This window comes from Myxine glutinosa, chromosome 2 (assembly GCF_964187855.1).
Source record: "Myxine glutinosa chromosome 2, kmMyxGlut1.1, whole genome shotgun sequence".
NCBI lineage: Eukaryota > Metazoa > Chordata > Myxini > Myxiniformes > Myxinidae > Myxine > Myxine glutinosa.
In genome coordinates this window covers 88,611,681-88,683,769 of record NC_136262.1, presented here as the reverse complement: position 1 = coordinate 88,683,769, position 72,089 = coordinate 88,611,681, and the positions used below count along the sequence as shown (strand labels likewise).

The 72,089-nt window shown below is 43.5% G+C and overlaps 3 protein-coding genes across 8 annotated transcripts; 1 reads left to right on the top strand and 2 right to left on the bottom strand.

Annotated features, from left to right (window-relative positions):
• Window positions 1-17,741: 17,741 nt before the first annotated feature.
• LOC137421614 (uncharacterized) lies at window positions 17,742-26,668 on the bottom strand. 5 transcript variants are annotated; one of them, XM_068107840.2, is made up of 8 exons: window positions 26,435-26,668; window positions 21,161-21,318; window positions 20,757-21,063; window positions 20,567-20,617; window positions 20,337-20,426; window positions 20,046-20,226; window positions 19,756-19,897; window positions 17,742-19,670 (listed from the first exon to the last, which is right to left on the bottom strand). In XM_068107840.2, the coding sequence occupies exons 2-8, from the start codon at window positions 21,311-21,313 to the stop codon at window positions 19,365-19,367; spliced, it is 1,230 nt and encodes a 409-aa protein (XP_067963941.2). In that variant the 5' UTR covers window positions 21,314-21,318; window positions 26,435-26,668; the 3' UTR covers window positions 17,742-19,364. The 5 variants fall into 5 exon arrangements, with proteins under 5 accessions (XP_067963941.2, XP_078627328.1, XP_078627327.1 ...); XM_078771202.1 differs by having other exon boundaries at window positions 20,778-21,063; window positions 26,435-26,567; XM_078771201.1 differs by having other exon boundaries at window positions 26,426-26,539.
• LOC137421613 (uncharacterized) lies at window positions 26,644-46,276 on the top strand. Of its 2 annotated transcripts, none has more exons than XM_068107839.2 (7): window positions 26,644-27,206; window positions 33,263-33,420; window positions 36,350-36,641; window positions 36,910-37,026; window positions 38,165-38,296; window positions 42,964-43,230; window positions 45,381-46,276. In XM_068107839.2, the coding sequence occupies exons 2-7, from the start codon at window positions 33,268-33,270 to the stop codon at window positions 45,929-45,931; spliced, it is 1,512 nt and encodes a 503-aa protein (XP_067963940.1). In that variant the 5' UTR covers window positions 26,644-27,206; window positions 33,263-33,267; the 3' UTR covers window positions 45,932-46,276. The 2 variants fall into 2 exon arrangements, with proteins under 2 accessions (XP_067963940.1, XP_078627323.1); XM_078771197.1 differs by lacking the exon at window positions 26,644-27,206 and adding an exon at window positions 27,545-27,727.
• Window positions 27,736-32,767, bottom strand: LOC137422338 (uncharacterized). The gene is given in 6 exon segments (XM_078772865.1): window positions 27,736-27,984; window positions 27,987-28,913; window positions 30,237-30,878; window positions 30,938-31,290; window positions 31,622-32,319; window positions 32,727-32,767. Coding segments are annotated over 6 exon segments (2,910 nt in total).
• Window positions 46,277-72,089: the final 25,813 nt, after the last annotated feature.

Sequence of the window (72,089 nt, the reverse complement as noted above, 5' to 3'; positions counted from 1 at the left end):
GGAGCGTGAGTTAGTTGTGACAGGTGAGCGAGGATGTACACCTGGGATGGAAGGATGCACACCTGGAATGGTAGAGCGTGAGTGGGAATGCACGCTGGAGTTGGTGGTGAGGCACGTGGTTGGGTGTGCGAATGAGGGCACACCTGTGATTGTCACAGAGGAGGTGACAGAGGAGGGGGCGCGAAGCGGTGTATTGGTGAGGTGTGCGACCAACGAATGTGTGCCAAAGTGTTCGGTGGTCAGGTGTGTGACCAAGGCTGTGAGTGGAATGGGTGTACCGAGGTGTGTAAGGAAAGGTACGAGGGGCATGGAAACGGCTGGATGTGTGAGCAAGGAACGGGCTGCGGGGTGTAAGCGTCCAGGTGAAGCATCGACGTTAGATGGGGTAGAGTTGAGAACGACTTATAGCCGAATCGGGCCCTCGGTGCGTGCTGGGCCTCGCTTTGAACGGCCGCGTCCGTGCTCCACTAGGGGGAGCGGGCAGCCCGATAGGAAGGGTCGTTATGGCGACCACGTTTTGTTGAGACGTGCCGGCAGGTCGAGATCGGGACATTGGATGGCTCCGCGCCGAGGTGATGCGTGGGATCTCGGCCCGGGTAAGCCCCCGTCCCTGCACCGAGTGCCGGACGCATTCAGCCGCTGGCACAAAACAACCAGCATCCATTGCTTGGCTTTACGAAGCCGGGCTTTGGACAGGGATTGGCGCACCGAGAGGTATTAGTGAGTCGACTGGGTGATGAGGTTAGTGTTTTGGACCCAAAATTAGAGAAAAACAAAATTTGATGATTGGCAAGGGATTGGCAGTAGTGATTGGCAGATGATGGGCAGTGATTGGCAAATTTTTAATTTGTTGAAATTTGATGTGCAAAATTGGTAGTGAGAGACCCCCGATGTGGTGGGATGGCATCCCTGCCACCCTTCCCATGGGGGGGCAAAGGAGCAATAGCTTATGGGGTGTATGGCAGTGAAAACTAGCCCGGGTGGGTTAGGATATTGTGTGTAGGGATCTAGAAGATGACATTAGGTAACGTTAAGATTAGTAGTTAGTGACTGATACCTGTAGTGGGGACGCAGGTAGATTAGTATGGATGATAATGACGAGGGAGCGCAATAGTTTAAAGGGACGACTGGGAAGCGCAAGTTTCAGAAGGGAGTAGTTAGCTGAGATGATGCCGTGTTTGTGAGAATTGAACAGGTGTGATTGCACAGGTGTGCAACTGGACAGGTGTGTGGAGCAGTGTATGAGTAGTGAGTGTGTGGATCAGCGCGAATGCGCTTGGGGAGAGAAGGGTGCAGGTGGCACCAGGTGTGAGAGCACAGGTGTGCAGGTACAGGTGTGTGGAGAGAGTTGGAGTGAGTGGTACGGAGTGGTGTGCATGGTGCGAAGGTGTGGATGGGGAAGAGTGGACCCCTTTCACGAGTACCCGGGGCGGGTAGTGTAAGTGTTAGGTAGAGGGTGCAGGTAAATTGTGGTTGGATATTGGCATTTGTGGTGCGGTTGCAGAATGGTGTTGTGAATGGGTGCATTAGTGTTGTGGAAATGGCTGGGCGTGTAGCCTGTTAGTGTGTGTAGTTGGTTGGGCACTCCACCACTGTGAGGATGTCGGCCAGGTGAGGCCGCAGGTGGGCTCTGGGAGCCGGTAGTTGTGAGTGGGTGCCTGAGGATCCCGGGTGTGGATCGGGCAGCCCAGTGCCAGAGAGGGCACGGAGTGGGGAGAGAGCCAGAGGGCCTTCCCTGGTAGTTAGGTTAGGGTAAGGAGCAGGTAAGCTCGGAGGCAACTGCAGTGGTGGAGGTGTGCAGGTGGGTAGACCCACTGGGAGAGGTACACGTCGCAGCCCAGAAATTGTACGAGGGCACCGGGAGATGAATCGGGGGAGTGAGACCCCAAATTGAAAAGCACCACAGTTTGGCCAATGGGAATTGGTTTTTAGAACCCATAGTGTAAGAGGGCCAATGGTTTGGCCGGAGAAAGACCCCGGGTAGTGTAAAGTTGTTAAAGTCACTTAGGAAATAGTTAGGATTGATGAACCTGTCGCACCATACGCAGCCACTTACCTGTGGTGATGATGATGACTCCACACCTGTGTTTTCTTTGTTTTGTGCAGGAAATGAGATTGCTGTGAGGATTTGTGAGACGCATCACGACGTGGATGAGACATTGGGGTGATTCCATCTCTCCCTCCCTAGGAGGGACTGATGATGAATTGGTGATGGCAAATTATGATGTTGAGTTGGAGATGGCAAATTTTGATGAGAGTTGAAAATGGCAAATTTGATTGGTTAGGAGGGAGAGAAGACGAATTTGGTTTATGGGAGGAACGGGGAAGACAGTAGGGATGTTTGTTGATGTGTAAAGTAGATGTTTATGGGTAGTGTTGTGTTTTGTGGATACAGTAAGGGGTAAGGGAGGGGCCATGTAGGTTACCTGGTGGGGGGGGGGGGGGCGTACGATAGGAACGTACCTGTCTCACCTGGTTCCCATGTGCCCCCAGTGTGCATTACCTTATATTGCGTGCACTTTTGCGCCCTTACCACCTTACTCACTTGGTTCTTCTTTTGTCTCCCACCTCCGAGGATCTGGCTTTGGGGTAGAGAGAGAGGAGAGAGAGGTGCTGGCTGCGCAGTGTGGGCCTGCACTTTCGCTGTTTGCTGCCGGGATCGATACACCATATGGACCGCAATGTTTGTGGCCACCCACAATGGACCGCAGTTCGTTTGCGGCCAAGCACCACCCGGGGATGGACCTATGGGTCAACGTGGCACCTATGCCATAAAGGTGAACCACTGTTAATTAACACCACTGAAGGCCACACGAAGAGCAAGAGACACCTGCAGGGTTAGGGGTTGTCGAATTTATTTTTATTCCAATGAACAATGGTGACTGCACCGATTGGTGGTGGGGTGGTGCTTTTGATGCTGGGACGGGGTGCTCTGCACGTTATTAAAGGCCGTTGGCCACAGAGCACTCGTGGGTTGGTGTATCGATGCTGGCAAGCGCGCTCTCTCTATGCATAACATCTGCATGTGTTCCTCCAAAAAAAACAGGTCCTGGATCGTAGTGTAAATAGCAGCGTAGTCGTGTAAATAATGCTCCCTACCGGCTGTATGTGTAGTTTGCGAATTCTTTCCGGATTCGGTTATCCTGGTGGTGTGTTTCTGTGAGGAGAAGGGTGCAACGTCGCAGGGGGACATATTTACTCATTTGTGAATATCTGTAAAACTGTCGCACTCAGGGTAGAGTTAATAGTAGAGGGAACTACATTGCGTGCCACACTAAAGTAGGTAAAAATTTATCGGGTCGGGACGCCCCGAGGGTAGAGAAGGGTGCAATGTTGCGAATATGGAATTTGGCCTCCATATCCGCTTGTAAATATTCCCCTATTTTCTCCAATACTCCCCAACTTTCCCCAATCCCCCATTCCCTAGTCCCATTGCATGTAAATAACAATCAGTAGAGCCGACCTTCCCCTTATTCCCCCATTAAATGTCGTGCCCAGGTCCACCGCACCACACGTAGACAACTTTCGGACATCTTCCTAGCTATTCTTATTCTATGTCAGTTAAGGCCTCGTCTCCATTAATTATGACTCTTCGTTGCACCAGAATGTGATTATATGGCATCAGTAGTGAGTTTAGGACCTTTCCCATACCTCCTCCCATCTTCTTCCCCAAACAACAACTACAACAACAATTACAACTACAACTACGACTACAGCAACAGAGGGGCGGGGAGTGTGCGTCCTCACACCGGCTCGGTTACCCGCCATGACCATGCGCTCCACGGCGTTACCCCGAAGGGGCTGGCTGTCAGCTCCTCGTCAGGGGCGGAGCCAGTAACCCCCCCACGCACCCAATGAGAAGCAACGTGCCGATTCCATCTGGGGCGGAGCTAACGAGCCGAGGGCGTGTCACTCCCCGCCGGATATACGCGGCCCCGCGCCGGATGTGACGACAGATGCGCCTCAGCTTGGAGAGAGAAGCCACCGCCACCCCCAGCGCGACGATACCTCCCCGCATCTTTGGACCGGACCGGACCGTACTGTACCCTGCCCCGAGCCCAGGAGGACCTGGAGCCATCGATACCCGCTTTCCTGTCATCAACCCCCGTGTGAGTCAGCCGTTGTCCCGTTTGTCTGTCGTCTGTCCGGGGTTAATATAAGAGTGTGTCTAAGTGCCTGTCTTTCTGTGATTATACCTCTAGCCCCTGTAATCTGACCTTTCCGTACGAATATAATCTCCTCCGGAGGTCTTGAGAATTGAAACATTGGTGTCGTATTGTGTTATTGTAATCCAGCCGGGTGTCTTCTTTTTCTTATTGAGCCAGCATCGCGCGACTAGTCAACGTTCGGGCACAATCGGGTAACTTGTGCAGACGTGGTCATACCATAAAACCGCTCGGTAAATAACATCCAAGCCACGTCTGTAACAATATATATATATATGTATATATATATATATGTATATATATGTATATATATATATATGTATATATTGTTGCGGTTTTGTGTTTTTACAAATAAAGGTTAATTACCCCTCATAGTTTAGTCACACTACAACATGTAGCCTCATTTAAGCTCAGTTATTTCTTAGTAAGTGCAAGCGTAGACCTTTCCTATGTTTAGTTTTGCGTTGAGTAGAATAATGAGAGTGAGGTCTCCTTCCAATGCTTATGCTGCCTTGATGCTTTGAGTTTTGGCTCAAAATACCACGAGGCCGGCCTGAACAAGTCGATCCAGGCCAAAGGAAGGCGGGACAGGAGGAGTGGGAGTGACGGTAAGCACGAGCCGCCAATCAGGGCTCGAGGGGAGTGGCTTACCACTGCGGCAAAAGGCGTGGTTTGGAACATTCGATGCGAGCTAGGGTGGGGCCAATATAGCCCTGTGCCCGAAGCCCCCCCTCAGTTATGAGGAGGACGTGCACTGAGTTACAAGCCCATGAGTTATGAGAGTTGGTTCGGAGCGCCAAGTTATGAGGAGGACGTGCGCTGAGTTACGAGCTCGAGTTCTGAGGCAAGCCCATGTGTGAGAAGACGCGCTGAATTGAGTTTTGAGGACGTGCGCTGAGTTACGAGCTCGAGTTATGAGGAGAGACGCGCTGCGGCAAGTTATGAGGAGGGAGGCAGACGAGACGAGTTACAAGTTGAGTTCTCGGTTGAGCTTGAGTCAGATCCTCCGTTGAGTTACGAGAGTGAAAGCGCGCAGTTGTATTAATCGCGCTGTGAAGAACAGCCATGCCGGGCTACAGAGACGTGCGTATATTTTCCCGCCTGCCTGCCTTTGTCAAGACACGCGCTGTGAGGCTTCCTCCCACCTGCCTGCCTGCCTTCGTCGGGGGACGTGCTGTGACCGCCAGAGGGCCATGCCGGGTGAGCTGTTCCTGAACGACCAAAGCCGGCGCGTTCAGCGCATGAACATTTTCTTCCTTCATCCCCCTGTGAGTGTGAATGGGCCCATTGGCTGGGCGATAAGTTAAGACTGTTTTAAGACTGCCCTGTGTCTCTGCTTCTTCTACCAATCATTGTGTAAATAATAATTATTAAACCTGTTATTTCTTTGATTCGACCGTCTCGTCCCTTCCATCATTGACTGAGCATGGTACAAATTATATCGCTCTGATCGGGTTCCAATAACAAGGTAACAGCAAGGACCACGTGGTACGCAATCCGCTCGGGTGTACTCAAATTACGTGTGGTTCGTGCGAGACTTGTTCCCCGCTTCTGCGGCGGCGTGGGTACTTCGGTACGTGCAAAAATTGTCCGGAAACCCTGTCCAGCGTCTGACCGGAAGTGGCGACTCAAATCTCGCAGTTGCGAAGACCCAAGGAGAACAAGGAGCTTAATCTCCCCTTGGTAAGGGAACGGGGTCGCGCAAAACCGCAACAATATATATATATATATATATATATATATATATATATATATATATATATATATATATATATATATATATATATATATACATATATATATATATATATACATATATATATATATATATACATACACACACACAAAGATTTGTGGTTGGGAGTAAATCCAAATGACTCCATGGTAAGATCTCCAACCTTTAATTGAACAAACAATGACAACGTTTCGATTAACAACATGTGAAGCCGCACGCCTCTGTTAATCTTCCTCAAGAGTGATAAAATCATCTCAACATCCCCTTATATGCAAAGTGGGCAGGGTATATGCAAAGTGGGGTGGGCAAAGCTGGACAGCCAATGAAACCGTATCACACCGCTCTCGTGAACGGAGACGTTACTGACCAAATTAAAAAATCAACCGCATATTAACGGATTAAAATAATCCTGTAAGCAATGCTGGATTATAACTCAAGTGTTTAGAAAATCAGGAACAATCATTACATTTAATTAAAAGTTAAACTTGTAAACAATTAAATTGTAAATTAAATTAAAACTGTAAATATATTAAAGCAAAAATTCCTTTAAGATAAAATAAAATTGCCATAATATCAAGATCATCACATGTGGCCCCATGCGGTAAAGGGGAATGCAGGAAGGAGGGGCTATAGGGGGGGATAAAATGGGGGGGGGGGGGGGTGGGGGAACCAGAGGGGGGGGGGGGAGGTTTGGGAGAGGGGTGGTTTGGAGGGAGGGGGGGAGGGGGAGGGGGCAAATTGTCCGAATAAAAACCTTGTGTGACATATTATGTGGACTCGTTGTTCAAAGTATGGAATGCCTGCTTCGTTTACACAAGAGTGGGTCAAACGCTACCGGTAAGTCAACTACCTCTTGTGTGATCGAGGTAACAGTTTCTTCTGTGTGCCAAGCCTCCAAAACACGTCTTCTGTTTCTGTTGGGTGTGGAACCCAAAATATTAACCCTATCCCATAAAGGTGTGTGGCCTTCCTTAAGGCCGTGTTTGGCAATAGCAGATCTGCTGGGATAATTACATTCAAATGCTTTTTGGTGTTCAGCAATACGTTGACCTAAGGTCCTCCCGGTTTCACCCACATACTCAGCTCCACAACCACAGGGCACTACGTATACCACCCCTGACCTATCCTTCCTCGGAAGCTTGTCCTTGACCCTCATAAGGGCTTGGCGAAGGGTGAAAACCAGTGTAAAACTCACCCTCACTCCTGCCGATTTCAAAATTCTGCCGACCCTCTGTGAAACCCCCGGTACAAAAGGGAGAACACACAAACCCTTTGGTTGTTCTCTCGGTCTCAGCCTGTTGTGTGGGGAAGCCCTTATCGTTTTCCTGTTGGGTAGCAAGCTGTCAGGATAACCATTTGCCCTTAACACATTTTGAAGATGGTCCACCTCACTCAACTTGTCTTCAAAGGTAGATGGTAAATGACGTGCTCTTTTTGAGAGGGTGTGCACCACCGATCTTTTGTGTTCCATTGGATGGCAAGAATTGAAATCAAGGTAGCGATCAGTGTGTGTTGGTTTTCTGTACACCGTTACCTTTAAGGCTCCTTTGGGATCCCTTGCTACGAGTGTATCCAGGAAGGGAAGGGCTCCATTTTTCTCCTCTTCAATGGTGAAATTAATGGAGGAAAAAGTTTTATTCATGGTCTCATGTATGATGCCCACCTCATCAGTGACAGATGACAAATGTGTCATCCACGTACCGGAACCAAACACGTGGTTGCACGAACAGGGCTGGGAATGGTGCGTTCCTCCAAATCCTCCATCACCATGTTGGCAATCACAGCCGATACCGGGGAACCCATGGCTGTGCCATAAACCTGCTTGTAATATACCTCATTAAATACAAAGTAGGTGGAAGAGAGGCAGGTAGAAAGCATGTCACAGACGTCCATCGGGCTTAAAGCTCCCGCAGTCTCTTTCTATCGATCATCTTCCATCAAACGCCGGTTTGCCACCTCAATCGCCAGGGCTATGGGCACGTTGGTAAATAAAGACACAACATCAAACGAAACCATGGTCTCGTGTGCTTCGATGGTGAGCTGCTTCACTCTTTCAGCAAATGCTGTGCTATTGTGCACGGTTCGCTCTGTTGTCCCCACCAAATGCTTCAAAATGTTTGCCAAAAACTTGGATAGAGCATATGACGGACCATTAATACAGGAAACGATTAACCGTAGCGGAAATCCCTCTTTGTGCACTTTCGGTAGCCCGTATGCCCTGGGAGCCACGCCCTTACTGCTGTACGGACGTTTGTACGCCGCAGCTGATAGTCTACCAGTCGCTTTTAATCTGGCAAGCATCGAGTTCAAATTGGGACTGTGTTCAGATACGGTATCTATGGGACTGGGTTCAGATACGGTATCTATTGGACTGTGTTCAGATACGGTATCTAGTGGACTGGGTTCAGATACGGTATCTATGGGACTGTGTTCAGATACGGTATCTATTGGACTGGGTTCAGATACGGTATCTATATGACTGTGTTCAGATACAGTATCTAGTGGACTGGGTTCAGATATGGTATCTATGGGACTGTGTTCAGATACGGTATCTCGTGGACTGGTTTTAGATGCGGTATCTATGGTACCAAACGGTGCAATGTCTGTCTATTTGAATAAATTTAACCAAAGATTGTTTGAACGAGTTCGGAATTACAATCCGTGACATCAGTTCAAATTGCGTGGTGATGCTTTTGCACGATCTCCCTATACTGAGATTCAAGGAAGAGTAAGGTTGAACCCTATAACGTATACAACGGGAGGACGGTTTGGGAGGAGGGCAAATTAGTCCCCCTGCGAGCATTTTGTCCGAAAAAGCACAAGAGCTTCATAGCTGAGGCTTGTGGAAGAGCAAGTACACTTCACAGATCAGGACGGCAGACGCAATGGAACAAAGGAATAGTAGAGGGAGAGAGAGAGAGAGAGAGGGGAGGACATCAACAGCAGAGCTGAAGGCCAAGACAGATGGAAACCCAGACAAACAATGGGTGTGAGGAGCAATGTGGGTGGGGCAGGAGAGAACGCATGGGGTGGACAAGATGGATACAGAAGGAAAACTGGAAATTTGGAAGGAGGAGTGGAGGAGGGATTGGGGTGGGGATAACAAAGTTAGAAAAGATTGTGGTTTTTGGATTTGGGGACAATTTGAGATGGTGGTGAATAGCTGTCTTGAAGACCTGGAGGGAAGCATGAGATAGTAGGGAATGTAGAAGTTGTTAGAGGTGAGGTTTAAAAAAGAGGAACGAATGAGTGGAGGTGAGCTGTGATCCTGGATTTAGGTAGTTTCAACAGAAGGGGGTTGATGGTGTCTGATGCCTGTGAATGAATGTGCCCTGAAGAAACACTAAGGAAACAAAGCATGGAAAAAGAAGAGGGTGCAAGACCAAGTGTTCTCTCCCGAGTGTTCGCTTCTTGTACATTCCCCTCTCAGTGCCATTTACAATTAAATATACGTGGTCTCTGGTGAATTCTGACTGTCGTGGTTCTGCTGGGGTGATTAAGGACCCATTAAGGGATTGATGACACTACACACCGTACGGTGTCGTGCGTCAGGCTAGCTCGGCCTAATTAGCATATGACATGTATAATGCTGGCTGATTCGGACTTTCACTCCGCTCAGTATCGCAACATTAGACGTGTAATCCGGCGGGGAAGAAGCGGTTGACCGATATGATCACATTGAGGTGACTTTCCGGATTCGAACCAGGAGACTGGGATGACCAGATGACCACAACAATGTTATTAATATGCAATTGCCATTGTGCCTTTTTCATTATCATTATGCCATTATCATCTAATGGAATTTATTAATCTGTGGTGAAAATAAATTTTACTTACGGTAGGTGTGTGAATCGGCGACTCTTAACCTTGCACTGCCCTTGTGTAAATATACATGTATAGTCCAATATTCTACGTACACATTTCCCTTAGGTGAATATCAAACAATGCTAGCGACCATTAGGAATGGGGTTATGAGTCAAATAAAGGTCACAATTGGGCCACAAGGGTGTTAGAGGAAATATTGCATGTTACACTTGAAGCTATGGCTGGGAGAAATCAGATACTAGGCATTGAGACCCCAAGATAGAAATTCACTATCGTAGACAGCCCGGTGGTCTCTGCCTTCTACCACCTTCTTTCTGGTCTTGCACTCTTTTCTCTTTCCGTGCTTTGTTTTCTGCCGAACACACAGGGTCCACCATAACTCCCTTCTGGGGAAACTACCTAAACACAGGATCCTTCTCACCCCCACTCATTCCTCTTTTCTCCCACCTGTGGAACCAACTTCCACATTCTTATCAATCTCATTTTTCCCTCCAGGACTTCAAGATAGCTGTTCACCACCATCACAGATCATCCCCAATCCAAAACTATGATCTTTCTTGGAAAGACAGGATAAGGTCGTTCATGTGAAACCTCACTGTAAAGCAAGCCGGGCCAGGTGAGGACTTGCAGCCACATAAAGGAGGAACGGAAGGGCTTCAAGGTACTGATTAACAACTGTTCGGCCATTGTGAGCAAGACATGGTGGGAGCGCACCTTATTCATCTCTGCTGTGGACCAAGAGGGTGGAGATAATCTTCGTGCCGTGTGCCCTGTGCAGAAAGCGAATCGCGCGACATCATCCGCCCAGCCGATCGTGCTCCTGGTTCCACCGACAGCCATCGTGCAATTGGAAAATCCTTGCCTGCTCCCCTTTGTCAGTAAAAGTCTGGTGTGTGGCACCATAGTTGGGTTAGGAGTATTTATTTCTTCAACACTGTACATTAGCGGTGTTCCTTTCACCGCATTGGCTTGCCCCACATCTCATCCACCTTTCTCCTTGTACTCATTAATGAACCATTTTAATTGTAAGAAACGTTTTCCCGCCGTTTTTCACATGTACTTTCCATTGCCAAAATTCGAATTTTTGTTCAAAATTCGTTGCATTGCTTAATTGGAATAACCTCGTGGAACGATACGTTAGGAAAATAAATTGGTAATTGAACGCAATTCAATGTTACACCTTTTGTTTGTTCGTTGGACCCAAAGTCCTGGCACTGAAGCATATCCCATTTGCGAGCCTCCGACATGACAATATTATAGTATAATTCCCCCAATTTTCTTTGTCTGTTTTCGTACTGCGAATTGGTGTATAGTATTTTATTACCCTGCGCTCACGAAGCGAAAAGCAGGGTTAAGCAATCATTTGCGTAAGTACGTACGTGTGTCGTTTCACCATATTTCACCAGAGTATGCGTCCACTCATGTAGATTTTTTTGGTGATAATTATGACGTCATAGGTCATGTGGTGCAGGCACCATATTGTTTAAATTCATTTGATCAGCAACCGTTGGTGTGATTGACAACATTTTCACCATAGTATGCATCCACTCGTATATAATTTTTTACTGAAAATTATGGCATCATATGTCACATGTGATACGGGCGCCATCTTGGAAAACCCGAAATACTTTTGACCTCTATCTCCGAAACTGCTCCATAGGAAAAAATTGAAACTTAGTGGAGAATGCAAACTTATGACGTCATTGGTCACGTGGTCTGGCAGCCATATTAGATCAAAGAAAAAAATCCCTTAAAAAACAGAAGAGTCGTCTCGCACCAAGTAGACTGCACAGGGTAAGCATTCCATGAATACCATCTAGTTACGAGTTGTAACCCCTATTCACACCAGGAAGCGCTATTCTTCAACATTTACGCACAGAAAATTGAGGTCCGTCCCCTCCACACTGAACCGCCAGCGCAATGAATTAATTATTTACAGCCCAAATAGCTCTTTTTTTTTACATAAATAGTTTTTATCAGTGCACACTAAGAGTACGACGACCAGTTTTCAGCCCATTCCATCCACTGGTATGGTAATGCATATAAATCAAACAAACAGTTCTCAAATTATGTACATATAGTTTCGCCGAGGCCGAGGTAAACAATGTTGAGGCCGTTCATGCCTAATACGTGAAACACCCTGCAACCCACGCCTACAGACAACAGATTGCTTTTTTGAACACTGGCCACATTTTCCATCCAATCATCACGTAACATTGTTAAAAATATATACATGGGTGAAAAAGTGAGGGCCTCAGTCGACATTACACAACACGGTCAAGGATGGTTGTGGACACCTATTACTAGTTACGATTACCTTCACATGCTCTGTGGTCCCAATGCATGCAGTCCATAAAAATGTATGGACAGTTTGACTACCAACTTCAGCATTTGATGTCTACCTTATTGGAATCCTTCAATAAGTGGGTTTAAATAGACAGCAATACAGAATGTCAAGGTCTGTTTATGATTTCCATATATATATATATACATACTCAATTACTCGTATATATTGTTACTGTTCGCGGTTAAGGATGTTATGTTTGCCGAGCGGAGGCCCCGCGACCTAACAGTTTCCCCGATTCACCCAAACGTTGGCCGTATCGCGCCACAGATAGATATTCAATGTGGGAAAACTCTAAAGCGACCGAATGTAAAGAGGAAGAAGAAGACGTACAGAAGAGTAACGGGATTTATTATTTACACACACAAGCAAAAAGAGCAGTCACGGTTATTTACAGGGGACATGAAAAAGCAGGTGACACAGTGAAAATACTAGCTTATACAGACTTAATTGAATACCCAGGACAGAACAAACAGAACAAACTCACGTACACGGATGGGGAACTTGCAGGCAGGAATGGCTGGAAGGAGAGGAAAGTCCAATGGGTCCGGCAGCACGATCGGCACGTTGGGCAGCCGCCGTCCCTTCGTGGCCCTGCTCAAAACCGCCGTCCAGGCCCCAAACGGCTGTCGAGTGTTGTTGCTGCTGTGGACGCTGCTGCTGGCGAGCAAGGTGACGAATAGCAGGCTTGGTGCTTCCCTGGATGATCTCTTCTCTTGGACCTCACAACCCAGCTCTGCCTTGGACCCTTTCAACTCAGCTCTCCTCTGACGACCCAGCTCTTTTCTTTGCACCTCACCACGCAGCTCAGCTCAGCTTTTGGACCTCACAACTCAGCTCTCGTCATAGCTCATCTGCTTGGGGAACGTCCCGCGGCGGGTTATATAGGCCCCGCCCCTCAACCTTCGCGAACCTCCTTGATGTTTCTCTCCACACCCTCTCCAAGTCCAACCCCTTGTTCGTGGTTGGTTGAGTGGGGCTGACTCACTCCTCCCCTCTATGACGAGGTGGGGACCCGCCTTTCTTCCCCGACCCTGCCTCATGGTCAATGGCGGCAATTGTTGGTTGGCAATGCGAATGGCAATTGACGAAAGGGGAAATGGAGGTTTTTGGGAATGGGAATGAAGGATGAAGGGAATCTATCTTTTTCACTCGGTGCAATGGAGTGTCATTTTAATGGAAGACAAGGCCTTACCCTAAAACACATAATAAAGATATAAGCTACTGAACAAGGGTTTTATCGTGTCCTTCAATGTGTGCTTTATGGAATTAACTACCGGGACGCCCTTTTAACCTTTACACAACACTGGAGGCAGGAGGGGCCAGAATCAAACAATTTACTATACAATACAAAAAAAACATAATCCTCATATCCGCAACAATATATATATAATTTTTTTTTTTTTTACACCATGAAAACACATGTTTGTATGTATTTATCTTCGCCTATGTGTATGTGATTGTTCATCCTGAATAGATTCCACATTACTGCCGAAAAATGCAGATAACAAGTGGTGTGTTCCTTTTGGACATTCCTTGACACCAGGATAGACCGCTTGCTATCTCAGTGTTTTTTTGTCTGGGCAGCAACTCCACTCATAACACCTTCACGTTCCGAGGGCATTCGCATATCACATGTGAACAGCTATCTTCAGTACGAGGGGGCAACTCGGACTGTATGACGTGTCAATCTGATAATCTCTCATAGTCAGGGCCCTTAGGGATATTTTGGTTCAAATTCTTCCAAAAGCATCAAATTTGGCGCAGATGTTGCCCATGCCATACTCTTTCGATTTTTGACGGGCACCAAGGGCGGTATGATCCAGAGACCATACCGGTCCACCCCGCCATGTCACCTGACCTATGACGTCATAATTAGGATATGCATCCAATCACATGGCGTACTATAAGTGGTCAAAGTTCAAAATGAATCGATCGAAAAATGAAGGCAGGGATCCATTTTTAAGGTTTTCATAAAATGCAATATGGCCGCCAGGTCACATGACCTATGACGTCATATTTATATCATGTATACATGAACCCGGATCATGATCGCACAAAAATTAAACACAAGGATATGGCATACAGTTCATAAAACATCAAAATCCGTACCTTTGTAATTAGACTGATGAACTGCATATGCCTGAAAATTAGGAAATAGACATGTAAATATTTCCTCTAATTATCAAAAATAAGGTCAGAGTTCGATTACCCAACCCAGAAACATAAAATGGTGAACCTCGCATAAATCTTGACAAAAAACTCAAAAACCGACATGTTTGACTCAAAAATGACCTTTAAGATGACCTTGAGGGTTGACCTTGACCTCGAATCATCAAATTAACATCATAATTGGATTCCTCGACCTCGAAAACCCCTGAAAAGTGGTATCATACATGATTCCAACCCTTTTGGTTATTTAACTGATTTTCCTCTAATCCGGGTGGCGGCTATTTACTATTTCGCCAATATGGGCCACCGGGGGGGGGGGGGGGGGGGGCGCCCGTCAAAAATCGAAAGAGTATGGCATGGGGAACATCTGGGCCAAATTTGGTGCTTTTGGAAGAATTTGAACCAAACGGCCCCAAAATATCCCTAAGGGCCCTGACTATCAGAAATGTGATCTGAAAACTAGACCACAGTATTAAACATGAGCATGTCAATAAGTCTCACACTTTATACTACCCTCAGGGCTGTTTTAGTAGGATCCTGGCCAGTTTCCAAATTCCTGCTCTAACCTACAGGGGGCACTGCATCTGTGGCATCGTTGTGCCTCGCCCAAATAGTGTTACTCACCGCCATGTGCTGCATACCAAATAAGAAGAGAAGAGCTGTTTTTAGAAATGTTGTCTTTTTTAAAGGATTGGGGATAAAAAAACAACATCAAACAAAATAAATAGCCTCGAGTGGGTCATCTCTTGAGGTTGTAGTTCAGACCTCTGCTGATTTTTGGTGATGCCCTGGGAGACCACCTGATCCCCTGGGATGCAGTGTAGTAAGGGTTTGTGGTGCCCAGGGCATAAGGTCAATTCTAGCACCCCATAGGTACTGGCATAGTCAGGAATTTCTATTGGGGGCCATATGAAAGAGTTCAGCAGCCGAGGTGAGCTCCGCTACTCTTTCCAAAGAACACCGTGGGATCTTCAACGTCCACCAACTAATGCCGGCAGACGGGACACCCAGGTTAACGTCCATCCGAGGGACGACACACATTGATGAATCCCACCACATGTGAAACACCCATATGACAGTGTGTACCTGGGTTGAGATTCAAACCCAGGCTAGACAGCTTAGATACGAGTGTGCATAGCTCCTAGCCATCCCACCAGCCCGACATACTCACTGAGGCCTCTCACCACGTTGACCCTTTTGTTCAGAGTCCAGACCCTTCAAGTGCCAGCACCCTCTTTGCTTTTTTCCCCTCACACGTCTGTCCTCACAATATCATACGTCATGGCATATCTGGCGTGTGCACACAGGCCAGGGTTAAGGAAATTCTACCCGTGAAAGAAAAAAAAAAAGAAAAAAGAATTATCCTCGGATGGCCACACACATTATAAAGAGGGTGAAATTAGAGAAAAGTGTAGATTCCAACACTGATACTTATACTAACTGGATAGGAGGGGAAGCTAATTTTTTGAAGCCATTTGTCCTCCATCTTTGCTCTCCCATGAGTTCCCGCATGCTGGATCGTAACTAAGATGAACACTTACTGATGAAATGTGATTCCTTTTCTACTTTGATCACGACCGTCGTGGTTTTTTAAAACCGTAAGCAGCACACAATGGCATTTCATAAATACTATGACGATGCTTTCTTCAACACAAATCGTCATTGAAATGACGAAATGGAAATGAACTCAAATCAAGTCGGAATGGAGAAAAATCAAGTATGAAGGTGGAATTTTCGTAGGAAATCTGCATTTCGAAGCAGGTATTTGTATTAACGCAAACGGGATTTCTGTGTTGTGGGAGAAGGAATATGGCGGATGGAGCGCTTCCAGGGGCTTCAGGACCACCCGACCGATTAACGTTGGGCACCCTATCCATTTAGTATAGAGATCAGCGGATTCCAATCCAAGACGTAAAAAGGAAAAGTGAAAGGGACAAGGAATTGTTAAAGAACTAACTTGTCACGTGATCGTCGCAGTCGCAAATTGAGTTTGTACGGCACATGAGACATCTGGATCTGATCGACACGCAATTATGTCATTACGACATATCTGTCAAAAAATGACAACCTCTCCTTCCCTTCAGCCTATCATCGGTATTACAGAATGCATAACCTCATCTGTTCGATGATTCACAAAACAATTCGATAATAAGAGATTTACACAGCCGGCAGCCTCATAATTACTAATACGGCTTTATTTACTGTGCGGAGGTGATCATATGTAGTAACAAGAAAGAGCAATCAGAGATTGCAGACCCTCGCCAGGATGTGTTTTCAGTGGTGTTTAAGGCTTTTGTGTTAAAAACAAATATGGTGGCCGAACCACGTGACCGATGACGGCATCATTATTTTTTTTTTCTGCACCAATTTATCCCTAGATGACGCTCAAGAAATTTCATCTTGATCGGATGAAGTTTTGTACTTGTCGAATTATCACATCATAATGGAAGCACCTATGACATCATCATTAACATATTTTATTCCCCATGAAGTTCTTTACAATGAGCCATGTCAGCTTTTTCTATGCGGCGCTTTCATACATGTAGAGGTGGAAAGTTTTTCCAAGATGGCGCCTATACCACGTGACCTATGACCATGATTATCACCATGACGTCATGAAAACACCCCCCTCCCATTTGGGTGCCCCCCCCCCCCCCCCATGATCTGAAATCCCCCCCCAAAAAAATCAAAGCTTGATCGATTGTGTGATACTGTCTTGTATTAATGTGTCAAGTTTCAGAACAATCAGCCGGATGATAATGGAGGAGCAGCAAAAATAGCAAAAAGTTAAAGGACAGACATCTGGCCATCATAACCCATTTTACAAGTTCATCTCTTCGAGAATCGAAATGAAATGAACTTATAAATAAATCTATCATTAATCAGCGATAATGTTGTTGGATGAGTGAGCAAGATTTAGCAGTACTTATTTTGGTTTTTAGCTCAACTGGACTTTAGTCTGGTGATCTTATGCGATCGAGCAGTGTCTGTAGGTAACTCGGTCAAAGTGAGTGAGTCTGTAAACACTTGTCATTATCGCTTGAACCAAACACACCATTTTGATTAAACTTGGCCACAAGCTTCATATCTGATGCCTAGCGAAGGTGTATTGAACGCACCAAAATCTGCGCTCATTAAGGGAGTTTATGGGGGGCATGGGTTTATGCCTCCCCACCCCCCCAAAAATAACTATTTGCTCTCTTCTCTGAAACTACACACACAATTTCAATGAAACTTGAGCACAACCTTCATCGCCCATGTTGTACCAAAGTTTGTTCGTGGCATTAAAAATATCAGGGTCTGAGGGGATCTGTGGAGGGTTTGAGTGACTGGTGCTCCTGATCCCGGTGAGCTTCAGGACCCCCGGTCCAATTTTTTTGTACAATTAATGTCCACTCCAATTAGTTTGCCTAGACTTGTATCTTAATTCCATTATTGGGGAAAAAACAAGTTTCTTATTTACCTTGATAAAACAAGAACACTAAAATCATCATCAAAATGAAGGATCAGCTCACAAAATATATTTTCGACGACAGCAAGGCTTTACACTAAAGCAGTTGAGAGACAGTTTATAGGAATGAAAATCAACGATTATAAACAACATGAGAAACAAAATATTCATTACAAATAAATGGACATTGTTGTGCGACACCTTTTTGATGCAAATATGCTTATAGCAAAGCACGAATCATTGATCGGGTTTTCTTTAAATAAAATAAACAGACAGATGGATATCAAACCTTACACAACCGTCTGTATTAACAGTAACAATATTTATTACCTATTTTAGATCATTTCGATAAATATTCAAAAGCCCAATCTACTCATCAAAGTGACCGCTAATCCCGTTAAAAGGTACGTATGAAATCCAGGAGGAAGTTTAAAAAAAGAAGAAGAAGCTAACATCACAATTGAATCTCCAAATAGGGTCGGTCAAGAGTAAAATGCATCAAACTAAATGATTCATCCCCGCTATGGCATGTTACAGCAGGGAAAGGCAACGGGGATCTAAAGGAGTAAATATTGATCGACTCCGAACGTGAAAAAGCGGTCATAAGCACATCCAATGTTGATCCTGTCATTCTTTTTATCGCATCAGCATCTCAACGAGACCTCCTTTGAAAACCTCCTTTGAAAATGATAAGGACTGCTCCACCCAAGCTGGGCATCACAGCAAGTTATTAAAAGCTTAGATTTGGCTTTACTTCAATTACCCTCCTCTCCATCCCCACAACCTGTACCCTCACCCCACCAAAGTGAAAGTGCCTAACAGCAAAAGGGAAGCCTGCAATTTGTGAAATGTTGCAACAAACTAAATACATCTTCACAACATACCTGGCAGGACAACTAGTAGCATGTAAGGCTGAAGAAACATCATGGGAGGGGACTTCATTTATTCATGTTGCAAACTTCTACATTTTAATGTGGAGGTTTGTGGGGTTGGGGAGAGTTGGAGAGCGTTCTACATGTTCATATCCTTAAAGTTGGAAACTCAACTCTTACCATGCCAGTTGTCCAGATGCCACAATGACACAGACAAGCTCGCCTTTCTGCTGAACTTCAACTTCGGTACAAACTAGCAGATGCAACCGAGGGGGGCAATAAAAACCAACAGCGGTGCGATTTGAGTATGGCACAAATGGAAGGGTGAAATATCTGGATGAAAGGAGAGAAGTCATTTTGGGGAACTTTAAAAAACAAAAATATAACACAAAATTGTCGGACTTTGAATCCAAAACGTGCATCCCAATGCATTGTGCTACTGCACTCCTTTATATAAAGATATTGACACTTAAAAATATGGAGTGAACTACAACAAAGTTTGGAGAAGTACTATTTATAACTAATGACATACTTTTGGATAGATTTTGAATAAAAAAAATATGTATAGAGGGGAAAAGAGGAAATCATATTACATAAATATTAAAGAGATAGGACCAAAGAGAGGGCAAAACAAACAAAGTTTGGTACTTCAACCACACCAGGTTGGACACACAGGTCAAGGAGATATCATATGTCTGGGTTGAGTCTATCCTTCAGAAAGTTGGGAAGGCCCCGTGGTTGGGATGAGAAGGAGGACATAGTTCTCAAGTTGAGCAACAAGGTGTGGTAAATGGGATTGTCACAAGCTGGGATCGGGAGCTGTGGGGATAATAGAAGTGGGATTAGGGGATGCTGGAGCCGGGCTGGGTGAGGGGATCGTGATAGTGATGGTTTGGGTTGGTGCCATGGTGGGGGTAACGGTGGTCAAATTCACAGACGGAACTGATGCTTGGCCTGGTGAGTTTGACGTGGAAGTAGCAGAAGCTCGGTGCGTGCGGCGGTGGCGGTTGAGGTTTGATGACTGAGAGAAGCCTCGACCGCACGTTTCGCATACAAATGGCCGCTCACCTGTATGGGTGCGCGAGTGGTACAACAAGTGTCCGGCCTGCAGAAAAAAAAAATTTGTGTTCAAAGATGTCTGCACATAATGGTATCCAAAACAGCTACAGGTACTAATGGGTGCACCAAACCTGTGAAAATGCTTTGCCGCAGACAGAGCACACGTACGGGCGCTCTCCAGCATGAATACGCCGATGGATACGGAGTTGACAATTGTGCCGGAAGCTCTGTCCACATACTTCACAACCAAATGGGCGTGCAGTCCCGTCACTCCTATGCACAAGGCAATGCGGAGTCATCAGTTTGGCATCCATGAATCTGTTGAACTTAACTTCAATTTCTTCCAACATTTGAGACATGACTTCCAGTAGATGCAATTGTATGATTTAAGGCACGGGTAAAGGGGAGACAATGGGCAAACCTGTAGTTCTGCCGTAGACGTCCTCCGAATGCGGCTTGAGCCATAGTGGCTGGCTGTACGACGAGCTGTGTGGCTTCTGCAACTTGGGCAACCACAGTAACGCCTTGAACTTCACTCGTTTCCCAAGTGGCTGTGGGTTCTGGGGTGGCAACTGCTGTGTCTGCCTGGCGATGTGTCAGCACTGCATTTAGCAGGCAGAAGACATGTGGAAGAGACATTTGAAATTACACGGAGGTTTGTGAAACATTAGTTATTACAGAATGAAAATAAATAACCCAGTTAGCAGTATACCATCACTCGTCTCCATCTTTACATGACAGTAGCTCTGATCGCCATCTGCTTGTTGAGCCTGGAAAGCCACAGCCACCTCATTTTGTGCAGCTGCGAGTGGAGGGGGGTGCGGAGCGGGGTGTGCGTGTGAGGAAGAACCAGGGTTAAAGAAAAGCGTGCATATCTAAGAGGCACAAGCAGTACGAAGGACTAGATCATTACAACAAAGAGTACAGTATTGCTGCACTTACTTTGTTCCTCAATCCATGCTTCAGTTGTGCCCTCCCTCTTGCCTGAATCATCTGCAGCACAAGGAAGCAGTGTCAGGCCAGTACATTACTTATAAGAGTAAAAAAGGACATTTTAAAACAAAATGAGGTCGAACAAAACGATGACCAAGTTGAAAATGATAGGTGGGTTCGAGCAGCAGTGACATCAAACCAGCGTTGGAGTTTCCTGCACCAGTGCCAGTTGTCATGGAAGCATCCAGTGAACAAAGTCGCTCAGCCGAGAGCGATAGTTCTTGACTTAAGCGACTCATAGTCAGCACCAGCACCTCCACCAATCCTCCCAGCCATGGGCGTGTAGGGCTGCCTGGGTTACTGATGAGTCCACCAGTTGCCCCTCCATCACTCGCACAAAGGGTAACCTGTGCAGTCGGGGAGATGGCTCGCACAAGGCGTCGCAATACAGCATAGAAGGCGAAGGGAAGACGTTGGCGGGCGAGAGTCAAGAGTTCTGCCCGCACCTGGGGAGCAAGTAAAGATGTTTCACTGAATGGTAGTTGTCTGCTGAGGCACAAAACAACTTCAAGAGTTACATTTTTGATGTAGTATAGACAGTACCTGAGCATCCTCAGAGCAGGCGAGCAGCGCGTCGTAGTCACTGATGCCCAGCTCTTGTGCCATGGCTTGAACAAAATTTGCCTGGCCTCCTTGGGCTGCCATCCAGCCCACAAAATCTCCCCGAGGGTCGAGCACCACACAGGCTTCGGCCATCGCGACTGCATAAAAGGAAGGAATTTAGCGATGGAATGATTTTTCCCAAAAAGATAAAACGGTGGGTCTACAGTACAGTATTTCTTCTGCAGTAGCTGCTATTAAATACACAAGAGTACAATTAAATCACAAGGGTATCGAGCAGAATAAAATAGGATTTTGAAAATTATGTATTTGAGTGTAGACAAAATTTGACCTGGATGTTTATCAAATGTAGAGTAGTTGTATGCACACTGCCTTCAGAAAGTATTCACACGGCTTTACTTTTTCACATTTTGTTGAGTTACACCTTGAATTTTAAATGGATTAAAATGAGATTTTTTGTCACAAATCTAGACATAATACTCCATAATGTCAAATTAGATATTTCTGTATTTCATTTTCAATTATTTTGTAATACATTCCTAAAAAACAACACCGATAGTCTAACAACGTCATAGCTAGGCTTGTTTAATACTTTAGTTGAAGAAGATAGTATAACCTGGGTGGGGATACCAGTTAGCAAATAATGTAAGTATCAAAAAATTTTCAATAAAATCCGCATTCCTGTGCCACCTTCAGTCGAACGTCAGGCATTGACAGCAGGTTTGTGAAGGACTTGGACAAAAACGTACCCAGTCTGAATGTTGCTATGTCCAGTCAATGATGAAACTGCAAATGTGGAATCCGCGAATGTCACGGATGGAAACCCTTACATCATTTTCTCATTCTGCTGTAAATTCAATATCTCTATATTTTCATTCCAAATAGCATCATTCATCATTCCAACCACAAATTAATACTGCAATATTAATATATCAAAATATAATGTTAAATCACGATTGTATTGAGATATTATCAAACCAGCGAACCGTCGTCATCTGTTCACTTCCGGATTTGGGAGCAAGGTCCATGTCGATCGCATTTCGAAATCATAATTGTATTGAGGAATTTCTGAAACCTCCTACCAACCTTAGGACACATGCTGGGACCCCAAATCGTTCCACAGAAGGTTATTGTATTTCGTTTTCGTAAAATATGTAACTGTAGTGGTTACTAAATGCTTGTCCCCCTGCCATGTGACTAGATCCTCAGCTCTGATTGGTGAACGTTTTTGAGGGACATACATGCATGCATGCATACATACATACATACATACATACATACATACATACACTCATACACTGGACGGACAGATAAACGTTGTTCCAGACGGCATTGTCCTACAGGCTATGCAGTAAAAATGAAATGAAAATGGAAATGAATGTAGAAGGACGTAGAGGACGGGGAAGACCGAGAAAGACTTGGCTAAAGATGGTCGAAGAAGAAATGCGGGCAAGGGGGTTAACAAGGAGAGATGCAGAAAATAGGGCAAACTGGAGAAGATTGTCATGGGGACCGCAAGGCTAACCCCTGCTCTAGCAGGGAAAATGGCCTTTAAAATGCATGTTGTTGTTTTCTGTATCATCCAAATAATTCAGGATATCTATCATCCAAGTAATTCAGGCTCTTTGTCATCCAAGTAATTCAAGCTATCATCCGAGTAATTCAGGGTATCTATCATCCAAGTAATTCAAGCTATCTATCATCCAAGTAATTCGGGCTATCATCCGAGTAATTCGGGCTATCATCCGAGTAATTCAGGCTATTATCCAAGTAATTCAGGCTGTCTATCATCCAAGTAATTTAGGCAATCATCCAAGTAATTCAGGCAATCATCCAAGTAATTCAGGCTATCATCCAAGTAATTCAGGCTATCATCCAAGTAATTCAGGCAATCATCCAAGTAATTCAGGCAATCATCCAAGTAATTCAGGCAATCATCCAAGTAATTCAGGCTATCATCCAAGTAATTCAGGCTATCATCCAAGTAATTCAGGCCATCATCCAAGTAATTCAGGCTATCATCCAAGTAATTCAGGCTATCATCCAAGTAATTCAGGATATCATCCAAGTAATTCAGGCAATCATCCAAGTAATTCAGGCTATCATCCAAGTAATTCAGGCTATCATCCAAGTAATTCAGGCTATCATCCAAGTAATTCAGGCAATCATCCAAGTAATTCAGGCAATCATCCAAGTAATTCCAGCAATCATCCAAGTAATTCAGGCAATCATCCAAGTAATTCAGGCAATCATCCAAGTAATTCAGGCTATCATCCAAGCAATTCAGGCTATCATCCAAGCAATTCAGGCTATCATCCAAGTAATTCAGGCTATCATCCAAGTAATTCAGGTAATCATCCAAGTAATTCAGGCTATCATCCAAGTAATTCAGGCAATCATCCAAGTAATTCTGCCATCTGCTTGGAAATCAGCCAACATCACCGCTTTGCACAAAAAAGGTGCAAAAACATATCCTAGCAACTACAGACCAATCAGCCTTCTCCCAATTATCAGCAAAGTCATGGAATCCATCATTGCTTCAGATATGAAATCTTTCCTCTTCTCCAATGGCTTGATCTCTGATAATCAATTTGGTTTCAGACCTGGTCACTCTACTCTGGACATGCTGCTTCTGCTTTCTCAACAATGGATGGAGGTCCTCAACGCCAAACAGGAAATTAGAGCTGTCTCCCTTGACATTTCACGTGCCTTCGAAACGGTCTGGCACCCTGCTCTGCTCACCAAACTCTCCTCCTTTGGTATCCATGGAAGTCTCCACGCATGGCTGGCGGACTTCCTCTCTGGTCGTAGTCAACGTGTGGCCCTGAATGGGTTTCTCTCATCTCCTCTTCCTGTTCAGGCTGGAGTTCCCCAAGGTAGTGTTCTGGGCCCTGTGCTTTTTCTGGTCTTCATCAATGATCTCTCTGACTCTCTTGAAAATCCTCTCTTTCTCTTTGCTGATGACTCTACTCTCTGTCGCTCCATTCCTCATCCCTCACATCGGCATTTTGCAGCCTCCTCACTCTCTGCAGACCTGGACAAAATCACAGACTGGGCAAACAAATGGAACATGTCTTTCAATCCTGATAAATCTCACACTCTTACGATGTCTCTACGAAAAGACCGACTGGACAACCCTCCCATCCACTTTCTGAATAATCCTCTCCAAGAAGTTCTGTCACTCAAGCTTTTGGGTCTCACTATTCGCCATGATCTTACCTGGGAAAACCACATTTCAAATCTGGCCTCCAAAGCCAGTCGCCGACTGGGCATCCTCCGTCGTGCGAAGTCCTTCCTTGGCACACCTGAGCTCCTCACCACATACAAGGCTTTCATCCGCAGCTCTATGGAATACTGCTCTCCCCTCTGGTCTGGTGCTCCTGCCTCACACCTAGCTCGTCTTCACGCTGTTGAAACCAAAGCGTTCAGAATCATTGGAATCTCCCGCGATGAAGCTAACTCCAAGGGCCTTTCACTCACTCACCGCAGGCAGGTTGGTGGTCTTTCCGTCTTCTACTGACTCCTCTCTGGCCTTGCCCCCCCCAGCTCTCTCTGGGCTCTGTCCCCCAAATATTCCTACAGGTCGCACAAGATCTGCCTGCAACCCTCTTATGGTTAAACTGCCAAAATCAAGACTTTCTGCTCACCTTCACTCCTCTTTTCTCCCGCCTCTGGAACAAACTCCCTCACTCTCTTCAATCCCACTCCACCCTCCAGGTCTTTAAAACAGCTGTTCACCACCATCTCTTATCCTCCCCCATCCAAAACCTTGATCTTTTATACCCCCGCTAATTTCGGTCCCCTTATGTTTTATACCTCTCCCCCTCCACCCCCCCTTCCCATGCCTCCTCCCCCCCCTTCCCATGCCTCCTCCCCCCAAGCCCTCTCCCTTACACACTTCTCCCTGCTCTCAAATGTTGTGGTTGTGTGCTTCCCCTTCTCTCCCCATCTTGTCTTCCGCTCCCTCTTTTTGTATATTTTGTTTGTCTGGTTGATTTGTTTGTGAAATAAATGTTAGCTCTTTCACGAGCCTCAATTCAGTATACAAAAAAAATTCAGGCTATCATCCAAGTAATTCAGGCAATCATCCAAGTAATTCAGGCTATCATCCAAGTAATTCAGGCTATCATCCAAGTAATTCAGGCTATCATCCAAGTAATTCAGGCAATCAACCAAGTAATTCAGGCAATCAATCATCCAAGTAATTCAAGCTATCTATCATCCAAGTAATTCAGGCTATCATCCAAGTAATTCAGGCAATCATCCAAGTAATTCAGGCAATCATCCAAGTAATTCAGGCAAGCATCCAAGTAATTCAGGCAATCATCCAAGTAATTCAGGCAATCATCCAAGTAATTCAGGCAATCATCCAAGTAATTCAGGCAATCATCCAAGTAATTCGGGCAATCATCCAAGTAATTCGGGCTATCATTAAGTTGTGGTCGTCATAAAGACAAATTGGTTTTCAAAAATATTGATTCTGGGGTTAATGCATAATGTATCCCAGTGTAGGCCAACTGAAGCAGATGTTCTCATCGACTCGACAAAGCAGTGCTTATTTGCCATGTCGAACTATATAGTAATACCCTGACCTATAAAACTAAGTCTAAGGATTGATTTATGCACCATAACGAAGCCGTAATCTTCAGAGAACCCGCTTTTCCTTTGAATATATATATAGTGAATGAAGATACACTAATCACTAATCAGCGAAAACGGAAGTAAATGTTTATTTTATTTCGTTTGATCGCAACGAAGGATACTGGATTAACTGAGCAGATTTTATGAAAATAAAAATATCTATGCAGAGAAAACCCAATCAGGAAAAGAAGAATGATAAAAACTGGACGTAAAATCGAATGAAGTTGGAATGAGACGATGGATAAAAAGAACGACTATTGCGAGCGAGCGAGACCGGCTGCACATCGTTCGTCGTGCAGCTTCGGGGCTGCTCTTCCCGAATTCAAGCTTTTGCCGTCACAGCAGCCATCGGATGAGTCGCTCATGCGAGAAGGATATCCAAAGCTCGATAGAGTATTATATATATATAATATATATTCGTTCGACAAAATTTCGAGAGAGAAACAAACAGGCTTTGAGGCCTACACCGGCCGAGCCTGGGCCTACACCAGTTTACCTAGGCCAAGCAAACCCTCGACTTCCATAATCGGGCTGCTGCACGCCAGTCTCTCCCTCGCTCCGTGTGCTTACTGGATGTCGTGCTGTGCAGCAGCACAATATTTGCACCTCACAAACCTTGAACCAATCGAATAATGTTTCCTTCCCGCGCTGAGCGCTCCTTGCTCGTTCTGCAGTCGCTCGTCCCGCGCACAGCCGGCGATCCGCGAAACCCGATTCGCTCGGTCTTCTTCCTCTTTTTTCCTCTTTCTACCTTATTATTTCGCTTCTTCGGACTCTCCTCTTTATTTTTTACTCTTGTTTTTCTTCTTCCTTTATTCCTTCTTCGTCTTCCTTCACGCTTCTTTCGTGTTACTCATTCGTGTTTCTTTCTACTTATTCCTTATTTCTTCGATTTTAATGCATCCTTTCGTGTTTATGCTTCTCGCTCTATTCTGAGTAACTTGTGATTAAATGACTGTATTTAGACGTGAATACAGCGTTTGTCTTGATTTTTTTTGTATCCTGAAGTAAATGTGAATTAAATTAAATTATTAAGTAAATTATAGTGTAAATGTGACAAATGGTTACTTGTCGCTTTTTTGTGAAGAACAGTGTATCTGAGGCCTGCTTGGAGTCTTAAAGGCAACAAAAGCGGATTCCGGGTCGGAAGATTTAATCGATGCAATCAATAGACAATACACAGTTTCAATTAACAGGCGATGAGACGTTTAAACAAACTTGGTTTGGTCGACAGGTTTGAGGTTGGTTTGGTCGACATACTACCTACGCGTTTTTTAAAAAGAACATGTGGACGAAACAGTAGTCAGGGAAGTGTGACGTCATGCCTTGTAGCCAATCGGCGCTTCGCTGCGGCCTGGTCGTTCGGCTGAGGCGCTTCCATCGCAAAGTAAATACCGTGTTTTGCTATCAAATCGTATTTTTTTTTTTTCCTTGTGTTGCTTTTCTCTTTCGTTCTAGTTTAATTGACATTTGCTTATTCTGTTGTCTCAATTTCCCGCGTTTGACGGCGAACCGTGCCGTATGTAGTGAAGTACAGTAATGTGTAGCGACTGGTTCGATCAACGAATTGATCTGTACTTGTGTTCGCAGCATATCATTATCATCAATGTCACGATACGTTCAAACCATTAGGTTTGCTGTTTCAAAAGCATGACCACTAATTGTCCGGTTAAATGAATGAAACGTCATACTGGTGCTGGACGGTGGTGTGCTCACGGAGGAGCTTGGTGTGTCGCTACAGTGCAGGGCATGCTGTTTGAGAGTGTGCATGCACACCCTGCATTGTTTGACCGTAACACACCCAAACGGCCTGCTCGTGCTTTGAAAACACGTGGCTATATTAAATGTCCAAAAGGCAGTTACTGCAGAACAATCGTGATGATCACTGTCTTGTCTCCGGAAGTGAAGGTAGTCCTTTATGGATGATAGCCTGAATCCCCTGGATTATAGATGGCCTGAATCACCTGGAATGTAGTCTGAATCACCTGGAAGATAGCCTGAATTACATGGATGACAGCCTGAATTACATGGATGACAGCCTGAATTACATGGATGATAGCCTGAATCACTTGGATGATAGCCTGAATCACATGGATGATAGCCTGAATCACTTGGATGATAGCCTGAATTACATGGATGATAGCCTGAATTACATGGATGATAGCCTGAATCAAATCGCATGGATGACAGCCTGAATTACATGGATGATAGCCTGAATTACATGGATGATAGCCTGAATCACTTGGATGATAGCCTGAATCACATGGATGATAGCCTGAATTACTTGGATGACAGCCTGAATTACAGGGATGATAGCCTGAATTACTTGGATGATTACCTGAATCACATGGATGATAGCCTGAATTACATGGATGACAGCCTGAATTACATGGATGATAGCCTGAATCACTTGGATGACAGCCTGAATTACATGGATGAAAGCCTGAATTACATGGATGATAGCCTGAATTACATGGATGATAGCCTGAATTACATGGATGATAGCCAGAATCACTTGGATGATAGCCTGAATCACATGGATGATAGCCTGAATTACTTGGATGACAGCCTGAATTACACGGATGATAGCCTGAATTACTTGGATGATTGCCTGAATCACATGGATGATAGCCTGAATCACTTGGATGACAGCCTGAATTACTTGGATGATAGCCTGAATTACATGGATGATAGCCTGAATCACTTGGATGATAGCCTGAATCACTTGGATGACAGCCTGAATCACTCGGATGATAGCCTGAATTACATGGATGATAGCCTGAATTACATGGATGACAGCCTGAATTACATGGATGACAGCCTGAATTACATGGATGACAGCCTGAATTACATGGATGATAGCCTGAATTACATGGATGATAGCCTGAATCACATGGATGATAGCCTGAATCACTTGGATGACAGCCTGAATTACTCGGATGATAGCCTGAATTACATGGATGATAGCCTGAATCACTTGGATGATAGCCTGAATCACTTGGATGATAGCCTGAATCACTTGGATGATAGCCTGAATCACTTGGATGATAGCCTGAATCACTTGGATGATAGCCTGAATCACATGGATGATAGCCTGAATCACATGGATACAACAGGCATTTTAAAGGCCATTTTCCCTGCAAGAGCGGGGGTTAGCCCTGCGGTCCCCATGACAATCTTCTCCATTTTGCCCTATTTTCTGCATCTCCCCTTGTTAACCCCCTTGCCCGCATTTCTTCTTCGACCATCTTTAGCCAATTCTTTCTCGGTCTTCCCCGTCCTCTACTTCCTTCCACATTCATTTCCATCACTTCTCAACCAGTCACTTTCATCCTTCCTCAACACATGACCAAACCATCTCAAACTGTTTCTCTTCACAGCATCAATCACAGGCTCTATTCCCATCATCTTTCGCAATTCATCATTTGTCTTCCTCTCTCTCAACGATACTCCACACATCCACCGAACCATTCGCATTTCCACCCTTTCCAGCCTTCGTTGCAGCTCTACGTTCATTGTCCATGTCTTGCTCCCATAAATCATAACACTTGTCACACATGCAGCATACACCTTTCCCTTCAGCTTCAACGACACTCGCGTCCTCGTCAGCACGCCACTCAGTTCCCGAAACTTCTTCCATGCACATCTCACTCTAGCAACCGTTGCCGAGTCTGATCCACCTTCTCCATTCAGCATGTCTCCTAGGTAACAAAATGTTTTCACACCTTCCAGCTTCACACCGTCTCCAAGATCCAACTCAACATTTCCTCCATCTGCAGCTCCCTCTGTGCACACCTTACACTTGAATGTAGCTGCCACACTGGTTAATGACCCTCTAAAAGCACGACATTTTTTGATGAACCCACTCAGCGCACATTGTACATTGAATTGAGTTCACTCCGACACCCTTCCTGCACAAAGCACATGGCCACTTCCCAGTTCTTTCCACCTCACCACATGCTTTACCACTTGCCATCACCTTTGTTTTTCTGATATTCACGTTCAAACCTTTCGTCTCCATACATTCCTTCCACTTGTTCATCGTCTCCTTCAGTCCATCCATACTTTCTGCAATCAACACCAGATCATGTGCATACAACAACTCCCACGGTAAACCCTCCTTTACGTTCCGAGCCAGCACCTCCATCACAGCTACAAATAGTAGTGGACTTAGTACCGACCCCTGATGCACTCCCACCTTCACCTCAAACTCACCACTGTTCCCGTCCTTCGTCCTTACAGCTGTGCGCGCTCTTTTGTACATTGCCATCACTACTCTGATCAACCATTCCTCCACTCCTAACTTCCTCAATGCCCATGTCACTACTTCACGTGGAACCCTATCGAATGCTTTCTCCAGATCAACAAACCCAAGAAACAACTTCTTCCTCTTCTCCATGTACTTCTCCTGAATCACATGGATGATAGCCTGAATCACATGGATGATAGCCTGAATCACTTGGATGACAGCCTGAATTACATGGATGAAAGCCTGAATTACATGGATGATAGCCTGAATCACATGGATGATAGCCTGAATCACTTGGATGACAGCCTGAATTACATGGATGATAGCCTGAATTACATGGATGATAGCCTGAATTACATGGATGATAGCCTGAATCACTTGGATGACAGCCTGAATCACATGGATGATAGCCTGAATTACTTGGATGACAGCCTGAATTACACGGATGATAGCCTGAATCACTTGGATGACAGCCTGAATTACTCGGATGATAGCCTGAATCACATGGATGATAGCCTGAATCACATGGATGATAGCCTGAATTACTTGGATGACGGCCTGAATCACTTGGATGATAGCCTGAATCACATGGATGAAAGCCTGAATCACATGGATGAAAGCCTGAATCACATGGATGAAAGCCTGAATCACATGGATGATAGCCTGAATCACATGGATGATAGCCTGAATCACATGGATGATAGCCTGAATTACTTGGATGATAGCCTGAATCACTTGGATGATAGCCTGAATCACATGGATGATAGCCTGAATCACATGGATGATGGCCTGAATCACATGGATGATAGCCTGAATCACTTGGATGATAGCCTGCATCACTTGGATGATAGCCTGAATTACTCGATGACAGCCTGAGTTACTCGGGTGATAGCCTGAATTACATGGATGATAGCCTGAATCACTTGGATGATAGCCTGAATCACTTGGATGATAGCCTGAATCACTTGGATGATAGCCTGAATCACTCGGATGATAGCCTGAATTACTCGGATGATAGCCTGAATCACCTGGAAGATAGCCTGAATTACATGGATGATAGCCTGAATTACATGGATGATAGCCTGAATTACATGGATGATAGCCTGAATTACATGGATGATAGCCTGAATCACTTGGATGATAGCCTGAATTACTTGGATGATAGCCTGAATCACATGGATGAAAGCCTGAATCACATGGATGATAGCCTGAATCACATGGATAAAAAACCACCTTTAGAGGCCATTTTTTTTTTGGCCTTTTTCGGGAACTGTGGTTGTTGTTGTTTTTCGGTCCCCTTTTTGAAGCAATGTTTTACGGCCGGATGCCCTTCCTGACGCCAACCCTTTTTGCCGCCTTTAACGACAAGCAGGGAATTACCAGTGAACTGGTACTCAATTTGCCGACCTCGGAAGGATGACAGGCTGAGTCAACCCCCCTGGCGTTAATTCAGCGATTGACCGGGATTCGAACCCAGGATCCTAGGATCCTAAGCCGGCACCCTAGCCGCTAGCCCAACACCAGGGATGATAGCCTAAATTGATAGCCTAAATGGATGATAGCCTGAATCACATGGATGATAGCCTGAATCACATGGATGATAGCCTGAATCACATGGATGATAGCCTGAATCACTTGGATGATAGCCTGAATCACTTGGATGATAGCCTGAATCACTTGGATGATAGCCTGAATCACTTGGATGATAGCCTGAATCACTTGGATGATAGCCTGAATCACTTGGATGATAGCCTGAATCACTTGGATGATAGCCTGAATCACTTGGATGATAGCCTGAATCACTTGGATGATAGCCTGAATCACTTGGATGATAGCCTGAATCACTTGGATGATAGCCTGAATCACTTGGATGATAGCCTGAATCACTTGGATGATAGCCTGAATCACTTGGATGATAGCCTGAATCACTCGGATGATAGCCTGAATTACATGGATGATAGCCTGAATCACTTGGATGATAGCCTGAATCACTTGGATGATAGCCTGAATCACTTGGATGATAGCCCGAATCACATGGATGATAGCCTGAATCACATGGATGATAGCCTGAATCACTCGGATGATAGCCTGAATTACTCGGATGATAGCCTGAATCACATGGATGATAGCCTGAATCACATGGATGATAGCCTGAATCACTTGGATGATAGCCTGAATCACCTGGATGATAGCCTGAATCACCTGGATGATAGCCTGAATCACCTGGATGATAGCCTGAATCACCTGGAACCTGGATGATGGACTGAATCACCTGGATTGTACATAGCCTGAATCACCTGGATTGTACATAGCCTGAATCACCTGGATTGTACATAGCCTGAATCACCTGGATTGTAGATAGCCTGAATCACCTCGATTGTAGATAGCCTGAATTACCTGGATGATAGATAGCCTGAATTACTTGGATGATAGATTGCCTGAATTACTTGGATGATCGCATGAATTAGGGTTCGGAATTACTTGGATAGCTAAGTTGGGCAGCTACTGATGCTATGGTTGCCAGAGAAGTGAATATCACCAACATGGCAGCACACACGGCATTATGGGATATTCTGAAAACCCTCTGTTGACCATTTCTGATAGCTATTCACCTTAAAAGCATGAAACAACTATAACGGCACTCGGTAGAGCGCTTACCTCCACAAGGCGAAACAGTTTACGTTGTGTATCCCACTCATGGGCTGAATCTGGATTCGGACCTGAACAAAAATCCAATCAGCTTGTTCTTATCACCAAACCAAGTCATCCACCAAGTTTTGTCATAATCCGACCACAACTTTTTGAAATATCATGTTATATATCATTTATGGCCCCATTTTCAATGGTGAAGAATCACTTAAAATTTCAGATCCAGAACCAAATCTTCACCAACATCGAATCGATTCGTCCTTGTCACACACCTAACCTGTCCACCAAGTTTCGTCCGAATCCGTCCATAACTTTGAGATATCCTGCTCACAGACAAACCACCAAACAGGGGAAAATACATAACCTCCATCAATCTTCCGTAATGGACATAAAAAAAAACAAACAACAAAAAGCAAGATTTTGGTGTCATCACCTTTCGAAAAGTGTACAAATATCCAACCGAATGACAGCGGATTGCTTTTGAGGTTTAATAAGAGGATTGTCACAACTTTAGACTAAACTACTGCAATATGTTACTCATTTAGAGGTGATGGCGGAGGGCTGTATGCTGCTTGACCCCCGGGGAGACTTTGCGGGCTGGATGGCAGCCCAAGGAGGCCAGGCGAGTTTTGCTCAAGCCATGGCACGAGAGCTGGGCATCAGTGACTACGACGCGCTGCTTGCCTGCTCTGAGGATGCACAGGTGAGGCATTTGCATTTACTTGATTCTGGAATCCCCGTTAATACATGCTGCAGCTCTTCGCTGTCGTCTTCTTCGTTTACTTTGTTCTTGCACCCTGCTTCCAACTCTTTACTTTTGAGAAACAGAAGTTGTTCAATAAAGAGGTTTAAACAAAGTGAGGAATCTGAAGGAATGGGACAACATTAATTGGCAGTATTAATGGATGACGAACGTTATTGCATGTCCAAGGAATGACAATGCAGTACAGGCATGCGAAGTTTAAAAATGAGACATTTCCACAATATTTCCACCATTGAGGAATGGAAACAAGAATTGTTGTTGTTGGTTTAACATTTGAGATGGCAAGCTGGACATCTTAGGGTCTTGTGTTTGAGTGCCTGTCGTGCTGTTGAAGCAACATGAGGTGGGTTGACTCAGCATGTCATCCTTCTGAGGTCAGCAAAATGAGTACCAGCTTACAGGCAATGGGCACTGCACATCAGCAGCACAGCCACGCTTCCAGAAATGACGCAACCAGCAGCCACAGGCTGCATATGAAACAACAACAACAACAACGTGCCCCTTGTAAGTTATTGAACCTCAGTTATTCATATTCACAAGATGATTTGTAATCTAACGGTTCTTATTGAAATTGACTGCAAAGATGAAAAAAAAAAAAAACCACCTTTAGAGGCCATTTTTCCCCGCAAGCGGGGGTTGGCCTTTTTCGGGAACTGTGGTTGTTGTTGTTTTTCGGTCCCCTTTTTTGAAGCAATGTTTTACGGCCGGATGCCCTTCCTGACGCCAACCCTTTTTGCCGCCTTTAACGACAAGCAGGGAATTACCAGTGAACTGGTACTCAAATTGCCGACCTCGGAAGGATGACAGGCTGAGTCAACCCCCCTGGCGTTAATTCAGCGATTGACCGGGATTCGAACCCAGGATCCTAGGATCCTAAGCCGGCACCCTAGCTGCTAGCCCAACACCAGGGATTTCTGCAAAGATGAAACATCTATTAATATTGTTATGTCGGGGAGGGGGGGGGGGGGGGGGTAAAGGAATATCTAGAGCCAGGTAGATCTGTATAGGTAACATGCTTCGACTGTCGCGATAGGGAATCCACCCTGTAATAAGTTCTGTGTTTTAGGCGGTTTGTCAGGATAAGAGTATACCTGTGAACATACAAGGATGTTCAGGTGTTAAATAGTGTAGGGACTAAGATAAACCCTTGTGTGTCAGACCTGGAAATCATTCCTTTGTCCTTTATGGCAACGCACTCCTATAAACACTTAGATCGGTCCTTAGTGCACACATTAATTAGTTCCCCTCCCTTACCACAACGACTTTGGAAAACAGGCAGAAAGCCAGGACGGAGCGCCGCCGATGGGGCCGCAGCCAGCCACGCCACCAGCTGGCCTAGCAGCCAGCCTCGTGGCAGGGCTGGGAGCCAGGCCCGGGAGGACTGTTGACTGGGCAGGGAGAGGGGCGAGCAATACCAGGTGGGAGGCACTCGGTCAATGAGAGGGCGCCAGCAAAAGGGAACATTGGAGGAGAGTGGACGCAAGTGATAAAAGGGCGCTGCATGACATTTTAGCAGCTCTTGGGTTCTTCGCTGGTCTCTTGGGGTGCACGACATTGTGTCTCTCTTGCTCTCTCTCCATTTTTGCCGTTCTTCTTCGCTGGTCTCTTGACGCTACACGACATCTGTTGGTTTCTGCGCTTCTCCTCTTCGTGCTGACGGTTCGCTCGTGGTGCTTGGAGCGGTGCTCGGTGCTTCTGGAACTTGGAGTGGTGCATGGAACTCGTGGGCGGTCGACGAGGAGCCTGGAGTAGGGCGTTGGCTCGGGCCTGGCGGAGCGCATGGGTGAAGCAGACGAACGGTTTCTTTGCGCCGGAGCTCGGAGCCGTGTTGGACGGCGGACACTGCACTAGGGACAGATAAGGCCGCACCCCACAGAACATTACACGACGAGACATTAACTTTCGTAATACATTCCTGTGTGGCATATTTGAAGTGAGGTGTGTGGGATCCCAACTTAGGATCATTATTTATTTACCGTCGTGTTCCGGAATAAACGTGTTCTTTTTGTACATTTTACCCTGCATTTTTGTTCGAGTTCATTCCCTCAATAGGTAAGCGCTCCTGCCTCTTCCTCTTCACTTCTTCTTCCAGCGGTTGATAGCAAAATCCGGTTTGGTCATCGCCTCTGTTAAATCTGTTCGGTCTTCTGCGGTCCCTGGTGTTAACCTTGAGGGATTCGCACGACAATATCTTCGCGTCAGCATATTGGTAATTTTAAATGGTGACCGGATCTAAAAATTTTGAAAAATTAATTTGGTGTTTTTAAATGAAGACACAGAGGAACTAAACAAAGAATTGTATTTTTTGTGTTTTACTAATTATTTTAGATGTAGAAGTGAATTTTTTTTAAATGAAGTTTGTGGGTACTGCCTCTAACAATACCCATTGGTAGGTGGGATGCATTGACTGTGACATCATCGTAAGAAACAATTCAGCAGACTAGACGCTTGCTTATGTGCCACTCATGCTAAATGGTTGAACCGATATCTTCATCAGAATCAGAAAATTCATTTGATACTGTATTCTCGGATGAAGATTTATCAGATTCTGGAGACGACGATCATGTTGATGCATAATCAAAGAATGCAAGTCCACATCTGAGTTTGTTGAATTGTACTCGTAGTTCGTTGTTCATTACGACTGTGCATCAGAAATGAACCTTGGTCGGTTGCACTCTTTCACACAAAATAAAATCCATAAATGATTCATCCAGAGTGCATAAACCTAAAGTTCTGAGATGTGCTAGAAACAGGAATCGGTTGAAACAGGAAAAGGCAGGAGCTGGGGAAGGAGAGAAGACCATTACCAGGATGGCAGTACTTGCTCTCGCAAATAAAAGTTACTTATTCTTTGCTCCATTTTTCGTAGGTGCAGCAGGAGCTATTGACTTTTGCACGACAGCGCCTCCCCTTTGCCTTCTATGCTGTGTTGCGCCGCCTTGTACGGGGTTTATCTCCTGGATCTCCGAGCACTTTAAGTGTCAGAGAAGGGGGCGAAGCCAGAAGGCCTCTATCCCTGGCCCTTCTCGATGCAATAATGGCTACTCTGCGTGGCCTGAGTGATGAACTCCTGCTATCGGCGCAACGCTTCTCAGACCTTACCCCTAGCTTCATGCCCCCTGCTCCTTCATGTCCACCCATTGAAACCCCTTACTTGTCAGGTAAGCTGTGTCAACAATACTTTCCCCTCACCTTCATCAAATTTCAGAAATTCTTAATATGGTGTTGGTCTGTTTTTGTGGTCAACATTATGAGATGAATACACATGACCTGGTTGGCATTTAAATCTGGAGTATAATGTATAAGTTACTACTTTAGCCATAGACATTCTAGAAACAAAATATAGATTCAACTTTTCCTGATTGAGCAAAATTGTTTTTTTTTTACGTCAATCATGTGCTCACTATTGACGTTATCTCTCATTGTCAGATATGGATGCAGACAGCAGGCTTGAAGGTGAACTGGGAGAGGAAAATCTGCAGACGACAGCAAATGAAGAATCCCATTGGGATGGAGATGCTGACACAGAGGGTGGACATAATGCTGGTGTGTTAACGGATAGAGCCTCCCTCCTTGTTTTCTTGTGTAGCTCACTTATTAGCCTGTCTGCTTGCACAGCAGAAGACAGGCTTTTGCAATTGTGTATGTGTGTATTCACATGTGTATGTCCACGGCATAACCTTTTTACCATTTGAGCTTTTGTCATCAGATTTTCATCAAACCTTTATCATACTATAATTCACCAAATGTCCGTCTGTCCGTCTGTCTGTCTGTCTGTTCGAAGGTACCGTAAAAACTGCTGAACCGATCGCAAAGATATTTCGGGTGGATAATCCTGGGATCTCCAGGAGTAAAATAGGCTATTTCGTTTTCCCAATTTCAGCTTTAGTCTCCAGCATTCTCAGGTTTGGACTCCCACATAACATTCGCGTTCGCATAACGTTCATTGTTCTCATTGTGACGATGTTGCTTTCCCGGGTGCCGCACGATCGGTGCAGCCGTTTGTGCGGCACCCAGGAAAGCAACATGTCTCCATCGATCGCAAACAGATCGCTGTCTCCATCGATCTTGCCAGGGCCATAACAGCTATCAGCTCAAAATCCTTTTAACTGTTGATTTGGTACAGTTACACGTATCGGGAATTTGGTACACGTATCGGGAGTACATACGACATAGCGATTGTGAACACGATTATCGATCACGATTCACGATCACGATCATCACGATCATAGTGTATCGATCACGATTTGAAACACGATGGAATAATATTTACCGATATGAACAGTGATGTGGCTTTTATTGAAATTCTAAAGATACTGTTTAGATTTTGATGATTTGCATGTGGTATGATTCAACGGATGTTTATATGAATCGTTTAAAATAAAATAGCCTTCAATTTCTGATATTTTGCCTTTTCATTTGGGCCTCCCAATTGAAGCCCCGCCCATAGGGCGGGTACCGTTGCTGGTTATGAGAATATGGAGAACACGAATTAATAATTTTTACATTTTTTTTTAAACTTGTTTTTATCAAGTTTAGTTTTGAGTACAAAGTAGATGTGGATGTGCTTTGTGTTTTGAGATGTTTGCTAGTTTGCAGTTGACTTGTTGTCTCAGTGCAAAATAAAGTTTTTAGTCAATTGTCTCTTTAGATGCTTGTTTTTCTTACCCTCTTCTTTCTTAAGCTTTGCTGGACCAAGAGAGGCTCCCAGAAATGGATGCGGTGGATTCTGGGCACTCAGACGATAGGGTAGAGGCGGAGCAAGAAACCCAGTCATGGACAGGTGTCCAAGTGAAAACAGAAAACCATTGGGAAGGTACGATATGTCAAAGCTGATGAGTATGATCGAGGATTGTCTATCATGCTTATCAGAAAAAAGGGTTAAAAGCTTCAGTACGTTATTATTATTATTATTATTATTTAATCTTGAAATATTTTATCATTGGGTTTAATCTCATACACACACACACCTGTTCCATGAGCCTTGAAACTCCTTTATAATATCCTGTTCACATGACCCTGTTTACTTACTTACTTGGGCTGACTTGGATGTTGAGACTTGAAGCGTTGCTTATTTGCCACTCGTTACATGAGCCCTTCGTTGGTATGGCGTATACTTCAGGGGGTGATCTTTCTAGGGCTGATTTGAGCTGGTTGACTCTATGGCCTGAACAGCTTCTCTGGGTAGTCTGTTCCAGCTGTTAATGGTTGTTATTAGTTCGAATTTTGTCTTGTATTAGTTCTGCACTGCTGTTTCGTCATTTCCTGATCATGCCCTCTAGTAATCTAGTTTGTGGGCCTTCATCCCTCTGGAAAAACATCTGAGCCTCAATGTGATCAATTCCTTTTATGTTCTTAAAGATCTGTCCGAGGAGTTCAGCCCTATGCCTTCTGAAGTTTGTTGGAACTTAATGAAAATGAAGTTTGCTTACGCAAGTGTGGGGAGTTTCAGTCTTTCAGGATATTCCAGATGACGTAGATGGGGTAGTAACCTTGTGGCTTTCTGCTGCATTTTTTCCAAGAACATATTTGTCCTTCTTGAACACGGGGTACCATACAGGGTAGCAGTATTCCACGGTTGGCCGAACAAAATTGTCTTGTATAGTTTGAGAAGGATCTTTTTTTGAGAAGGAGGAGAGGAGGGAGGGAGAAGGATACCAAGTATTGCATTCACTCTTCAAGCTACATCAGCTGTATGGGCACTGAAGGACAGAATGGTATCAAAGAGTACTTCCAAATCCTTTTCACTGTTCTCAACTTTGATTTCTTGAAGCCCATCTTTACCAGTCATTGAATAACTGAACTTGTGGTTTTTTTTTCTTCCATGATGGACTACTTTGCACTTGGCTTCGTTGTAAGGGAGGTTACAATTTGTTTGCCCAGTTCATTACAGCATTCATATCCTTCTGTAGATCTTCTGCATCCATGCGCATGTCTTCAATTCTGGAAAGTTTTGTTTTGTCAGCAAATAGTTTAATGTCTGAGTCAACAGTTACAGGTTCTGCCAGTGCTGAGAATTTCTGTTGGCCCATTTTTCAGTTCTGAGACAAATCACTCGACTCATTCACTAACCTCGACAAATCACTTTTATTTATATATAGATATATATATATATATATATATATATATATATATATACCAGATCGAAGCTTGTGTAAGAGCTAACATTAATCACAAAAAAAAAAAAACTGACATAAAACATGTGATAAAGGGAGCGGGAGACAAGATGGGGAGAGAGAGAAGGAAGCACACAAGTACAACAGTAGAGAACAGGGACATCAGGAGATCTGTGGGAGGGAGAGGGCTTGGGTGGAGGAGGCCTGGGAAGGGGGTGGGGGGATGTGGGAGAGGTATAAAACACTGGACACTGCTAGGATGTCCAGGGAAGAAGTTGGTATTTCAAAAAAGTGGATCTGGGGTGAATTAACTGGGTTAGAAAAGATGAAGGTTTTGGAGGGGGGAAGATAAGAGATGGTGGTGAACAGCTGTTTTAAAGACCTGGAGGGAGGAGTGGGATTGAAGAGAGTGAGGGAGTTTGTTCCAGAGGCGGGAGTAAAGAGGAATGAAAGAGTGAAGGTGAGCAGAGAGTCTTGATTTTGGCAGTTTCACCATAAGAGGGTTGCTGGCAGATATTGTGCGACCTGTCGGAATATTTGGGGGACAGAGCACAGTCAGAGCTGGGGGAGCTAGGCCGGAGAGGAGTCGGTAGAAGACAGAAAGACCACCAACCTGCCTGCGGTGAGTGAGTGAAAGGCTCTCAGAGTTAGCTTCATTGCGGGAGATTCCAATGATTCTGAAAGCTTTGGTTTCAACAGCTTGAAGCCGAGCTAGGTGTGAGGCAGGAGCACCAGCCCAGAGGGGGGAACAGTATTCCATTGAGCTGCAGATGAAAGCCTTGTATGTGGTGAGGAGCTCAGGTGTGCCAAGGAAGGACTTTGCACGACGGAGGATGCCCAGTCGGCGACTGGCTTTGGAGGCCAGCTTGTAAATGTAGTTTTCCCAGGAAAGATCATGGCAGATAGCGAGACCCAAAAGCTTGAGTGACAGAACTTATTGGGGAGGATTGTTCAGAAAGTAGATGGGAGGGTTGTCCAGTTGGTCTTTTCGGAGAGACAGTGTGAGATTTGTCAGGATTGAAAGACATGTTCCACTTGTTTGACCAGTATGATTTTGTCTAGGTCTGCAGAGAGTGAGGAGGCTGCTGCCTGCCGATCTGAGGGATGAGGAATGGAGCGGCAGAGAGTGGAGTCATCAGCAAAGAGATAGAGAGTAGGTCCAATAGTAGACAGGTCCAAGAGTAGGCAGGTCCAAGAGTAGGCCCAGCAGTAGGCCCCCAATGCAGGCCCAGCAGTAGGCCCCAGTGCAGGCCCAGCAGTAGGCCCCAGTGCAGGCCCAGCAGTAGGCCCCAGTGCAGGCCCAGCAGTTGGCCCCAGTGCAGGCCCAGCAGTAGGCCCCAATGCAGGCCCAGCGGTAGGCCCCAATGCAGGCCCAGCGGTAGCCAGAGTTTAATCCAAGTCCACCGTCGGGTGCAGAGGTGGCCGCAGGGGTTGATCCGGCACAAGTCAACCTTCAGGTACCGAGGTGGCCGCAGGGGTTGATCCGGCACAAGGCAACCTTCAGGTACAGAGGTGGCCGTAGGGGTTGATCCGGCACAAGTCAACCTTCAGGTACAGAGGTTTCTGCTGACAACTCTACAAGCACACTAAAAGGCACTCCGCCATGAGGCCTCTTCCAAAATGGCCACTCTCCCCTCTGAATCACCTTCCTGGCCCCTCCCCTGCCCCACAGCCAATCATAGGCTTTTACCCATGGACCAAACCACTTGGTCTAACTCAAAGGGGGTTGGGGGGGGGGGGGGGAGGGGGGAGGGAGGAAGAGGAAAAGAAAGGTCACAGACTAACAGGGAGATTAGAAGGGGAGGGGTAGGGGGGAGTTTTGAAGGGGAGGGGGGAGTTTCGGAGGGGAGGGGTGAGGGGGGAGTTTAGAAAGTGGATGATTAATGAAAGACGAACATTTATAACAAATTGGGTTTATTGTGATTTTCAAGTCAGAGATCCGTTAGAAAACGATAGAGAAGGGCTGGAATGAAGGTGAGTTTAGAGAATGTAGAAAGGAAGGATTGTAAGAGATTGAATTTTTTTTTGAAGTGGAATGATTTGATGAAATAAAAAAAGCCTTTTAAATAGGAATAAAAACAGCGTGTTGTAATAAACCACTGAATAAAACACTGCAGAGGAAAGTTTGAACAAAACCGTGAAAAACAATTTGGGAAAAGTCCCTGAAGTGAGGGCGTGGATCAGAGAAAGGAGAAAGGGTTGAATGAGTAGGGAATAAACTAGAATTGGAAAGGCGAGTATCGGCTGGAGATGGAAGGAAGAGGTGGAAGAAAAGGAGATAAAGAGGGCAGGGCGAGATAACAGCACACGTGGGGGCCCACGAGGCGAGAAGGGAATAATATATATATATATTTTTTTTGTATTTAAAACATTAGACAAAAAAGGGCAAGATGTTCGGCGAAGTTCGGCGAAGGGGGAGAAGAGAAAATCTAAGAAACAAGCAATACAGCAAAGGAAAGAACTTTTATTCACAAAACACCGACGGTGGTTGGGAAGCCTAGAGAGACCAGGCCACGCACATGGTGTGAACAGAAAACGATTAAAAACTCTGCAACCAAAGATGGTACAAAATAGCTTTTGGTTGCCATTTGTGGAGTAAATTTTATAAACATAACAATATTGGATTACCCCATTCAGCTTTCTCACAAATACATATTCCTCTTTTAATTGCCTGACACATTTTTGGAGGCATTTATGATGCTTTCAACTATTGCAAGACCTACCATTTCTTTGGTTTGTTCTTCGTCTACTTTCTAACCATGTAACTCTCGAAACAAAGATACCTATATAGCTTGATACAGGTACGTATAATGATGTAAAGATGAACTGATTAGATTTTGGGGTCACAAGGTCAGAGGTCAGAGGTAATTTTAGGTATAAATCCTGTTACCACAATAACTTGTGAAACAGTGACGGGATTTTTACCAAAGTTGGTAAAAGTATGTATTATGATGCAAAGATGAACTGATTCGATTTTGGCATCAAGAGGTCAAAAGTCATGTCAGGTAAAAATGTGGGAATTTGAGAACAGCTGAAGGGATTTAAATCAAACTTGTCCAAGTATGCATAATGATGTAATAATGTGGGCGGAGGCATATCGGTCGACGTCGCAACGTCAGTGTCTTTCTAGTTTTTAATGCTGTCGTTTTTTATATAATGTGAAAATTTCCTTGCATCAGTTATTTATAGTTTAATAATGTCCTTATGCAAACATAATATGGAGTATGATATTTGTACTGGAGTTTAGAAATTTTTTTTTCAAAAAATGTAAAAAAAATTCTAATGTTTTCATCACACTGAGTATTTTGATTAAAATAATCCTGCAGACAAAGACATGTTTCTTATTTATTCGATTTTTCTTTCACAGATTTCAATGATATTCCAGAACCCAGCTTGATGGGGCTGGGTGGCTGGGAACTCAAACTGGACCCTCAAGAAAGCAATGGGGGAGAGAGAGAACACCAGGGCGAAGAGGAGATGGGGAAAGAGGAACCAAACGAGGAAGGAGTGGACAGTGGCGAGATGCTTGTGGGAGTGTCAGATGGAACAGAAGATTGCAGTTACAGGGAGTGGTCTGAATGGGGAGCACAAGAAGCGAATGAGGAATTCTGGGGAGAATCTGATGTTTTATCAGGTATTCTGGGAACTTGATTCAGGGTGGTAACTGGTAATATCATTTAGTGTCATATCGAACTATTTTTGGTTGTTCAAGGATCTTGGCTGGTACTGTGGGTGGGGCAGTTTGTTGTATTAGGAGAGGGATATCCTATTGTTCTTGTTCATTTATGCATAGTTCATTTGTTAGTGTGCCCACCGTTGAGTCGTACAGTCTGGGTTTAGTAAAAGTAAAACTTTAGTAAAAGCTGCTGTTCTGTTGTGGTACTTTTTGTTCTGTCCCTCTACTTTTTGTGGAATTGCTGAATTAACCTCCACCCCTTTTTAAAAGTCAAGAATCCATCCCATGCAACCAATTACTACTTTTATTTATATTACTAATTATTACTCTTGCTTGAGGCCAAACTTCAAAAGTAAAAATGTCAGGAAACACCAAATTAACATTATTCCAGTAATAAAACGGACAATAATAATATTTTCTCCAACTAGCTTTCTTTCCCAATTCTAATTTGTCTTTAAGAAGTAGTTTACTATTCCAAATCCTCATTTATTTATTTATTTATTTTCGCTAACATGGACCATAAACCCATCCGAACTCTATTCCTCATCTGTAGCGATATCAACTTCTGCCTTGCTAGATGGATAGAAGTTGGCATTGCAACAAGCAGCCATGACACTGCCGGTAAGGCCTATACAATTCCATGGGCCTGCCCTAATCCGTGAACTTTCCAACCTGGATCGTAACTCATTGTATGTCTTCCCTCCTCAGCCTGGTAATGACCAAACTTCCATCAAACATCTGTTCTTCCTCTGCCCCACTTAGCTATCTGGCTGTAATTAGAGAGCTCCCACAGCACTGCAGATGCTAGTTTATTTGCTCAGACCAAGTGGCAGGAACTGCAGTCTGCCCTCTTGCAAAAGGATTGGTTTTCCATCTCCTCTGCATCCGATATTGATTCTGCAGAGGAAGGTTTTAAAAAGGCTGTTTTCTCTCTCTCTTTCTCTCATTCACTCTATCTCATATGTTTATTCCAAGTCATTTGCAGCTATCATATCCATCCTTTAGGTACCTGGTATGTCACTGAATCCTCTGGTAAGGCAGTGCCTATCATGCAGATTTCTCTTTCATGATGGAGGGCAATCTAAGGTCATTCTGCAAGGTTTGCAACACATGTGTGTCCATGCTCAGGTGAACCAGGAAATAGAATCTAGCATCCCTTAAAGCTGAACTTTACAACCTGTTTCCTTCTCCAAAGTAAGAAATTTTGTCTTGAGTAAATCTATTGTACTTGATCAAGCCTATTGTGTTCCTGGTAGGTGACAATGTCTCTGTAATTTGTGATTCTAGTGAAGAAGCTATCCTTATGGCTGGATTATTACCCCAGAAATATAGTTGGATTACAGTTTTACAAACTAAGCGTTTTTACCACCCAAATTCCCCCCTGCACACACCCCCAAGTACAAACATCAGTTTTCAATTAATTCCATTCAGGAAGGTGTAGAAAATTTCGTATCCGAATCCATATTCAGATTCAGATCTTCGCCAAAATCGAATCGATTAGTCCTCATCACACACCCAACCTGTCCACCAAGTTTCTTCCAAATCCATCCATAACGTTTTGAGATATCCTGCTTTATATAATTTTTGGCCCTATTTCTGAATGGTTTAGAATCATTTAAAAATTCTAGCATAGGGATGCGGATCTTCACCAAAATCGAATCATTTCATCCCTGTCGCATACCCAACCTCTCCACCAAATTTCGTCTTAATCCGTCCACAACCTTTTGTGATATCCTGTTTACAAACAGACAGGGGTGAAAACATAACCTCCTTTGGTGGTGGAGGTAAAAATGTTATATCATTGCAAAGAGTAAAATAATGAACTAAAGTTTCACCATTTTTTAATTACCAAGGAAATTGCAGCACACTTCATTGTCTTGCCACACCAAAAACGTGAAAACATAGGTCACAGATCCAAAACAGTCTGAACCAGGAGGGTTACATTTTGTGTGTTTGTTAATTTTTATACAGAAGTCAAATATATTTTACTGAACTTGTAGGTGGTAAAGTTTGAGATTATGTAGAGGTGTCATTAAACAGTCATACGGGATAATTGGTACTACTGAACGACTATGTGCTGAATACTTTTTATTACGTTTGTTCTCCAGAGAACCAGGAAGAGGTCAACCTGGAAGCCTCAACATCTGCTTTGTCAACCACCACGCCAGACGCCATTCGGGCTCCGTCGCCACTTCGTCTGCCACCACCTCATGCATTTCCTGTACCACTGCCACTGCCAAGCAAACGAAATAGACGTCAACCCGGGAACAAACACCAAGCACGAACACGAGGCACAAAGGCAGCACGTGTTCGAGGTGGTGGCCATGGTCAGAGAGGTGTGGAGGGAAGAGAAAGTGTTGCGAGAGGAGTGAGCATCGAGGGAAATGAGGGTAGGGAGCCAAGAATATATGCTGGATCATTTGCATGTGAACTGTGTGGTCGACGCTTTACGCAGTCCTCAAACTTGATCCGCCACCGACGCACACACACAGGAGAACGCCCTTACCGCTGTGATCGCTGTGGGAAACGCTTCTCGCAATCCTCAAACCTAACCCGCCACATTCGTACGCATGTACGCTGGCAGGGCCTCGTACAGCTTGCCCGTCCACCACTGATTGGAGTGTCAGACCGGCTTCCTGTGTCTGCACTGCGATTTTAATGTCAGGTGACTATTGCTTCTTTATGAAGAACCACATTTTGTGTTGTTACAGTTGCATTTGATGACGATCTATTGGAAATGTTACAGCTCTACCAATAAAAAAGTATTTTGTGAACAGAAGGTATCATGCAACATACCTGTTCTGTATGTACGTCGTAACAAGGGCACCGGTTAATGAAGTTTTAGTAATAGATCATCAAGATTTGCATGGTGTTATATTGTTATTATGAAAAACATAATTGTGAGGTAATGAATGATGAGTTGTTTTTAGCCTTGTTTTTTTTTTCATGATGCAAATGCACTCACTGGGCTTTGCATAAGTAAAAATAAACCTCATTTAATAGATTCGTTTCATCTTTCATTCAATGTTTTTATTGTTCTTTTGGGGATGCGGCAGTATGTAGTAATGATGGGGATTTTAATTATTTTTTTGTAATATCAATGCTGTTCTTATGAAAATTTTGAACTACAGGCATGATCAGCCTCACAAGTGTAATCCTGACATTCACAAATTAACTGCTGTTGTTAAGTGTTAAAGCTTAGAAATGAGCAGTTCTCCTTAGGATGAGTGTGGATGTCTCTCTAATGAAAGGGACAATTTTTTTTTTAAAAAGGCAGCATAATTAAAAGCAGAGCATGGATGAAAAGTAAAAACGCTTTCAGAAGATTATTTAGGTGGAGAGCAATACATGAAATTGGAAAAGATCAAAATACTAGATGGTATTCATCGAATAATTACCCTGTGCATTGAACTTGGTGCGAACCAACCCATCTGTTTTGGAAGGTTTTTTTTTTTTTTTTTTTTTTCTTTGATCCAATATGGCTGCCAGACCACGTGAGCGATGACATCATAAATTTATTTTCTCTAATATAATTGTTGTGTAGATCACGCTCAATAAATTTCAAACTGATCAAACTAAGCGTTGTCCCTGTCGAATTATAACGTCATAATTAAGGCACCAAAGACATAACACCTATTCCCCATATGGAATTCTTTATGAGCCACGCTTAAAAAAATTTCCATGGAGCAGTTTTTGGAGATAGAGGTGCAGTTTTTTTTTTTAACAATATGGCACCTGTACCACGTGACCTATGACGTCATAATTATTAAAATATTCTTCAGGAGGCACTTCTCTGGTTAAGATTTAGTGTCCATCGGGCTAACAGTTAGAGAATTTTTTTTTTTCATACTGATCGGATGAAGCATTATACTTGTCGAATTATGATGTCATAAACAGAGGCACCGATGACATCATTAACATATCCTATTCCCCATAGGGAGTACTTCACAATGAGCCTTGTTTCAATTTTTTTCCATTGAGCTGTTTTGGAGATAGAGGTTTAACAATTTTCCAAGATGGTGTCAGTGCCACGTGACTGATGACGTAATTTATTCATAATTATGAATAAAAAAATTCTCCAGACGGAGGTGCTCCTATGGTACAACAACAACAAACGGTTGCTGAGAATTTTTTTTTTAAAATGCAAGCGCGTACGCTACACGTACGTATGTACGCATCCGAATGCCTAACCCTGCTTCACAAGCGCAGGGTAAATATTGTCAGAAGGTGGGGCATAGAGAAGGACACTCAAACAGAATCTATTTTTGTTCATAAATAAGTTGGACTTCAAACACGAGTTGATGAGGGAGAAAGAAAGAGCTGAGAAGGCAGCAATGATAAATAATGAGGTAGATGTACAGATAGTAGGCTGTACATTTTTTTAGGTAGTAGGTTGTAGACAGCAACCACCCAGGGTAGTACTACCGTTCTGATTTAGGAGCGTTAAAGTGGTGCCAGGAACCATCTTGCACTCTCCGTGTCAGGATTGCTGGTCTTACTTTGTCTCAAACTATAGCTACCGGGCTAGCTTCAATCTCTCTTTCTCGCAAACAAACATACACTTTTCATCAAACACTTTTCTTCTCTTTTATTTTAGGCCTGGCCTCGATGAGGGCTATATTAGTCAGGTTCACTATGTTAACAAATATAATTTCGTTCAAAATTTTGGTAGATTAGCAAAACTATACATTTTTGGAATATTCAGAGCATGAGGAATCCAAAAATTAATGTTTACATTTGCGTAGACACCTTTGCGAAAATGACACTCAGGACAGTGATGAAGATAGTCAGGTTCACTATGTTAACAAATATAATTTCTTTCAAAATTTTGGGATTAGCAAACCTGTACATTTTTGGAATCTTCAGAGCATGGAGAATGAAAATCAATGTTGGCATTTGCACAGACACCTGCATGGCCGCCATTTTGGATTTTGAAAATGGCCGCCATAAAATACATATTTTGCGCGATCTCGGCTTCTAGTCAACCTCGAGACTTAATTAAATATGCTAATCCTATGTTTTCTGGGTCAAGGAATCCAATAAAGGACTCAAAATAGTGCTCAGGATTATAGAAAAGCAACAAACAAAGGTAATTGAAAACCATTGTCTTTATATTTGTGATATAACTGTATTACATAATACATGATATTGCAAGTCCTTTGAAGTTATAGGTTGTTATAGGAAGTTATAGGTAGTATCAGATTGAACTATAAGTCCTATACACAGGATCTACGAGGTCTATACCGTTCAGGAATATGCTTTTACAGATCTTCATCACTGTCCTGAGTGTCATTTTCGCAAAGGTGTCTACGCAAATGTAAACATTAATTTTTGGATTCCTCATGCTCTGAATATTCCAAAAATGTATAGTTTTGCTAATCTACCAAAATTTTGAACGAAATTATATTTGTTAACATAGTGAACCTGACTATGATCTCAGGAAGGAAGTTGCACTGGAGATGAATAAAAGGGAAAGAGATTAGTTGTTAAGTTGACGAGTGAAGTGTGTTCATGAGAATTTAGGAAAGTTATTTGAACGGTTTGTACTGAAAGATGTAAGAATTAAGATGGAGGTTCCAGATGTAATAGAAATGAATCGAAGATTGCAAAAGTTGAATGAGGAATGTTTTGTTTTGAAAAGGTAGTGTTGATAAATAAAGGGGTAAATGAAGCTTACGATGCTGGTGAATTAATTTTATTTCAAACAAATGGTTCGGTCTAACCTCTAATAGACTTGTGTGTTTAACCATGATTGAACATCATATTGAGAATTTCATAAATATGAGAAATAGATTATCATTCTTTTAAGGAGAGATGTATATTACAGAGGTGGACATTTGGTAAGGATGCTAATTTGGTTACTGATAAGGCCCGAGATGTTGGATCAGGCAATAATTTTTTTTAAAAGAAAAACTTTGATGCAAAATTAGAGTTTTTAATGCTTTACATTTTGCGAACCAACTTAATACTTCTATCAAAATTAAAAGATTCGTCATTTTGTAGGTACATTAAAGATCAATTTTTAAAATATCACAACCCCACAGTCTCTCAAGTGACCATGCCCTGGTTTACAGAGCTCTGCAAGTTTTTACTGATTGAATGACCAAGTTGTAATTATTAAATGTGCCCGTATACGTGTCAGGAAGCAACACCTGGTTTATAATTAAAGTTTAATAATCATCATGTGGGGAAATGAGAAATATACAATACCTGCACTTTCAATAAACAACAAGTGCAACAATGCCTAATTAATATACCGCTAACATTTACTAAGGGCATATAGGAATTCATCAAAGAAGTAAATAAAATAAATTGCAAGGAAAACAAGATTTGGGACACTCAAACAGAATCAGTAACGATGAAGGAGGATGTAGTGGAAAGTAAGAACTAGCGAAGGGATTGCAGGGATCAGTTGATCATGCCTGCCGGACACACCCGGTGTTCTCAGCCACAAGTGGGAGCTGATAGTCTCCCAGAGACGGTGCCAACACAGCTTCGATCCTGGGGATGTCTCTGGGCAATGACCTGCCTCCTGCACAGCAGAGCTGAAAGGCCTCAGGTTTAGATGCCCCCTGGGAAGGGCAAGGGCTGCATTCCGAAGCTGCACCATTATGTTCCCTGCCATATATCTTTTTTTTCTTTCTTCTTCCCACTTTCTAATCCTGACCATCACTCTTTAATCTTTGCCTCCCCAATCTCAGTCAATCACAACCATTCATCGATCTTGTTCAAGCTCCTTGCTACTCAAATACCGTTTTTACGGCTGCACATTGCACCATCATGGCTTTCAGTGACAGTTTGAACCTTCACCATGAAAATCCCTCTCTAGGAGTCATGACATTGGCCTGGAAGTCAGCAAACATCACTCCCGTCTACAAGAAGTGTGAAAAACAGTTCCTATAAACTAGTGCTTCCAATTGCAAGGAAAGTCATGGAATCCATCATTGCTGCTCATGTCAAGCATTTCCTCTTTTCAAACAGCCAGATCTCTGATGATCAATTCCATCCCGGTCACTCGATTCTGAATATGCTGCTGCTCCTCTCCGAGGAATGGTTGGAGGTCCAAAATCTCAATCATGAGGACAGGACACAGGACTCTCCTTGGACATATCTCAGGCATTTGACAGTCTGGCATCCTGCTTTGCTTTCCAAGCTCTCTGCTTGTGCTATTCAAGGCTACCTTAATTCCTGAATTTCTGACTTCCTACACTCATGCAGTCAACTTGTTGCTTTCAATGAAACCCTCTCCTCCCTTCCAGTGAAGGATGGAGTTCCCCACGGAAATGTGTTGGGCCCAGCGTTGTTCCTCATCTATAAATGACTTCACCGATGCTCTGGAAAACCCTCCATTTTTTTTTTGCAGACTACTCCACATTGTGTTATACAGTACCCCACAGCTCGGCAGACTGCAGCTGTGTCACTCTCTGCTAATCTGGAATAGATTAGATGCTGGTCTGATAAATGTAACATGTCCTTCAATCCTGAAAGATTTCGCCGTCACTGTCACTCTGGAACGATCATCAAGCTAACCTACCAGTCTATTTCCCTGGTTAACTACTGGAGGAGGTTCGGTCTCTCGAACTTTTAGGCTTCACCAACAACCATGACCTTTCCTGTGCCGATCACATACCAAAACTGGCTTTCAAAGCCAACTAAAGACTGTGCATCCTGCATCGATCAAAGTCTTTCCTTGGAAAATCAGAGCTGTTCACAGTTCATAAGGCCTTTATCCATAGCTCAATGGGGGTACTGCTCTCCCCTATGGGCTGCCACCCCAACATCACATCTATCTCTCCTGGATTCTGTGGAATCTAAAGCCCTTGACATTATTGGAATCTCCTGGAATGAGGCAGGAGCACAACGTCTCTTGCTTTGACATCACGTGCAGGTCGTTGGTCTCTGTTTTTTACCGCCTTTTCGCCACCATTGCTGCCACTGCTCTCACTTCTCCAACCCTCCCCAGCAACACCAGGATGCACGTATTCTTCCAGTAACCCCTCCTAATTAAAGTTTCAAAATCCAGGCTGACTGCACACCTCAACTCCTTGGTTCCTCACTTCTCCCATCTAAATTTACTTTCAACCTTTAACCCTTGGATGCAGTGATTGGGCCTCGGAGGCCCACAAGGTTTTTTTGTTGTTGCAAAAACTATGCTGTACAATTTTTTTTTGGAATGAGGCTCACTTTCACCGACTTTCATGTTGTTACACAAAATTCAGTGACATAAAAAAAAAATTCATTCAGGCTCGTGGGAAAATTTCATTCTTCACTTGTAACACAAAAAACCTACACGAATGCAGGCCTGGGGCCTTAGAGGCCCCGCATAAATGTTGTTGTGCTACTATGCTATATCATTATTTTCTTGATATGAGCCTCATTATATGCTCCTATAACTTGGTTACAAATAATTCAGTGACAAAAATATGAAAATTTCATTCAGGTTAGTGGGAACATTTGTGGGGCCTCCGAGGCCCAATGGCTGCATTGGTGTAGGATTTTTTGACAGTTGTGGTCATATACATTCGAAATAAAAGGATCATTGAATCATATGAGCCTCATTATATGCTCCTATAACTTGGTTACAAATAATTCAGTGACAAAAATATGAAAATTTCATTCAGGTTAGTGGGAACATTTGTGGGGCCTCCGAGGCCCAATGGCTGCATTGGTGTAGGATTTTTTGACAGTTGTGGTCATATACATTCGAAATAAAAGGATCATTGAATCATATTTTTTGAGCAAATACTCCTCCATGAGCCTCAACTTTTTAGAGAAAAAAAAGTTGAAAAACCAAGAACAAAATTTTTTTTGCAAAAAAATAAAAAAATAAATAAATTCATTACTTGTATGGGCTTCTTCCAACTAATAGGATCAATGATTCACATTTTCTGAGCAAATACACATCCATGAGCATCGACTTGGATTGAAAAAGGATATGAAAGAAAAAAAAATCTATTAAAAAAAAAAACATTACACGAATACATCCGTTGGGCCTCCGAGGACCAATGGCTGCGTTTATGTAGGATTTTTGACGTCTGCATCTAAGAGTTAATACGTTCGGTCCAATCGAAATTAGACTTTTCTCAAATGTTGGATGATGTCACAGTGTTGCAGTGGGTGGTACTTCAAGTTCACCCGTCACAATATTTTTGTTGTGGTTGTCTCCATTCATTCCAGAAGTCACAGAATGTTTTTTATTCTATTTTTTTTACCAATAGGCCTGTCTCGTCGCTTTGCCGACTGGTTAATCAAAGGATAGAATGTTGTACTTCAAACATATTGTACGTCTATCTGTGAGTGTCGATGAGGATTAAAATGAAGTGAAAGACGTGAAATAAGGATTTTTTAATGATATGTAGTTATTGCTACTGTTGTTTGTGTGCTCCTTCCATGTACTTTTATTTACGGGTTGTTTCAAAAGAGACCTTTGAACGGTCTACCTGACTAAGCTGTCTGATTGGTGCTGCAGGGTGCATCAAAAAGTGTGCTGTCCCTGTGGTGAACCCTGGATGAATATTAAGGTACAGATCCTACTGCTAACAGCTTGTAGAAATTGAAGATTCCCCGGTGTGTTTTGACAAATAATGAGGGATTTGCACTGGCATTCGGGTCAAATTCCGAAAATACCTGCCCTAAACTAAATGGGGCACTGCATTAGCAATACAGCTGCACTCCTGAGCAATGATACTACTGGTAGCCTTGTGATGCATATGAGAGAAAGAAACACCCTCCACCTACCTCTCCCTATATCTATCTACCTGCAGGTTGCTATATTCCCTTCCCATTCCTCTTGTTTGTCAATCCTCTTGTAGCCTATCCGTGATGTCTCTAGTGCCCCAATTTTAGTGCGTTCCCTTCTCCCCCCTGTCACCTCATTATTCCATAAGCCTAGACTTGGTATAACTTGGTGTATAAAAACCAATTTATTGAAACCTAAGGCATTTTTCAGGTGGCTCGAAGTACCTGTTAATCCGTTACACATTTGTGAATGCATGGAACTCGTGGTAGTCTGCGCAAGCCATGCAGGAACACGAAAGGACTCACAGCTGTGTATGAAGCAGCAAAGTATGTGGCGATCTCAGCGGCGAGTGTGTCTGTGTCGGCACTGAGTAGCGAGGCTGCGCGCAATGCCAGGTGGAGGAGCCAGCACAATGCGAAGTGAGATGCAGCCAGAAGCACTGAGCGGGCAGCACGTACGGGGGACGCCGATAACTTGGGACCATCAGCCTGGGGATGTAGTGGGTTTGTGGAGATGACAAAATATGTACAAATAATGCGTCTCCCCTCAACACGTTATCTAATAAAGTACACTATAAATTCTGGTGAGGCATTGCTTCGAATAACACTAATATTGTATTACCTGTAAAAAAAAAAAGGATAAATTGCCTACTTGCCAACTCTACCACTTTTTGCATACAATACTTGAACAGCCTACCGATTTTATTACCCAAAAATAGTAAAAAAAAAAAAAAAAAAACTAGAGCAATGCGACTGTCGCCAATATGCCTCCGCATAGTCCCACAATGGGTAGATGCCCTCGTTCAGTCCTAAAAATAAACAAGCTTGATTTAAATCCCTTCAGCCGATTTCAAGTATCACATTTTAATCAGACAGGACAGGTTTCACATTGATCGGTGAAGCAGTTTCAGAGAAGGGATTTTTAAGATTATCGACTTTCAAGCTAATATGGCTGCCACACCACACGACATATGACCTTTAAAAATGTACACTTTGCATATGTATGGGTAAGGGATCACGTTTGTGAAGTTTCGTGTTGATCGGATAAGGTTCATTTTTCCATCCAAGATGGCTGCCAAACCATGTGACCTACGACCATCATTTTCAAACTATATGCAACAGTGGTGTTAGATGACATTTGTAAAATTTTGCATCGTTAGGGTGAGCGGTTTCAGAGATATAATTATTCAATATTTTCCTTAATCCAATATGGCCACCACACCATGTGACCAATGACGTTTTCGTGGTCATCTTTTACTCACCATGCCTAGTCAATGACACACGTAAAGTTTCGAGTCAATCGATTTGGTGGTTTGGGAGAAGATGTTTTTTTAGTGTTTTAGGTTAAATCCAATATGGCTGCCAAACCATGTGACCTATGACGTCATCATTTAATATTTCAATAGCAATGTGTCATAGATCATGTGCATGCAATTTCAGATTTTTAGGATAAGGAATTCGATTGAAACATTTTTGGCTGGTATACCACTTCACCTATGATGTCATCATTATCATGCTTTTGCTCCTCATTGGGAATGAGGTGCCAAGTTTGTGGCACTTGTCAATGTGCCAAGTTTCAAATTTTTCCATTCAGCGGTTTCCAAGAAATAATTTTTTAATTATTTGCATTTAATCCAAGATGGCTGCCATATCACGTGACCTATGACATCACAATTATCATAAAAACATTCTGCATGGGTGTCACTCCTACCCTGAAAGTTTCGTCTTAATCGAACATGTGGTTGCTGAGAAAAACGATGTTTAGCCCGTATGGAAGGAAGGACGGACGGACGGACAACCCGAAAATATAATGCCTCCGACCACCTTCGGGGGCAGAGGCATAAAAATACCGCTTTCATAAAATAATATATGTCATCGAAGTGTTTTGATAGATTTTCATGTTGTGATAAGGTTTGTCGGCCTTCGGGCGGGATGCTGCATGAAAAATCACATCTGTAATCTCATTGAATTTGATTGGCTACAGATACGATTCAAGGTAGGCGGCAGCAAATGACAAATGCCGTCACATTTACAAGTATTATTGATCCGCGAATTGTAGGAAGTTTCTCGTTGGTTCACCGACATGATGTGACTCAGAGCAAAATATATTGTACCAATGAGAACCGCGCCTGGGCCTGATCACACATATGTTATTGTACAGCGAGTGACCAATTCCCATACTGTCTCCGCAGGTGCACGTTTCACGGACCCACTGCCACAAACAACTTTGTGAACAAAGCGTTTTCCACAACACAGGGTTTGCACAATCCATGCATTACAGTCACAGTGGGGCCATCATATCTCACACAAAGGGTTTTAAGTTGACGTAACGAGAAAGATGTGGGGGTGGGGGAGGGGCGTGCTGAAGGCGGACCTCATTGGAGACTGCACGTTTTGCACGCAGCAGACAAAGCGCGATGCGCACGTTCGTGTGGATGGTTCCACAGATTGGCAGAGCCACTGGAAGCACCAGGTAGCACAGTTCATAGGCCGTGCGGCCTGAAGTGGTGGGAAAGTAGATGAAGCAGTCGGACTCCCCATGCTGATCCTCTTCATCATCCTCTTCTTCTTTTTTGACTGCAACAAATTGGGAGTTCATCGTTCTGGATTTATAATTCCACATCAAAGTGAATGTACAGCATTTCTATTTTGGATATATATTCTTAATGTTTAAGGAAATTGATAGCTGTGTAATTTTATACAATTTATGTTTGTAGCACAAGTATAACTTATTTTTCTTCTTCTTTAACGGCCCCAATTCCACCATTTTTTGTGGGGTTGGCCGGAGAACGTTTTTGACCCAAGTTTTTATCGAACATGCTTGTCACACCTGATAAACGCTCGACTAAGTAGTTATAGTCAGGTTCAGTATGTCCAGATTTAAAGTTTCGTTGGATTTTTTGGGGGATTTGGAAAACTATATATTTTTGGAAACTATATTGTATAGTCAGTCAGAAAACCAATGTTGCTATTTGCACAGACTCCTGTATGGCGGCCATCTTGGATTTTCAAAATTGCCGCCGTAGAACTAATTTTTCTCAATATCTCAGCTTCTAAATAACATAGAGCTTTGATTCTAACGGCTAAACATACATTTTCAAGGGCCCCGAATCCAATGGTAACAAGTTCGATAAGCTAGACATGACCATAGAGCTCCTATGTGGCGGCCATCTCGGATTTTTCAAACTGGCCGCCGTAAAATTGATGTTTCTCAATATCTCAGCTTCTAAACAACATAAAGCTCTGATTCTAACGGCTAAACATACATTTTCAAGGGCCCCGAATCCAATGGTAACAAGTTCGATAAGCTAGACATGACCATAGAGCTCCTATGTGGCGGCCATCTTGGATTTTTCAAACTGGCCGCCGTAAAATTGATGTTTCTCAGGATCTCATCTTCTAAATAAGACGGAGCTTTGATTTTTCTAAATTCCAAAAACAATCCAACGAAATCTAAAATCTGGACATGCTGAACCTGACTGTGTTGACTGTAATGAGAAATACTATTCTACTGCGAGTGTTTTGCCCTTTGTGGGGCTTTGTGGCATACTGCCAAATAACACACAGATACTCCTAATGTTCATGAGAACTTAAAATCTGTTTACGGGTGGACAACCTACTAAAGTAATAAGTTTGATCCCCAGGGTAGAGCTGAGGAAAATAATTAGTTTACAGCGTGATAATGTGATAACGAATGCTAACATCCCAGGCGAGTATGTACCACAGATCTTGAACATTGATGTCACTGGTCAGAAGTTGTATGAAGACTACGTGTCGGAGCGTATCAATGGAGATGTTAGCCTCTGGGCACCAGTCAAGAAGGAGAACAACAAGATGTTCACGTCTGGGAACAAGAGAACCACAGTGAAACTCAGAGACAGGACTGTGGATCTGAAGGAGACTAAGGAACTGTACGGAAGGCTCATGGTCCTTGCCAAGTCAAACAGAGACGTCAACCAGAAATATGCCATCGGAAATTACGAGTTCACTGTGACACCAAGAGCACTGTTCGCTCCAGATGGGACAATTCTTCCATGCAAGTCGAAGTTAATTCATCTCCTCGACAAGTTAGCAAGAGCAGAAATTCACCCCAAAGATCAGCAGCAGACACCAGCTGCAAGTGTTCTACAAGAAGATCCAATGGACACAAGAACTATGGCATCCACATCTAGTAAACCTACAAGTCGGAAGATTGCACTGGTGGATAGGATGGTACTTGTGCATAAGCTGACAAAGAAACCAGCCACTGTAGTGAAAGTCAACGATCTGGGTGAATGCTTCAATGACAGACTCATGTCTCGAACAAAAGATTGTGATGAGATCATACTGGTCTTTGACACGTACAAAAACGATTCTCTGAAGAATGCTACCAGGGCTAAAAGAAGGCAAGGAAAGGATGCAGTACAGTATCAAGTCAGAGATGACACCAACATCAAACACATCCCAATGAGCAGATTCCTTTCTCATGACAAAACAAAGGCTGATCTGACTGACTATCTGGCAGCGAAAACTCTAGAATACAAGTCACTCATCCAAGTTGATCATCACGTCTGCTTCAGGGCGTACTAGGAGCAACAGTGACCTGCTCTTCGAGGACAACAACCATGAAGAAGCTGACACCCTGTTGATCCACCAGGCCGTGCTGGCATCCCAGCGAAACCCACATGATGCGCAGTTGGTGTTCTTCTCTCCCGACACAGATGTCCTGGTACTAGTCATAGCAAACTATGACCTACTGCTGAGGAATACATCCATTTCCATGGCCTCTGGAATACTTCAAATAGAGCCACTGTGGACAGCTCTAGGGGTCGAAAGAGCAAAGGCGTTGCCAGCCTTTCATGCTTTCACAGGGGCAGACAACACTGGGAGGTTCTCTCGAATAGGCAAAGCAACCTGGCTGCATGTCTACCTCAAAGCAAGTGAAGATGTCATAGACACCGTGCGAATGCTTTCAGATGCAACTGAAGTGACAGAGGACATGTTGTCCACACTAGCTAACTTTGTATGCGCTGCTTACTCTCCAAATGGCATCCACATCGACAGCATCCCCGAACTACGATGGTATCTCTTTTGCAAACATGGCAGAAAATGACAGGCTTCCTCCTACTCTTGGAGCTCTCAAGCAGCACATCCTTGGAGTCCATATCCAAGCCAGAGTGTGGGGTCAGGCAAGCATTGCTCAACAGGATCCTCAGCTGAATCCCTGCAAAACGGCTTTTACAAAGACACGGATGGACAAGTGAAACCAACCACAACTGAGGAGCCTCCAGCCCCCAAGGCCATCATTCAAATGGTTAGATGTCAGTGCAAAACAGACTGTTCTTCATCTAGATGTTCCTGCAGAACAAACAACTTGGCTTGTACAGACCTTTGTCAGTGTGACATCCAGTGCCAAAATGATGAGGACTCTCAAGATGTGATGAACGAAAGCGATGATGAGGATGATGATGACTTTACTCAATGATGAATCAAAGCTCTGTGCTCTTTAGAAGGTGAGTTACATCAGTTTTACGGCGGCCAGTTTGAAAAATCCAAGATGGCCGCCACATAGGAGCTCTATGGTCATGTCTAGCTTATCGAACTTGTTACCATTGGATTCGGGGCCCTTGAAAATGTATGTTTAGCCGTTAGAATCAAAGCTCTATGTTATTTAGAAGCTGAGATATTGAGAAAAATTAGTTCTACGGTGGCAATTTTGAAAATCCAAGATGGCCGCCATACAGGAGTCTGTGCAAATAGCAACATTGGTTTTCTGACTGACTATACAATATAGTTTCCAAAAATATATAGTTTTCCAAATCCCCCAAAAATTCCAACGAAATTACATAGTGAACCTGACTATTAGGGCAGTAATTGGGAATTTGTTAATGGTTCCGGCGATAGCTCGCCTACTCATCGTGAAGGACACTGTGGGGTCTTTGAAGTCCACCGACGAATGGACACCCTTTAATGTCCATCTGAGGGACGGCGCACACATTGATGAATCACCTGCTCAGTTTGGTCGGAAGGCCAGCTCCAGGAAGAGTCTGGGAAGTTCCATATTTTTTTCATCTCCTAATGATGGAGCTCACTGTGCTCCTGGGAATTTTCAACACTCTAGAAATTGTTTTATACCCTTCCCCAGATCTATGCCTTTAGTGTAGCAGCATAGCAAACCTGTTGTGCATTTTGTGATACAAGCACCAAATTTGGCACAAATGTACATTAATATGTTGCGAACATTTTCAGATATTGGGCCACTTGAAATTCCGTAATTTTTTTTTTCAAATTTTTTCAAATTTCGTAATTTCAAATTTTTCGGGTGACACCATCACAATTTCGGTCTTCGAGGCCGGCCGATATAGTGGGGCGGCTTAGCCCAAATATTCAAAAGAATTGTGCATTTTGTGATACAAGCACCAAATTTGGCACAAATGTACATTAATATTGTTACAGACACGACTTTGATGTTATGGTGGGCCGAGCGGAATGGCCGCCGTGTCCGCACAAGTTACCCGATTATACTCGAACGTTGCCGAGTCGCGCTACGCTAGATCAATGAAGGAAAAGACACAACGGCTGGATTAAAATGACACGACACCAAGGGTTCAGTTCTCAAGACCTCCGGAGGAGGTTATATTAGGGCGGAAGGTCAGATTACAACTACAAGAGGGACAGCATAGAAAGACAGGCACTTAGACACACTTATCTTATTCCCGACAGACCACAGATAAACGGGACAAAACTGACTCACACGGGGATTGATGGCAAGGAAAGCGGGTAGTCGATGGCTCAAGGTGCACTCTTGGCTCAAAGACAGAATCGACCCGGTCCAGTCCAAAGATACGGGAGGTCTCACTCAGCGCTCGGAGGTGGTGACTTGTCTTCTCAAGCTGGGGGCGCATCTCTCGTCACATCCGGTAAGTCGCTGCGTATATCCGGCGGGGAGTGACACGCCCTCGGCTCGTTAGCTCCGCCCCAGATGGAATCGGTCCGCCCTTCTTATTGGGTGCGGGGGGGGGGGGGGGGTTACCAGGCTCCGCCCTTGACGAGGAGCTGACAGCCAGCCCCTTCGTGGTAACCCCGTGGAGCGCATGGGTAATGGCGGCTAACCGAGCCGGAGTGAGGACGCACACTCCCCGCGCGCGCCGTTGTTGTAGTTGTTGTAGTTGTTGTTGTAGTTGTTGTAGTTGTTGTTGTAGTTGTTGTTTGGGGAAGAAGATGGGAGGAGGTATGGGAAGGTCCTAAACTCACTACTGGTGCCATATAATCACATTCTGGTGCAACGAAGAGTCAGAATTAATGGAAACGAGTCCTTAACTGACATAGACTAAGAATAACTAGCAAGATGTCCGAAAGTTGTCTACGTGAGATGCGGTGGACCTGGGCACGACATTTAATGGGGGAAAAAGGGGAAGGTCGGTTCTACAGAGTGTTATTTACAGGCAATGGGACTAGGGAATGGGGGATTGGGGATAGTTGGGGAGTATTGGGGAAATAAGGGAATATTTACAAGCGGATATTGAGGCCAAGTCCCATATCCGCAACAATATGTTGCGAACATTGTGTGGTCAGCAATGAAGACGAGAGTCTGAATTACATGTATGCAAAAGACCTTGTGAACCAGTGAAGCAAATACACGGGTAAGCATGAATTAAATCTAGGGCATGATATAATTTCCATGATGTTTACCTCTACACTCAATGGTGGAAGGAGGTAATGTTTTGATCCCAGCTTGTCTGTATGTCTGTTTGTCTGTTAGTCCACAAAATTCCAGACAAAGCTTGTAGTAGTGGTAGTTGTAGTGGTAGTGGTGATAACAGAAATTGTTATATAGAACTGAACTTATATTATTATTATATGCAGAAAATAACTTCATTTCTATATGCCCTGCAGTGGACAGGTTAATTGGTTTATGCACTGAAGGGGTCACCCTGGTGTGCACTGCTGTGTTCTGCCTCACTGAGTTGTTCAGGTATGATGTACTCAGCACAAGCTTCCGGTCGGCCTGGAGGTGGGGTTGCGGGGCCTGTCACGGAACGTCAAAACAAACGGCCTGCCGGGGCCGCCCAAAAGTCGGGCGTGAGGGGCGCGTCCACTAATGGAACGCCTCTCGCTTCCCAGATCGAGGGCCACGTGGTCAGGAGAACCTCGTCCCTTCCGGTCACACTTTGCCTATCGGCCGGCCTCGAAGACCGAAATTGTGACGGTGTCACCCGAAAAATTTGAAATTACGAAATTTGAAAAAATTTGAAAAAAAAAATTACGGAATTTCAAGTGGCCCAATATCTGAAAATGTTCGCAACATATTAATGTACATTTGTGCCAAATTTGGTGCTTGTATCACAAAATGCACAATTCTTTTGAATATTTGGGCTAAGCCGCCCCACTACTTCTCACAATACTAGCTCAGAGTTCTGCAGACGGTTCCTTGGACTTCATGGTAGAGTCTCTGCTCTGACATGCACTTTCAACTGTGGGACCTTATATAGAAAGTTGTGTTTCTTTCTAAATCATGTCCAATCAATTGAATTGGCCACAGTTGGACTCCAATCAAGTTGAAGAGACATCTCAAGGATGATTAAAGGAAATTGGATGAACTTGAGCTCTATTTGGAGTGTCATAGCAAAGGGGTTGAATACTTATTGACTCGATACATTTCAGCTTTTAATCTTTAATTACTTTGTAAAAGATTCTAAAAAAAAAAAAAATTCCACTTTGATATTATGGGATATTATGTGCACATCAATGATAAAAAAAATATCTCAATTTAATCCATTTTAAATTCAGGCTGTAAAATAACAAGATGTGAAAAAGGTCAAGGTGTGTGAGTACTTTCTGAAGGCACTGTAGGTAAACTATAAATGTAGTTTGAGTATTTACTGTACAGAACCAGATTGATATTCGAACTACCGCTTATTTTAATTTTTTCTCTGAGGAATACATCCATACATCTGAGGAATACATCCATACATCTGAGGAATACATCCATACATCTGAGGAATACATCCATACATCTGAGGAATACATCTTTTGTTTGTCAAAAATCTTTTTCATGCAAACAGGATTATTCCACCTTTTACATATTGAAAAATTCACGTGATTATTCCAGCTCCGCCACCGAAGGTGGATAGAGGTTACGTTTTCACCAATGTCTGTCTGTTTGTGAACAAGATAACTCAAGGTTGTGGACAGAATCGGATGAAATTTGGTGGAGAGGTTGGGTGCATGACAAGGACGAAATGATTCGATTTTGGCGAAGATCCATATCCGGATCTGGATCTGATAAATTTTTAAGTGATTCTTCACCATTGGGAGATCGGGTCAAGAACGATACATAGCAGAAGATCTCAAAAAGTTATGGATGGATTTGGACAAAACTTTTTGGACATGTTTGGTGTCTGACAAGGACGATTCAATTGAATGTTGGTGAAGATCCGGATCCAGCTAGTAAAAATTTTAAGTGATTCTTCACCTTTAAGTGATATGGCCAACCAGGCGCAGGTGTGCTCTATACTGAGTGCCGTTCTAGTTATTCTTCGGAGTATCATTACTATTATTAATATTGTCTATTATTATTCCAATAACATTTTCGTCATCGGTTAGGATGAAAAAGATTAATATTGTAGTTACAAACTTGGAACATGCATAGATAATGGTCTGAAGTTCTTCATTTTAATCACTAAGAAGGTTCTCCGATCCCGAAACACCACATATACCCGTCAGGCTTCGTGACCTGTGCGTACCTTGATGCTGTGTAACTGTGTTATATCCATCAGGCTTCGTGACCTGTGCGTATCTTGATGCTGTGTAACTGTGTTATACCCGTCAGGCTACGTGACCTGTGCGTACCTTGATGCTGTGTAACTGTGTTATATCCGTCAGGCTTCGTGACCTGTGCGTACCTAGATGCTGTGTAACTGTGTTATATCCGTCAGGCTACGTGACCTGGGCGTACCTAGATGCTGTGTAACTGTGTTATACCCGTCAGGCTACGTGACCTGTGCGTACCTTGATGCTGTGTAACTCTAATACCCATTAGGCTACGTGACCTGTGCGTACCTAGATACTATGTAACTGTGTTATACCCGTCAGGCTTCGTGACCTGTGCGTACCTTGATGCTGTGCAACTGTGTTAGACCCGTCAGGCTACGTGACCTGTGCGTACCTTGATGCTGTGTAACTGCGTACCTAGATGCTGTGTAACTGTGTTATATCCATCAGGCTTCGTGACCTGTGCGTACATAGATGCTGTGTAACTGTCTTATACCCGTCAGGCTACGTGACCTGTGCGTACCTTGATGCTGTGTAACTGTGTTATACCCGTCAGGCTACGTGACCTGTGCGTACCTTGATGCTGTGTAACTGTGTTATACCCGTCAGGCTACGTGACCTGAGCGTACCTTGATGCTGTGTAACTGTGTTATACCCGTCAGGCTACGTGACCTGTGCGTACCTTGATGCTGTGTAACTGTGTTATACCAGTCAGGTTACGTGACCTGGGCGTACCTTGATGCTGTGTAACTGTGTTGTACCCGTCAGGCTACGTGACCTGTGCGTACCTAGATGCTGTGTAACTGTGTTATACCCGTCAGGTTACGTGACCTGGGCGTACCTTGATGCTGTGTAACTGTTATACCCGTCAGGCTACGTGACCTGTGCGTACCTTGATCACTGTGTTATACCCGTCAGGTTACGTGACCTGGGCGTACCTTGATGCTGTGTAACTGTGTTATACCCGTCAGGTTACGTGACCTGGGCGTACCTTGATGCTGTGTAACTGTCTTATACCCGTAAGGCTACGTGACCTGTGCGTACCTAGATGCTGTGTAACTGTGTTGTACCCGTCAGGCTACGTGACCTGTGCGTACCTAGATGCTGTGTAACTGTGTTATACCCGCCAGGCTCGGTATGAACATGGGCGGCGCGTCCGGCCGTACCTGCCACTCGGCTGTACACCAGGAGGGGTGCTGCACTCAGGCACGCGTCCAGCCAGCAGAGCGCGAGGCACGTGGCCGCACGCGACGGTCGCTAGAGCGCGCTCGGAGCTGCCGCAGCACCACTGACGGCGCGAGACAGCTTCACGTACCGGAAGGAGCTCACGAGGAGCACGCTGAGGATGCTGCGGCGAAGGTGCAGAGTCAGCAGCAAATGCGGACACGTTTCATCGCAGACGGTGCTTTTATACACACGAGAACGCGTATCATAAAACATACCGAAGCTCTCCAACCTTTTCGATCGTTTTATAAATAACGTTTTGACAATCCGTTTGTGGGAATTGCTATAATTATTATAATGTTTCATTTCACGCCATATGTGTAGCCAATGCTCAAGGAGATTTGGTATTAACTAAATACATTGGAAATTGTTTTATAAATAATAGAAAACTTCTCAGAACGTTTTTTTTCACATGAGCAGTAGCTACAGTTATTGTGACGTCAGTGGTTAATTTAACAGGTGTAAGAATAAATTGTTCGTTTATTTTATATTGTCTCCTATCATGCACCAAACTTGTCAACACAATTTTATCGATATCAATGTCATTTATCGATTGTGGCATGATATTAGGAGTCATCTGTTTATTACGTACGCACATCTGGTACAAGTCCCTATATGCTTGCCTCCCATTATTTGTATGCTTTATGCATTTCCCTTCCTTCTACTTACGCTTATTTTCTTCAAAACCTTTTTACCTGCGCCACCAAAGGTGGATGGAGGTTATGTTTTCACCCCTGTCTGTCCGTTTGTGAACAAGATATCTCAAAAAGTTGTGGACGGATTCGGACGAAATTTGGCACAGTAGTAGTAAAATGTAGCGTTTGTGACAACAACGAAATGATTAGATTGTTGGTGAAGATCCGGATTCGGATCCGACGACGAGAAATTTACAAGTGATTCTTCACCATTGAGTGATAGGGCCAAAACGATACATAGCAGGATATCTCAAAAAGTTGTGGACGGATTTGAATGAAACTTGGTGGACAGGTTGGGTGTCTGACAAGGACTAATCGTTTCAATTTTGGTGAAGATCTGAATATGGATTCGACTACAATAATTATTTAACTTTTAAGTGTTTTTTCACCATAGAGAGATCGATCGGGTGAAAAGCGATATATAACATGATATTTAAAAAAGTTATGGACGAGTTATGAATAAACTTGGTGCATGAGTTGATTTGGTGAAAAAATCAAGCCGATTCGATGTTGGTTAAGGTCCGAACCCAATTCCGACCTATCAGTGGATACAAAACAAACTGTTCACCAGGTGGAGGTATGCTCTCCACTGAGTGCCTTTCTAGTTCCCTTCTGTATTGACTTCCTTTCATCCTTCCTTTCATTTTTTTTTCAATTCTAACTTTCTCCATTTATACCTCCCTGCCCTCTGTTGATACATAATAAATAAACGACACCTTATGGAATTTCCTTAAATCAAGGTATATATCGTGGCAAGTTTTTGGTGAATGAAAGTCGTGTACTTTTGGTTACATATGTGTCGCTGTACACACTGATCCACAAGACAAACAGAAGACAGGATGGAAATTTTGAAAACTTAGGAGAGAGACCACCTGATTCAATGATACATCAAGGTGTGGCTCAGTCGAGGTATACCTGCATCTTTGATTAGATAGGGAGATCTTCAAGCAAACAACAGACTGACAACAGTGACATGTTTTTTTACAAATAGCTTGGAGAGGGAGGGAGGATTAGTTGAGGCACATATGAGAAAGGGGAATGGAGTACAAGGTGGATATTCAAAGTGGCAAAGACAAATACTGGTAAGGTAGGCCTACACATATGTAGCTTGGCACAAGCACCCACAGTTACGTATATTGTCAACCAAATTTGAAGACAAAGGTGTACAATGACTCCCGCCCCCGAAGCCAATGAGCCACCTTTACAACTTAAACGACTTTATAATAGGAAGAACAGCTAACTATTGCTGTCCCAAAAACCACTTTTCGCACTTGTGTTGGTGCAGGAAACCACTTTTGCAGTTGTGTTAGTGTTGAAAAACCACTTTTCGCACTTGTGTTAGTGTTGAAAAACCACTTTTCACACTTGTGTTAGTGTTGAAAAACCACTTTTCGCACTTGTGTTGGTGCAGGAAACCACTTTTGCACTTGTGTTAGTGTGGAAAAAACACTTTTCGCACTTGTGTTAGTGTTGAAAAACCACTTTTCGCACTTGTGTTGGTGCAGGAAACCACTTTTGCACTTGTATTAGTGTGGAATTCACACTTTTTGCACTTGTATTAGTGTGGAAAAACCACTTTTCGCACTTGTGTTAGTGTTGAAAAACCACTTTTCACACTTGTGTTGGTGCAGGAAACCACTTTTGCACTTGTATTAGTGTGGAAAAACCACTTTTCGCACTTGTGTTAGTGTTGAAAAACAGCTATTTGCACTTGTGTTAGTGCAGGAAACCACTTTTGCACTTGTGTTAGTGTGGAAAAAACACTTTTCGCACTTGTGTTGGTGCAGGAAACCACTTTTGCACTTGTATTAGTGTGGAAAAAACACTTTTTGCACTTGTGATAGTGTTGAAAAACCACTTTTCGCACTTGTGTTAGTGTTGAAAAACCACTTTTCGCACTTGTGTTGGTGCAGGAAACCACTTTTGCACTTGTATTAGTGTGGAAAAATCACTTTTCGCACTTGTGTTAGTGTGGAAAAACCACTTTTCGCACTTGTGTTGGTGCAGGATACCACTTTTGCACTTGTATTAGTGTGGAAAAAACACTTTTTGCACTTATGATAGTGTTGAAAAACCACTTTTCGCACTTGTGTTAGTGTTGAAAAACCACTTTTCGCACTTGTGTTGGTGCAGGAAACCACTTTTGCACTTGTATTAGTGTGGAAAAACCACTTTTCGCACTTGTGTTAGTGTTGAAAAACCACTTTTCGCACTTGTGTTGGTGCAGGAAACCACTTTTGCACTTGTATTAGTGTGGGAAAAACACTTTTTGCACTTGTGATAGTGTTGAAAAACCACATTTCGCACTTGTGTTAGTGTTGAAAAACCACCTTTCGCACTTGTGTTGGTGCAGGAAACCACTTTTGCACTTGTATTAGTGTGGAAAAACCACTTTTCGCACTTCTGTTAGTGTTGAAAAACCACTTTTCGCACTTGTGTTAGTGTTGAAAAACCACTTTTCGCACTTGTGTTGGTGCAGGAAACCAGTTTTGCACTTGTATTAGTTGGAAAAAACACTTTTTGCACTTGTGATAGTGTTGAAAAACCACTTTTCGCACTTGTGTTAGTGTTGAAAAACCACTTTTCGCACTTGTGTTGGTGCAGGAAACCACTTTTGCACTTGTGTTCGTGTGGAAAAACCACTTTTTGCACTTGTGTTAGTGTAGAAAAACCACTTTTCGCACTTGTGTTAGTGTTGAAAATCCACTTTTCGCACTAGTGTTGGTGCAGGAAACCACTTTTGCACTTGTATTAGTGTGGAAAACCACTTTTCGCACTTGTGTTAGTGTTGAAAAACCATTTTTCGCACTTGTGTTAGTGTTGAAAAACCACTTTTCGCACTTGTGTTGGTGCAGGAAACCACTTTTGCACTTGTGTTAGTGTTGAAAAACCACTTTTCGCACTTGTGTTAATGTTGAAAAACCACTTTTCGCACTTGTGTTAGTGTTGAAAAACCACTTTTCGCACTTGTGTTGGTGCAGGAAACCACTTTTGCACTTGTATTAGTGTGGAAAAAACACTTTTTGCACTTGTGATAGTGTTGAAAAACCACTTTTCGCACTTGTGTTAGTGTTGAAAAACCACTTTTCGCACTTGTGTTAGTGTTGAAAAACCACTTTTCGCACTTGTGTTGGTGCAGGAAACCACTTTTGCACTTGTACTAGTGTGGAAAAAACACTTTTTGCACTTGTGATAGTGTTGAAAAACCACTTTTCGCACTTGTGTTAGTGTTGAAAAACTACTTTTCGCACTTGTGTTGATGCAGGAAACCACTTTTGCACTTGTACTAGTGTGGGAAAAACACTTTTTGCACTTGTGATAGTGTTGAAAAACCACTTTTCGCACTTGTGTTAGTGTTGAAAAACCACTTTTCGCACTTGTGATAGTGTTGAAAAACCACTTTTCGCACTTGTGTTAGTGTTGAAAAACCACTTTTCGCACTTGTGTTGGTGCAGGAAACCACTTTTGCACTTGTATTAGTGTGGAAAAACCACTTTTCGCACTTGTGTTAGTGTGGAAAAACCACTTTTCGCACTTGTGTTGGTGCAGGAAACCACTTTTGCACTTGTATTAGTGTGGAAAAACCACTTTTCGCACTTGTGTTGGTGTTGAAAAACCACTTTTCGCACTTGTATTAGTGTGGAAAAAATACTTTTCGCACTTGTGTTAGTGTTGAAAAACCACTTTTCGCACTTGTGTTAGTGTTGAAAAACCACTTTTCGCACTTGTGTTGGTGCAGGAAACCACTTTTGCACTTGTATTAGTGTGGAAAACCCACTTTTCGCACTTGTGTTAGTGTGGAAAAACCACTTTTCGCACTTGTGTTGGTGCAGGAAACCACTTTTGCACTTGTATTAGTGTGGAAAAAACACTTTTTGCACTTGTGATAGTGTTGAAAAACCACTTTTCGCACTTGTGTTAGTGTTGAAAAACCACTTTTCGCACTTGTGTTGGTGCAGGAAACCACTTTTGCACTTGTATTAGTGTGGAAAAAACACTTTTCGCACTTGTGTTAGTGTTGAGAAACCACTTTTCGCACTTGTGTTAGTGTTGAAAAACCACTTTTCGCCCTTGTGTTGGTGCAGGAAACCACTTTTGCACTTGTATTAGTGTGGAAAAAACACTTTTTGCACTTGTGATAGTGTTGAAAAACCACTTTTCGCACTTGTGTTAGTGTTGAAAAACCACTTTTCGCACTTGTGTTGGTGCAGGAAACCACTTTTGCACTTGTATTAGTGTGGAAAAACCACTTTTCGCACTTGTGTTAATGTCGAAAAACCACTTTTCGCACTTGTGTTAGTGTTGAAAAACCACTTTTCGCCCTTGTGTTGGTGCAGGAAACCACTTTTGCACTTGTATTCGTGTGGAAAAACCACTTTTTGCACTTGTGTTAGTATAGAAAAAGCACTTTTCGCACTTGTGTTAGTGTTGAAAAACCACTTTTCACATTTGTGTTGGTGCAGGAAACCACTTTTGCACTTGTATTAGTGTGGTAAAAACCACTTTTCGCACTTGTATTAGTGTGGAAAAAACACTTTTCGCACTTGTGTTAGTGTTGAAAAACCACTTTTCGCACTTGTGTTAGTGTTGAAAAACCACTTTTTGCACTTGTGTTGGTGCAGGAAACCACTTTTGCACTTGTATTAGTGTGGAAAAAACACTTTTTGCACTTGTGATAGTGTTGAAAAACCACTTTTCGCACTTGTGTTAGTGTTGAAAAACCACTTTTCGCACTTGTGTTGGTGCAGGAAACCACGTTTGCACTTGTATTAGTGTGGAAAAACCACTTTTCGCACTTGTGTTAGTGTGGAAAACCCACTTTTTGCACTTGTGATAGTGTTGAAAAACCACTTTTCGCACTTGTGTTAGTGTTGAAAAACCACTTTTCGCACTTGTGTTGGTGCAGGAAACCACTTTTGCACTTGTGTTCGTGTGGAAAAACCACTTTTTGCACTTGTGTTAGTGTAGAAAAACCACTTTTCGCACTTGTGTTAGTGTTGAAAATCCACTTTTCGCACTAGTGTTGGTGCAGGAAACCACTTTTGCACTTGTATTAGTGTGGAAAACCACTTTTCGCACTTGTGTTAGTGTTGAAAAACCATTTTTCGCACTTGTGTTAGTGTTGAAAAACCACTTTTCGCACTTGTGTTGGTGCAGGAAACCACTTTTGCACTTGTGTTAGTGTTGAAAAACCACTTTTCGCACTTGTGTTAATGTTGAAAAACCACTTTTCGCACTTGTGTTAGTGTTGAAAAACCACTTTTCGCACTTGTGTTGGTGCAGGAAACCACTTTTGCACTTGTATTAGTGTGGAAAAAACACTTTTTGCACTTGTGATAGTGTTGAAAAACCACTTTTCGCACTTGTGTTAGTGTTGAAAAACCACTTTTCGCACTTGTGTTAGTGTTGAAAAACCACTTTTCGCACTTGTGTTGGTGCAGGAAACCACTTTTGCACTTGTACTAGTGTGGAAAAAACACTTTTTGCACTTGTGATAGTGTTGAAAAACCACTTTTCGCACTTGTGTTAGTGTTGAAAAACTACTTTTCGCACTTGTGTTGATGCAGGAAACCACTTTTGCACTTGTACTATTGTGGGAAAAACACTTTTTGCACTTGTGATAGTGTTGAAAAACCACTTTTCGCACTTGTGTTAGTGTTGAAAAACCACTTTTCGCACTTGTGATAGTGTTGAAAAACCACTTTTCGCACTTGTGTTAGTGTTGAAAAACCACTTTTCGCACTTGTGTTGGTGCAGGAAACCACTTTTGCACTTGTATTAGTGTGGAAAAACCACTTTTCGCACTTGTGTTAGTGTGGAAAAACCACTTTTCGCACTTGTGTTGGTGCAGGAAACCACTTTTGCACTTGTATTAGTGTGGAAAAACCACTTTTCGCACTTGTACCACTTTTCGCACTTGTGTTGGTGTTGAAAAACCACTTTTCGCACTTGTATTAGTGTGGAAAAAATACTTTTCGCACTTGTGTTAGTGTTGAAAAACCACTTTTCGCACTTGTGTTAGTGTTGAAAAACCACTTTTCGCACTTGTGTTGGTGCAGGAAACCACTTTTGCACTTGTATTAGTGTGGAAAACCCACTTTTCGCACTTGTGTTAGTGTGGAAAAACCACTTTTCGCACTTGTGTTGGTGCAGGAAACCACTTTTGCACTTGTATTAGTGTGGAAAAACCACTTTTCGCACTTGTGTTAGTGTTGAAAAACCACTTTTCGCCCTTGTGTTGGTGCAGGAAACCACTTTTGCACTTGTATTCGTGTGGAAAAACCACTTTTTGCACTTGTGTTAGTATAGAAAAAGCACTTTTCGCACTTGTGTTAGTGTTGAAAAACCACTTTTCACATTTGTGTTGGTGCAGGAAACCACTTTTGCACTTGTATTAGTGTGGTAAAAACCACTTTTCGCACTTGTATTAGTGTGGAAAAACCACTTTTCGCACTTGTGTTAGTGTTGAAAAACCACTTTTCGCACTTGTGTTAGTGTTGAAAAACCACTTTTCGCACTTGTGTTGGTGCAGGAAACCACTTTTGCACTTGTATTAGTGTGGAAAAAACACTTTTCGCACTTGTGTTAGTGTTGAAAAACCACTTTTCGCACTTGTGTTAGTGTTGAAAAACCACTTTTCGCACTTGTGTTGGTGCAGGAAACCACTTTTGCACTTGTATTAGTATGGAAAACCCACTTTTCGCACTTGTGTTAGTGTGGAAAAACCACTTTTCGCACTTGTGTTGGTGCAGGAAACCACTTTTGCACTTGTATTAGTGTGGAAAAAACACTTTTTGCACTTGTGATAGTGTTGAAAAACCACTTTTCGCACTTGTGTTAGTGTTGAAAAACCACTTTTCGCACTTGTGTTGGTGCAGGAAACCACTTTTGCACTTGTATTAGTGTGGAAAAAACACTTTTCGCACTTGTGTTAGTGTTGAGAAACCACTTTTCGCACTTGTGTTAGTGTTGAAAAACCACTTTTCGCCCTTGTGTTGGTGCAGGAAACCACTTTTGCACTTGTATTAGTGTGGAAAAAACACTTTTTGCACTTGTGATAGTGTTGAAAAACCACTTTTCGCACTTGTGTTAGTGTTGAAAAACCACTTTTCGCACTTGTGTTGGTGCAGGAAACCACTTTTGCACTTGTATTAGTGTGGAAAAACCACTTTTCGCACTTGTGTTAATGTCGAAAAACCACTTTTCGCACTTGTGTTAGTGTTGAAAAACCACTTTTCGCCCTTGTGTTGGTGCAGGAAACCACTTTTGCACTTGTATTCGTGTGGAAAAACCACTTTTTGCACTTGTGTTAGTATAGAAAAAGCACTTTTCGCACTTGTGTTAGTGTTGAAAAACCACTTTTCACATTTGTGTTGGTGCAGGAAACCACTTTTGCACTTGTATTAG

Bases quoted from the DNA above. Each gene is read 5' to 3' on its own strand.
- LOC137421613 (XM_078771197.1), top strand. From the start codon at position 27,664: ATGTCCAAAAGGCAGTTACTGCAGAACAATCGTGATGATCACTGTCTT. The intron at 36,642-36,909 runs GTAAGCTGTGTC...TCTCATTGTCAG, and splicing joins TGAAACCCCTTACTTGTCAG to ATATGGATGCAGACAGCAGG. The intron at 38,297-42,963 runs GTACGATATGTC...TTTCTTTCACAG, and splicing joins AACAGAAAACCATTGGGAAG to ATTTCAATGATATTCCAGAA.
- LOC137421614 (XM_078771199.1), bottom strand. From the start codon at position 26,343: ATGGAAGTCGAGGGTTTGCTTGGCCTAG. The intron at 21,319-26,315 runs GTAAACTGGTGT...CCTTTTATGCAG, and splicing joins CGAGGGTTTGCTTGGCCTAG to TCGCGATGGCCGAAGCCTGT. The intron at 20,427-20,566 runs GTAAGTGCAGCA...CTCCACTCGCAG, and splicing joins AGCATGGATTGAGGAACAAA to CTGCACAAAATGAGGTGGCT.